A 72,089-nucleotide genomic window follows, 5' to 3' on the forward strand; every position below is an offset into this window, starting at 1 on the left:
GGCCTGATTATGAGTTTGATGCAGCGGAGCCGGTGCAACGCCACCTCCACTGCACCAAACACTTGCAATGCCGCCCAAGGACCGCCGACCATATTACGTGTTGGAAAGGCACAACTCATAATCCGGTCGGCGGTCCTATGGCCTTTCCAATGGCTGTGCCTCTAAAACAGGCACCGCAATGGGAACGGCCATAAAGTTCCAGAACGGCATGGACGGTGATGTCAATGCAGTGCTGGAAAGACAGTGGGACACATGTTGTGCCACCCTGAATGCATCCCCATAGCGGGCCCCCATGAGGCCCCTTTTTGTTCCTCCACCGCCAGCCTTTTCATGGAAGGGCTCCTGCCATGAAATGCTGGCATTGGACAAACTGCACCAGTACTCGCTCAGCAAATTGCTTTGTGGCGCAGCAGCGCCACCACCAGGGAACAGCGGATCCCTGGGCAGTCTGTGGTCCACCGCGGGCACGACTTTGTATGTCATGATACGGCGGACAATGGACCGACAGTGCTGCGCCACCGCAAGTATGGCAGTCTTCCGACCACCAGACTCGTAACCACCAGACTCGTAATCAGGCCCCATTTTCTTTCTATGGTTGCTTTCAGCTTTCCATCTTTCTTTCTTCTTCCCTTACATCCTGCTTTCTTCAATCTGTCTTTTCTTCTTTTGTCCATCATTCCTACCACTTGTCTCTTCCTCATTCTTTTTCATTTCTCTCTTTACAGCTTTTCTTATTTATTTACTTTCCTTTCTTTCCTCTTCTTCTGTCTTTCATCTCCTCCGTTTTTTCTTTCTCTCATACTTTTACTTCATTGGGCCCTCTCACTTCTGTTTTGCCTGGGACAACTAGGTCCACTCTTTAATTCAGTCATGCTAGTTTCATGCATCTTATTAATGATTTTCCAGGTTCTAGTCATAGAAATTAAATAATTGAATCTGACAGAATTGTGATGGCAAATCGGACAAAAACTCTCCATGCAGCTGCTAAAGAGGGTGGTTCACGAAGCCCTTGTTCCTGACTTTCCTGGCTAATCATGAGGGGGGCATTGAAAGAAGGGCGTCTCTAGCTAATTGCCTACTTAGCTCATGCCTTTAAAACCTCTCTGCTCTGTCCCAGTGTCTGCTACTCCTTGCATGTTTCTTTCTCCCACAGCGTCCCTCCCTGTCCTACTGTCTATGTCTCCCTGTAACATCCAGTATTAATGTCTGTGTGCCAGTGTACATCACAACCTTGTACGAGCATGTCGCAGTACCAATGTTTGTGTCTTCCTGCCCCAGTGTCTTTTTCTCTCTGTCCCAGTAGTCTTTTTCCATGTCCCAGATGATTGTTCCCTATTTAAATTACTGTTTCCCTACCCCATGCCTCGCTGCTCCACAGTTCCTTTCACTGTCTTCTCAAACCACCGCAGCAAACACTTGTGTCAGGTGCAATTTACAAGCGGCTTGGGACCCTGGTTTGAGCACAAATGGGACTTTAGGTGAGACTTTGCTAAATGAGTGTAATACGGTCCATTACAGGAAACGCAAGCATGTCTAATTTCCTCGCCATGGTTGCAGTAATGTTAGATTTACCTGCCAAGTGGTTCACGAAAAACGTGGCTGCAGCCGATTAAATGCTTTTCTAGTAAATTATTAAGTCAGGAGCATATTGAACAGAAATGCTTTATGTACAACACAGTGGGAAATAGAACAATCATTTGCAATGCAAGAGGTCTCGCATTAAGGGAGTTTGAGCTATTGGAATTGTAAATGACAATAGCTTAAATTCTCGTAAATGCGCGACCTATTGCTTTGGAAATATTTGTTGTTGTTTACAAGCAACCCATGCTGCAGTTTCACGTTAATAGGTGGCCTTGCCCCCTTCTTTAGACAAGCTGCGTCTAAAGAAAGGGGTGCGGCCACCATTAAAGTGAAAGCACAAGTGTCAACTTGTTTTTTTTTTTTTTTTTTTGGAAGACCTTTATTGCACATTATACATATACACAGCGGTGTGCCTACAACCCACTGGTAGGGCCGGCCGCAATCAGTGTACCATACAAGATAGATGAGCTTGACAACATACGTCACTAGCACAAGTGCATGATCCAGAAAAGCACAGCTCATGAAGGCACCACAAATGTTCTAAATGCAATGTTCGTAGCACACCTGTAGACTGTGGCCGTATCGCCCTTATGTGATCTCGGTCTCATTTTCAAGTTTTGCAGAAACAAAGGCAAGCACCAACAAACCCCAACTCCCCCCAACCCTTCTGATCCTGGTCCTAGTGAGCAGTCCAAGTCCGGTAGGCATAGTGTCCAAGAGTTAGTCGATCTAACAGATGACAAGAAGGTCAGTAACAAGGTAGGCAACTTTTACTCGGTTTCTTCAGCCGGGCACAAACCATAGTGGGGCTCTGCAAGGCAGCCATACCACGCTAACCCTTTATATCGCACGTGATACCCCCTATGAGTTCCATAGCTCAGACTCTCCACACATGACAGTCATCTCTCCCGCACTCGGGTATCATTCAAGCAAATTCACCTCCTCCCTCTGACAAGTCAGCAGTCGCGCTCCTCTCGCTGTCAGTGTCAGCTATGGACAGCATATAGAGCGTGAACGGAGCCCACACGTCCCTCGGGCGAGACTTCGCTGGCAGTCCCTCATAGTAACAATTCAGTTGGTCCCTGCAGTAAGCCATGTCATTCAGCCACAGCTGCACATCAGGCGCTCTCCTCCCTCCCCATCCCATAGCAACTCTCCTTTTAGCCAATTGAAGCGCCAGCACCACCAGCCGTCGCGATTGCGCTGACACACCGGAAGCAATTCCCAAAAGGCAGAGGCGCTCATCCAGCCTATCTTCAGTCGACGTCATGACAGTCAGCCTCTCAGTCACCTCCTTCCAGAAGTCATATACACGCGAGCATCCCCAGGCCAGGTGCACAAAGTCAGCGTCATCAGCACCGCACCGGACACACTGAGCAGTAGTCCGTAGACCATATCTAACCAGTTGAACCGGCGTGTAATACCACTGTTGTAGAAACTTATAATGCAGAAGGCGGAAATTGCCATTGATCACATATCCCCCGGTCATAGTACAACATTCGGTCCATTCGTCATCACTCAGTGGTTCCGGGAGGCTCCTATCCCACCGCGCCCTAGCCAGGACCGCACCCCCTCCCTCATCTTCCTGCGCAGCTTTATATAGTTTAGATAGCAATTTAGTCCTGCCCTTAGCCGTGTAGAGCAGTTGTAAGGCCCCGAGTGCTAACGGCTCCCCTGGTTACGTTGGATATAAATCACGCACGGCAGCCCGAAGCCTGACATAGACAAAGGTAGACATAGCAGCATTAGTCGAGCGGGCTGTCATCGCCTGTAAGGAGAGAAACGACGCACCTGGAAAGAGGTCCCCCATTGTTTGTAGTCCAGCTTCCCGCAGAACCTGTAATCCTCCAATCTCATTCGATACTGAAATACCCGAGTGATAAAGTAGAGGCATAGCCGGCGCGTATAACGGCGACCTGGCAGCTCGTCTACCCAGGCCCTCCCAGGCGGTCGCTGTGAGTCGCACAGTATCAATCTCCCCCTTTTCAAACACCGAATGGTCGTTGACAATCATGGCCCTCAGTGGATACGGCAGAACCGCACTTGCCTCTAGTGCCACGTGCGGGGTGTACGGTGGAGCATTCAACCAGTAAATCGCGAAGTGTGCCTGCGCGCAGAGATAATAAAGCCTCATGTCCGGCAGGGCGAACCCTCCCAGTTCATATGGCTTGATCAGTACCTCCCAAGTTACACGTGGCTTCTTGCCAGCCCAGGTGAGAGATATCAAAAGGGACCGCATCCTTGCAAAGAAATGCGATTTCAGCAGGACAGGAATGTTCACAAAAAGATAAAGAAATTGCGGCAGTACTACCATTTTAATCAAGGACACGCGATCCGCCAGGGTCAGTGGGAGACGAGTCCATCGCGCCACCTGGTCTTCCAACTTAGAGACGGCAACGCCATAGTTGGCCCGTATGACTTCCTGACAATCCCTATGTACCCAGACACCTAGATATCGAACCGACTCTGTCGCCCATTCCAGCGGGAATTCCAATGGAACCTGGTGAGTTGCGTCCGTGAGAGGTAATACTACGGATTTGTCCCAATTTATGGTCAGTCCAGAGTGGCGACCAAACTTAATGAATTCACGGAGAATGTTTTCTAGATGGAGCACCGGGTCCCTGACATACAGGACCATGTCGTCAGCATACATTGACACAGCCAAAGATCTAAGAGGGAACTTCAACGCTGCTTCCGCATACCTCTGCCGCAAGATACAGGCCAATGGTTCCATCATGATGGCAAAAAGCAAGGGTGAAAGAGGGCAACCCTGTCTCGTCCCCCTCTGAATCGGAAATGAGGAAGAGACATGACTGTTGACTCTAACTCTTGCCGTGGGCGCAGCATACAAAAGGGCAATCAGCGACGTGAAAAAGAAAGGCACCCCCATCCGGTGTAGGACAGCCAACATATACTTCCACGCTACGGAATCGAAGGCCTTGGCAGCATCAAGCATGACTGCCACTGCAGCCAGTTCTGGTTTAAGGAGGTGTAGTACAGCAAACAGCGCCCTCAGATTGTGAGTGGTGGACCTGAGGGGAATGAATCCCGATTGATCCGGCAGTACCATGACCGGCAGAAGTAAACGCAATCTTGTGGCTAAAACTTTGGCAATTATCTTAACATCAGTGTTCATGAGTGAAAGGGGACGGTACGAATCGCACTTGTTCGGAGGTTTCCCTGGTTTAGGCAGTGCTACCAACAGCGCCTCTCTCATAGTCGCTGGAAACCGTCCACACTCAAACGCTTCCTCCAAGACCATAGCCAAGTGCGGAATCAGCAAATCTGCATACGCTTTATAGAATTCGGAGGGCAAGCCATCCGTGCCAGCCGCCTTCCCATTCGGGAGAGCCACTATTGCGTCCCTAAACTCCGCCTCAGTGACATGATGCATCAGGAATTCCTGTTGGCCCCTGGAAAGCCACACCAACGCAACGTCCTCTAAATACCGATTCACTTCCTCCTCATCCGCCGTGTCCCTGTGCTCATAGAGCTGTGCATAGTGTTTCGAAAAGCAGGCGAGAATACCGTCCGTGCTAGTCACCACGTTCCCTTGATCCTCAATCTCTTGTACCGTGCAGTGGCGTGCCCAAGGTTCCCTAATCCGATCCGCAAGTCCCTTTTTCTGGCCTACCCCCTTCTCCATAGTACCTAGCTGTAGCATGTTTGGAGAGGAATTTCACCTCCTGGTCGGCCAAGTCGTTATAGTCAGTGACTTTTGATCTAATGTCAGCCAGTAAAGTGACCTCTGCACCCTCCTCCAGTCGTCGCTCCAGAACCAACAACTCTCTTTCAAGCCTGGACATGGAGTCCCTGATGGACGTGAGCACCCCCGACCTTAGCCCAATACACGCCCCTCTCACCGTCACCTTAAAGGCCTCCCACACCGTGCTCATATTGTCAACAGAACCCACATTATTCACGAAAAACTCCTCAATAATCTGTCTCAGACGCTCACACAACACCTGATCAGTCAACACCCCAGGGGAGAGCCGCCAAGTGAAAGGAGCGGGAGCATGCGTTGGTAGCTGCAGCACCAGTGTAACAGGCGCATGGTCAGAGATCGTGCGAGGCAGATGTTCAACACCCATCGTCCCAACCACTCACATCACGAGTCAATAGCCAGTAATCCAATCTCGACCACGTATCATGTGCCGATGTGTAACAAGTTCCTGCCCGTTTGCTCGGGTTTTGCAATCTCCAGACATCCAACAGTTGCAGCCCACTCATACCCTCACATACAGCATCCGCCACTTTCTTGCGCACATAGGGTCTGTGGTGTTTCTTGTCCAGTTTGGAATCCAGCGTGACATTCCAGTCCCCCCCACAGAGAATAGCCAATGGTGGGAGCATATAAAGTTTGTTCCAGAGCGTAACAAAGAAATCAGAATCATCGACATTCGGACCATAGACATTGAGAAGAGTGATCAGCGTACCACATAATTTACCCTGTACAATAATATATCTACCATCCGGGTCAATCTCCTCATGAATCACTTCAAACGGGACATTTCTCTTTATCAGAATCATCACCCCACGGGCATAGGAAGAGTATGCCGTGGCCAGTCTCACCCCCGCCCACTGCTTGCCCACCACTTCAGCCGCCTTACACTTAAGGTGTGTTTCTTGAAGAAACACCACCTGTGCACCATGTCTATTCAAAAAGGCAAGCATTTGTCGAGTCTTTTGTGGCCTATTGAGTCCCCGCACATTCCAAGTGACGCACTTGAGAGTACCCCCCCTATCCATATCGCCAAACCTTCAAGCAACCCAGAAGCCAATAGTTCCCCACTAGCTCCCACTCGCTAGACCAACCCTCCCTACCCATCGACCTGTAATTGACATGAGCTCCTCTGCGACAAATACCGATCCTCCACCAGAAGCTCCGAACACATCCAACAGACATCTCAGATCCCTCACTTTTGACCAGGAAAAAGAATAACCCCCCAACAAACCCCAAAAGCCCATCCCCCATCCCACCACCCACTTCAGCACTCCCAATTTGCCAAAGCCATCCCGTATCCCCCCCCCCTTGCAACCCCCAACAATGCAAACAACTGTGTGTGGGGATCTCCCATGTCAGGGGGCGTAGCGGCACACTACTCCCGCCAGTGACTGACGAGAGTGCAGACCATTGTCAATAACAATAACCCCAACCCTTCAACCTCAGCCCCGTGGCCAAGGCAATAAACATTTAGTAATCAAATATCAGCACATTACACTGGACACCCCTTGATGTGTTCGCAACCAATAGAGCAGTAACTGAAGCCGATAATGCCAGTTGTGATCAGCGCGGCAGGCGCGCAAAGCCCCCCCAGTCGATACCCATCTAGCCAGGCCCCCCGCTGAGCCCACAAGAGGTATGGCTCAGACAATAGCAACACATCATCATCAGCAAAGTCATCGCTGGCCAGAGCATCCTTCCCCCCCTCAGCAGACACAGCAGCAGTACAAGGCAGTCCAGGCACTGGAACGCCCGGGGGCCGGCAGCAACCCATTAATGTAGAATAATGGAGGGAACCCATTGCAGCACTCCGCAGCTGCACCCCTGCCTCAGCTAACAGCGCAGAGCAGTTCAGGCAACCTCGTCCTGCCTCTCATCTTCGCCATCCTGCCGTCCATTCGGCTCTTTGGCACGTTTTTTCAGTTTTTTAGCGTAGTCCATGGCCGCTTTGGGGGAAGAGAAAATGTTATTATCCGAAGGAGGCCCAATCCGAAGACGTGCCGGATACAACATGGCATAGGCAATGTCTTCAGCTCTCAGTAGCTGTTTCACCGTGGCAAATTCTTTACGAGCTGTCTGTACCGCCATGGTGAAGTCAGGATAGAACTCAAGTTTGTTACCCTGGTATTCTATGGAGCCCTTTGCCCTTGCAAGGCGTAGAATAGTATCCCGGTCCCTATAGTTCAGGATCCTGGCCACGATTGGTCGCGGCGGTGCCCCCGGCGGGGGTCGTTTAGCCAGAGAGCGATGGGCACGCTCCACAATAAAGACACGAGACAGTTGGTCAGCTCCAAAGATGTCGATGAGCATGCGTTCCATGTAGTCCTCCATTCGCCCAACATTCGTGGATTCCGGCAGGCCCGTGACGCGGACGTTGTTCCTTCTGGACCTCCCTTCCAACTCCTCGTTCTTCACTTGTATGACCGCCAACACCCTTTCCATGCTGAAAACCTTAGACGAGACCGTGGCTAGTCCATCCTCCGTGGCGGATACTCTTTGCTCCACCTCCCCCATCCGTTCGTTCTGGCGGTCGAATTGCGTCGCCATTTGGTCAAGGCGGTGATTAACTGACTCCATGGTGCCTTCAATTGATTGGAGAGTCTTCTACATAGCCACCAGCGTAGATTCCAAATTCGGGGCACCCCCAACAGCCCCCCCCGGTCAGAGTCAGTGGGCGCCTGGGAAGACATGAGCGCAGTTTTTTTCGCCTCAAACGTGATTTTTGGTTGATTCCTCTCCGGCCTGCCCATGGCGACGAGCAAGACAAGCCCAGGTTAAGGCGCGAAAATGTAGAGCAGATACACCAGGCGAGACACCCCAATCTGGCACAGAGCATATACCAGCCGCTCCACACCAGGGAGTAGGCCCAGGTCCCCGCAGTCACCCCCAACGCAGGACAAGCAGGTACACCTTTTCCGGTGGGGAAAGCGCGCCAAGTCGTTCTCCGAGTAGCCTCTCAGCTCTCTTGTGGACAGTGGTCTGTTAGTCCCCAAAGCAATGAAGTGGCTATGTTGCCAGGACCACAACCCCTGTATCCTCCGCCTGGTAGCACCGTCGTCCGGGACTGTGATCACTGGGTGTGTGCCTCCCACTGGAACTCGATCACAAAAGGGTCCGGGGGATGGAGCCACAAAATGGCGGGCGCATTGGAGGCCCACAGACTCCCAGCGTACCCAGGCACCTCAGCAATATGTCCGCTGGAGGGGAACTACACCCACGCAGCTCAGGCCAATTTTCAGCTATGTTCAGAGGCACAGCTCCGTCACTCCGCCTCGCTGCAGGCCCCCTCCCCCTGCTCCCGCCAGTCTCAGCCCGCGCGGCCTAGCGCGGCCCGGCGCCACCTCCGCAGCCCCGGGCTTGCGTAGCGCCCCGCCCCACTCACCGAAACCAGCAGGGCCGGGTCCAGGCCGTCCGATCCCGCGGCGCTGCTCCGGGGAGATCTCACAGGTACCGCCGCTGCACCGCCACTGCAGGGACCAAGCACCGCGTCCTCAGAGCCACACCCGCAGGCAGCAGCGGAGTTGACAGCCCAAGCTGCCGCGGGACGGCTCCTCCTCAAGGATCAAAGGTTCTGTCGGCGGCGCCCCGGCACAGGGCAGTCCGGCTCCGGGTGGGCTCCACCCAGCCGCTGTCTATGAGAAAAGCGCCTCAGCGAACCCCCAATGGCAGCGGGGTGTGCTCAGCCGAAGTTCAGGGCAAAGGTGTTGGGAAAAACAGGATAAATGGGCGAATTTTTAAATGGTCTCGGCAGAGCCTCACTCACCTGCGGCCATCTTGCCCGGCGCCCTCTAGCGCCCCCAACACAAGTGTCAACTTGACAAACAAATACTTTGTTTTGTAAAAGCGCCCCATGCCGTGGTTTCGCTCTAATAGCGGTCACAGACCTTTCTTTAGACACTGCTCATCTAAAGAAAGGGGAATGGCCTCTATTAACGTGAAAGCGTGGCATGGGGCACTTGTAAACAAGAACAAAAAAAGTTAATAAATAGTAAAAACATCATGCAGCCGTGTTCGGTGTTGCAAATAAATCAAAGGTGCAGCGCCACTGTGGTGTGCTGTGCTATAAATAAACACAATAAAAAAAAATGGGAGAGAAGGTGTCTTGCTTACAACAACAGGCAGATGAAAACGATTGACCAAATAGTGCTCCAAGGCTGTAATAAAGCCTACAGAGTACCAACATGTAAGAGGGCCAGTCTTTATGGGAGGTTACAAGATGAGACAAGGTAGTACTAAGGAGGGACTATGAAGCCTAATGGTCAATGGAAAGCTACAGTTTACAAAGGACAATAACACAAGCCAATGAAAATATGGGCAGCGAGTGGGTGGGGCTTCAAGTCCAGACCTGAATACAGCATGTCTCACAGATCACCGCATGCGCTGTCCAGGATCACCCTAAAAAGTGTTATAGATTCATTGGGTACACTTTGGAAATCATTCTGACTGAATCGGCTTGGGAATGGTTTCTGACCAACTTGGATCGGGAGAGTCTGGCCGACCGATTATGATGCATCCGGATGATTCCAGATACGATTGGGTGGGACTCCCATTGACTTGAATGGGAGTCTATGTTCCGACTGTATGCATAAGCTCCCATTGAAGAAAGGGGTGACTGGGGAAAATCAGGCACCCTGTGGCGGGCACCCCCTGGTGCCTGCCACACTGTGTATGGCTGGTAAGGGGGGACCCATGGGCCCATTTGGGAAGGCTCAAAGTACAAGGGACCCGCTACAGGTCCCCAAAGTCTGATTCAGACTGCCGATTCGAGTCCGACAGCACGATTTGGAAAGGCGGTCCAAATCCATCATCGTAATCGGTCATTTGGAAACGCGGCCTGTAGAGACGTACATGTCTGCTCCGTACGGCTTGGTCATTCCGAATGCTGTCGGGTTCGGATTAGGATATTCAATGCCTAACACGCATCATAATCGGTCGGTCGGAAACCTTTCCGATTCGGTCGGTAAGACACATTTGCGATCCGATTCACAGGGAGAAAATGCCGGTAGGAGGTCTTCCAAACCGCATCGGTATCGGCCCGCTTGTCAGTCAGGACCCAAACTGGGAATGGTGAGGTTAGGTGGAGAATGGGAAATAAATAGTCTAGGGATGATTGGTTAGTTGCAGGTGTCTAAATATTAGTGGCTTAATACATGAGGGATTATAATTAGGGCTCCCGGTTTTATGGTATTTATTTTTTTGCCTTTTCCGTCTGTATTTATCCATATTTTTATTTTTTGGGCCTTTTTTCTGTATTTATCCACATTTATTTTTGTCACAAGCAAAAGACGACGCTACAGCTAGTATTTTTCCACATTTATTTAAATTGTGAATGCACACATGCGCTCGGTTGTTATTGGTCAACGCTATGCTATACATTCACCTGAAAACGTTGCCATTTGCAGCATGTGCCAAATATGCTTAAAAGTGCTATCACAAGCCATTGTCTCAGAGCCATGCAGTTTCTGCCATCGGCAGGGTGCTACATCCTCTTCCCCCACTGAACACCTTACTGCCACACTGAGAGGCTAGTAGTAATGGCATGTAAAGACGTGACTGAATGCCAATTTAGGCCTACATTTGAAACGTTTAATTTTTGAGTGAAAATCAGACGAGGATTTTAATTACTCAATATGATTGTTAATTATGTTGATTTACCCCACTTTCGCTTTCACTGAACCTAATTTGTTAGGCCATTTAAATGGTACTTGCTTATCTTTGTGGCACTATAAAAGTTTTCAAATGTCTGCAAACTGACAGGACCTAAGTGTAGTGGCACTACAAAGCAGGGGCGCAATGCAGACCCCTGCATTCACTGTGGTGCAAGAAGGCGCCTACCCTTCCTAGGGCCCCCAGTCCACCAGAAAGATACGATTATTTGTGACGTAGAAGTGTCTCAGGGCCCCTCAACATATTCTGTGGGGAAGGGGCATTATTTTGTATCATGTCAGGGCTACCAATTGATACTCATTGAATCATGCAAAAATGATGGTATTTATTTACATATTCACATAAAATAAACCGATGAAAGTTTGATTCCCCTCCCCCACACACCCCTACTTATGAGTGCGCAGGAACCATGACTGCCCTCAAATCATTGTGAATGGGACACGTTCTTTCCAGCAGGCATATTAACCCTCTGTGTCAGAACCTGCACTAAACGAAGCTTCGGTCTCTCTCCGGGGAAGAACATTAATCACCGGAATGGTCATTTTTATTGATGCCTGAAATTGCAGACTATTTTGGATCTACAGCCAGGGGGGCTCAAGGGCGGTGATACCGGGGCCCCAACATCGGGTGCTGACTCAGGGTGCGTCCTGTTTGAAAGTTCATTTTAGTTTTAAAAGCACTCGCTGGCCAGTGCTTTGTCTCCAGGACTTTCCGAGGTTGGTCTGGAGAGTTTTCTTCCCTCGTTGCTATACTTGGAGCAATCAGCAGTGAAGAGGCAGGGGTTGAGGGGTGAACAATAAAGCCTCATTAACATGTAAATGGTCTTTCAAAGACCTGTGAAGTACTCGGGTGTGGCTGTGCGCGCGCAGGAAAGCTGTCTCAGCCGTGCTAACACCTCTTAACCCTCTAAGGGGGGGAGACATCAGATGGTTGGGGGTGTGATTTGTTGAAGTAAATGACTAAATATACTTGTATTTTCCCGTTTTTATATATAAATACAGACCAAGGAAAATTTGTTTCCCGTCTGTATTTATATGTAAAAATCTGTTTAAACGGAAAACCGGGAGCCCTAATTATAATTGAGGAGGTTGTCAGATATGGTGTTTGGGAGCAGCAATGTATAGGAGGTATGTTACTCTGGAAAGATAGACAATGAACAAGTAAAGTTGTAAATATAGCAGAGTGGTCCTTATTTTATGTATCTCCTGGAGAAGATGCGGGTTAGCAACGAAAATAATTTCCCTGAAACCAAAGGAATTCAGTTGTAAACCCCTCTTCCCCTTGACTAAAAGTTTGGGATTGCAGACATATGATTTCATTACAAGACCGGAGGCTACATTATGCATTATCTTTTTAATGCAGTCACAAGCAGCCACACTACATCATATAGAAAATAGTTCTAGAATGAAGTGAACAGATGGTATGAAAGGCATAGGCGCGAAACAGACTGCCTCTTTTAAATGCGTCTCTCAAGCAGGTAAGTTCTTTACATTTCATTAATTGTATTGTATCTACTGCTTTTTGTCTCTGATTTTAAAATATTCTAATATTACTCAATAGGCTACTAGACTGAATTACCAGAATTTACAGCTTATCTCCTTTGTACTGTACTGCCTGAACTTACAACTCTCTTGCAGCTTATATTTGCCTCCTGGGACTCAGGTTTCTTCCCAACCCTCCTCCCCCTTGATTTCCAATTTATGGTTTTCAAACTCCTGCCCGCCCTTCCCTTCCCCTGCCTCACCGAAGTGTTCTCCTGCCTCGGGCGAGCCCAAACTCATATTTTCATTGCTTTGCACGTTCGCTGAACATGCCATCCACTTCTCCGGGCCTAATCACCTTTCCGGTTTTGTTCCCCTCATGTTTTTCGGCCACTTTGTATAAAGCGTGCCCCTGAGGAATGCTCCTTGGCAACGGTAGTGCTCTGTGCCCCTGTTGCCTACAGTCTTTCCTCTAATTAACTCTCTGGCAGCTCTGGGCTCAAGCGAGCTTGTCAGTTACAGCGCTCTCATCAGCTGCTGCCGGAGATTGCCAGAGACTGTATTTCCAAACTTGCGTCTTGCCCAATCTTATTGTACATCCTCAAACCCTTGCCTAGAAAAAAAAGGGGAAAAGGGAGAGCATTTCTATTTAAACAGTTTTGCCTAATTTCTTAACTGTTTCATTCCAAAGACCTCTACATTATCACCTCCATTAACAAATATGTTTGATATTGACTCTGATGATGCCACAGCTAGCTCCCTTAATTATACCAAAGAGCCTTTTAAGAACTTCTTTCAAAAGGAAATGAGGTCTTACATGCTAGGCACTCTTAAAGAAGCAATGTCCTCAAAGAGACCCCCTGCCTTTGATCACGATGAGCTCCCTGATGACCCCTTACTCGTGATCCTCAAAATGTTACCCAAGGCAAGAGGACTAAAAAATCTAAACATTCTGAGCCTCTTTTTACAAGCACAATGGGAGGTCCTAGCACCTCTACTGACTTGGGAGGTCTTAGCACCTCGGACATTGTGGGTGGTCCTTGCACCTCGAATATTACTGGCGTCCCTCTCGGCACAACTTTGATGGGTGTCCCTCGCAGCACAACTTTGATGGTTCTCCCTTGCGGCACAAACTACAATAGTGCTCAGAACGACGCAGACACTGACTTTGAGGAGGAGGAAACTTTCCAGAACCCCTACGATAAATTTCTCCTCGATTTAGATGATGAGGACCTTCATTTCAACAATCAACTTGAGGTTGACTCCTCCTCCTCTAAAAATGCTATCCTCAACCCCTTGGGCGAAGAAATGTTCTCCCCACTCAACATCTCCCACCCGAATAGCTCAATTTTTTTTTTATTCAAGACTATGTTTCCCAATTCATTAAAAGATGGCTCAGGAATTCACTCGAAAGATAGACTCGGAGCACCCTTAGATCTGAGTGCCCTAGACCTTCCATACAAGATAAGGTCTGTCAAACCCCCAACCTTGACCCTGACTTAATTAAATTTCTATTTAAACTGGGCAAAGACCCAAGAAAAGGTCTAGAGAGATCCCTTAAGGCCTGTCAGGATCGCCTCCTCGACATCCTGGGGCCCCTCACCAGGATTTTAGATATGGCTGAAGAGTGTCATATCTATCACACCCCTCTTGACATCAACCTCATTAGAGGTTGGAGCCAAAGGGCCTTTGTCCTCCTTGGCAATGCCAATGTCAGTCTTAACATCGAGAGGAGAATCCCCCTCACCAAGATCAACCCCAAATTGGGTGACATGCTGAAAAAGAGCCCTCTCAAACCCCCAGAGGCCTCCTCTTTGGTGAAGACATGATTAAATGAATTGGGAAATATGTCTCCACCTTTACCGCCCTTGACAAGGCCCAAGCCAATATGAGACGTGTTTTTAACCCCAACCTTTTTGGACAGGTTGCAAGAAGGGGGTGTTCTTCCAGTCGCGGCAGCCAAAGGCCCTTCTCAATGTTCAGAGGCTTCTTCCCATCCAACCCTCAATTCTATCATCGAAGAGGGAGAGGCTGACGGAACAGAGGTTACAGATTCCATGGAACATCCAACAACACCAACTTTCAAAGTAAGTCCTCCTCTTCCTCCTTCTTCTTACCCCCCAAAGGCAGGTGGCAGACTTCAATACTTTTACCATATATTGAAATCCTTAACTCAAGACCCCTGGGTTGTGGACACCGTTCGAGGTTGCAGAATAGATTTTCTCGATCTCCCTTCTCAAATGCATGCCCCCAAGCCTCTGATTCTTTCAGAGGACCAACAAAAATTGTAGAAGAGGCGATCGCTTCCATGCTTCAAAAGGTCGCAATTCTAGAAGTCCTGTGGTTTCTAAAGAGGCTTGTCAGCACTCTTTATCTTGTTCAAAAAAAGGAAAAGGGGTGGAGACCAGTGCTCCCAGGAACGTGCGCGCATGCGCGCGAGCGCAGCTCAGTGACCCCGAGCGCGCAGTGTCCTGAGTTAGGCGTGCACACATCCTGGGGGAGCATTCGCGCCGCACTTTTAAATCGCGAGCAGCGCGAAAAGCGGCAATTTTCAGCTTGCGGGGATGCGATCCATAGCAAGTGTCTCCTGCACTTGCTACATTTATTTTTAATGGGCCATGGCTGGGGGTGATTGTGAACCATTGTGAAAATATTCCTGTTAATTGCAGCGCAGTAGGGTGCTGCAATTAGCAGGAATCCTTTCACAAGTGCCCACAATCAGCCCCCAGCCGTGCCCTATTAGGATAAGGCGAGCATCAAGTTCAAAAGCACGCCGTGTAAAGCACACGTCATGCTTTTGGACTTGCTGCATTTCTTCTGTGAATGGAGCGTGATGAGGGCTGATGCAGTGCTGCACTAGTTACGAACAGACCTCCACACTGTGAACACCGTTGACCTCTTCGGTGGTGCAGGGCGTCCATGATCGGTACAATGTTTTCGGAGCCTGCCATGCCTGATGACAGGAGCGGTGGTCTGAGGGAGTGTAATTGTAAAGGTCGAACAAAACTTTACAATCATTTAAAGTGGACCACCTGTGTCTGAAGCCAGCACCAGCCACATGTCTGCAGACAGAGTGTGGCTTTTATTACATTAAATAACAGGCAGACTTTCACAAAAGTGTCAGTGAAACTATTAATCTACACAAATGTGCTTTTTAGTTCGTAGCATGTGATCTGCTGCCTGCCGCTCGGTTTTAGTAACGCAGACTCAATAGCATCGGACATGACATCAAATTGAAAATTTCTATTGTAATAATTTATTGAATACTATGTGAGGCACTGGCAGTGGCAATTATTGCCGTACAGATCAAGAAAAAATCTGCCCTTTCTTGAGGATGTGAGGAGGCCAAGACACAGTGACTGGACTCCGCTCTGCCAGTAGTCTGACTCCTCTTCCTCTGCCCAGAGACCCTCTGCCTGAAGCAGCTTATCCGCCACATTGCATGAGGCCAGTAAGCTGCGAACTGGACTGATGTGTGATTTATGGAGACTTAGAACAGTCCTGAGCTCCAAGACAGTGAGAGACCGCCTCCGAGAGTGCCCCTGCCTACGCCACGGCAGACGCCTAAGCAGCACAGAAAACAACTGGTAAGTAGGGTTGCCAACTTTTATAAAGAAATACCCGCCATTTGTTCACCTCGTTTTAAAATTTGGAAAGGGCCAAACAAGATATGCAACGCTACAAAAAATGTCTTTATGAAATAACATTCATTTTTATAGATCGCCTTACTGTCTGTTTACTTTAATTAGCAGCCATTGATAATTAATTTGGCAGTTCCAGAACACTACAAAGTGTTTTCTTCTTCTTGTGTTTGCTATTTAAAGTATGTACTATTGAGGGAAAAATACAGGCTTCAGGTGCTTTTCAAAACTTTTGTGAAAGCCATAGAACATTCCTCATGCTAATAAAAAGACAACCAGATCTAACTCTACTGGTAAGTGGCTAGTTCAGGAGGACATACCTGTGAACTGCTGCAGTTAATAAAGGCAATAATCCACAGAGACCAGCTAAGCCGGTCAGGCACAGGTGCTTATTAATGGAAAGAGTGCCAATGTTCAGACTGAGGAGAATTTACTGCCTGGTTGTCACTTCTTATTAAGGCCTGAAGATTGTGTCAGAAGGTGGTGTTGAGGGTCTCATGGTACAGGAGTTTGTGCCAGTTTGTGCTTGAGTTTCTCAGCACAGTGTGATCAGTCCATGCAGAGGGAGGATGAGGCATGTGGTTCTATCCTATTTTTGTCGACAGTGGACTGGATGGGGTGTTATGGAGCATGAGCCACATTTGCAGGAAGTATGACCTCTAACAACCAGTTTGAGCGGTGCCCTTCATTTCTGGTGCTTTGAAGCAGTTTTAAAATCTTCTTAGAGTTTCTCGTTGCTCAAATGGGTTAAATTTCTGATATTTATGTATTTCCCTCGTCTTCATTGCTGGATTTTGCTTGCGAAAAAGTGTCACTCCTAGTCATTGATATGTCACTCGTAATTACACTAAAATTATGAAAATGTCACACATGGCAATCTGACACTATGGTAGCTATGGATTGTGGGCACTTGTGAAAGTATTCCTGTTAATTGCAGCACCCTCCTGCCCTGCAATTAACAAATATCTTTTCAATGGCCCACAATCAGCCCGCAGCCACCCTCTATTTAGCTCTCCAGTAAGTGCCGCCACAGAGGCTACTGGGCAGTCTCAGTTTGGTGGTGCCTGCAGCCTGTTATGGTCATGCCACATGAGTCCGGGCTGGACACGGCTGCCGAAGTTTATTTGGTGACTGCAGTCTCTTATAACGCTGGCTCCACCGGTACCCAGAGCAAGAATTTTAAAAGTCTCACCAGGCCTAGTCAGCCCTGCAACTTTAGCAGTCAGTTTAATCCCTTTTTTACTTGTAAGTTTTATATTTCTGGGAAAATCACTTGATCTTCCTGTGCCTGGAAAAAAAAGATGAATGTGTGAGTCTATAACATAACTTGTGCTCATGTAAAGCGTTACAATGAATAAATTCCATTTTGTATTCAGTCCTATTTAGTATCAAGCCCAAGCTTTGCAGACTCTTTGAATAACAACTAATGGTCAATTTTTCTCTGGAAAAGGTATCAACCCTAGGGTGAGTTACCCGACTGCTGCTTTCCACCTGTGCCCGAGAGCAGCTTTGTTTTCAGTCTTGAGCTGCAACGTGTTTTGGTGCTTCAGCCGGGGAGGAAGAAAAAAAGTCTGTAGCTGCAATTTAAACATGTTTCAGAGTGCATAGAGAGCCACAGGCAGTTCTCCTCATGGCTTCTCACTGGCTCACGACAGGTTTCGCTTCTTATGGGGCCCCTTGCCAGCCAAGCAACAGCAATGCCTTCTATGATGAGGCTAGTAAAATGAAAACATCCTGCATAGCCTCAGTCACCGATGCTGACAACACTGTGAAGTCCGGCAAGCACGCACACAGTACATTGCCACTGAGGCCCCAAGTGGACTATGTGTCACCAACCCACAATCTCTGTGTGCCTGCAGCCAGCAACACAATAAGAAAACAATTTTTAATTTTCTCACCACTTAGTTCATAGTTGTAGCTCAGTGCTTACTGTGATTCGCAATATTCAGTAATTCTGTCAAAGGTGGATGTATTAAGCTAAACGTTAACATTTGGTGCTAGAATACACACCAGGTAATTCACCAACTCGTGTTTTAAAGTTTACAGCAGCGATAGCGAGACAGGGTACTACCGTACCCTGTGTATGGCTTACGGCTTTGACGTTCCTCAATAGGCAGCCGGGAACTTCCAAAGAAAGAATATTATGTGCTTTCCTAAAATTAAATCAATTTGGTTGTGACTAGTATACTGTGACGGACAGTAGCTGGTGTTTAAAATTACTGTGTTTGTTCTGTGGTTCTTCTCCCCCTCTGCAGCGTGACTCTCCACTGGTGATGACTGTCCCTCTCACTGCTGTCGCCTGACTGCATGATGCAGCATTGCATTTTCCCTCGCCCAGTGGACTTGAGTCGACAGTCCTGGGCTGCTTAGAAATTATTTGCCGTTGTGGCCAATAATTTAGCTCCTGTGTTCCCTGACGGAGCGTTCAGCCTGGACACGTTTGATCACCATCACGCTTTACACATTGTGCTTTTGGGCTTTCTGCATTTCTTAGGTAACACGTAAGTTAGAAATCTCTGCTTAGCCTAAGGTGCTGCCAGGCTAGCAGTTTGCTGCTTCTTTCTGTCTCTGTATCAAGATATATAATGCAACAAGTAACATTAAACCTACAGCAGTAAAATCTTATGATGGTACCACCATTGGAGTCTTGTTCTTTTCTAAACGCCAAGTGACTTGCCTGTGTAACCGATTCATGTCATGGCATGTGTTTCCAAATTGCAAACCTGCCTTAAGACCCTTAACATAGTGCTGTATGTGTGGAAATCCACCGTCTTTTCACTTTTTTAAGCAAATGTTTGGAGTGATATTTGTCGCTGCACACACACACGCGGTCTGGTTCCTGGCGCACATAGCCATGGCTGCAGCGCACAGAGACCCTACACTGCCGCACACAGAGGAAAAGAATTAGAGGGAACATTGGTGGAGACCCGTCATAAACCTTCGAGAAGTAAACAAGTACCTAGTTTACAGGCACCTCAAAATGGAGGGTATTCACCTCCCGAGGGACCTCCTTCTAGAAGGAGATTGGTTGGTCAATCTCGACTTAAAAGACGCTTAGTTTACCATCCCTATGGCCAAAGAACACCAATCCTACCTTCAGTTCATTTGAAACAATTGTCTCTTCCAATTTCAGGCTCTCCGCTTTGGTCTTTCCTCTGCCTCTTGGTGCTTCACCAATATTATGAGAAGTATCGCCTCTCTTTTGAGGTAAAGGGGTATTCGCTTAAATACATATCTGGACAACATACTCATCATGTCCCAACTCAATTCACAGATCCTAAAAGATCTCAATACTGCCATGTACCTTATAGAAAGTCTTGGTTTCATTATAAACCGGGAACAATCTGTTCTTACCCCCTCCAGATCCTTGGAGTTCCCACTGGTTTATTGTAGACACCTCAAGATGCCTTCTCCTTATTCCCACCAAGAAAATTGCTAAAATTCGGAAAGAGATCAGGTCTGTTCTAAAACTAGACTCTCTAACCCTGTGGGCATTGGCCAGACTTCTGGGTCTTCCTTTCATCTTCCATTCAAGCTATATTTCCAGGGCTCAAAGGTCTGGCCTGTGGTACGGAGATCTCGTAACCTTCGATCAGGAATCCAGGTTGGAGCCGTCTTGGTGGCTGGAGAATTTGGATGCCTGGAATGGCAAAGCAATCTTCGGCTCAACTCCGGAATTTGTACTGGAATCAGATGTGAGCCTTCACCGTTGGGGTGCTCGCCTCCTCAACCAAAACACTGGTGGTGTATTGTCTCTTGAGGAGACCTCCCATCATATAAATTTCTTAGAACTTACGGCTGGCTTATACGCCCTAATGAGCTGCAAACACTCGCTTCAGAGCAGATCCATTATCCTCAAGATGGACAACATCTCCGCAGTCTCCTATATCAATCACCTTGGCGGGACCAGATCAGCAGACCTCTCTGACTTAGCCAAGATGCTCTGGATGTTTTGCTCAGAGCACAAGATCTCTCTGAAAGCAGAATATCTCCCGGGAAAGTCCAATATTTCTGCAGATTGGAACTGGAGATTCCTCTCAGACTTCAGCGATTGGAAAGTCGATGTGAACGTTTTCAACGCTCCGAATCGCATTTGGGGTCCTCTGGATGTGGACTTATTTGAAAGCAGATTGACTTTCCAGTTACTAAAATACTTCAGCTGGATGCTGGACCCGGGCGCTCTTGTGGTGAACGCCTTTCTCCATTCCTGGTCAGATCTTCAGGGTTACGTATTCCCTCCCTTTGCCATGATTCAAAGAGTTCTACAGAAGGGGAGACAAGATCAATGCTCCTTGATCCTAATGACTTCCTTTTGCCATTCTCAGGCATGGTTCCTGACCACCCTGGAATTGGCATGCAACATTCCATTCCTAATTCCTGCGGCCAAGGGTCTGGTTACAAACACAGACGAAGCAGATCACCACCTAATTCTTTCAGGTATTTGAACCTTCTTGCCTGGAAAGTATCAGGCAATCTAACGAATTGTCTGGCCTTTCATAATCAGCTGTCACTCCCCTCGGAGAATCCTGGGTGCCAGGAATACACTATAGGTACAATAACATTTTGAGAAAATGGTTTTGTTGGTGCATGGAGAGGAACTTAGATTCCGTGGAGGCTCCTATCATTCATATAGTTAATTTTCTTGTTGAACAATTTGACAAGGGCCTTTCCTATAGGTCTATTAATTGTTATAGGTCAGAAATCTCTTCTGGTCACTCCCTTATCAATGGTAAGATGGTAGGTAAAAACGTTATCGTTTGTGGAGTTTTGAAAAGTATTAGACTGAAAAGACCCCCTAGACCTAAATACCAATCCTTGTAGGATGTTAAGGCTATTTTAGACCTTTTTTCATCTTGGCCTGATAATGCTTTACTTAATAGAAAATGTCTTTCCATTAAACTTGCATCTCTCTTATGTTTAATTTCATGTCATAGAGTTCTGATATCAAATGTCTTGATATTTCTAATAGATCATATGGTATGTATGGCTTTAAGTTTGAAATCCTTAGAAGAACCAAAACTATGTCTGAAGTGCTCGGAGGAGTCTTCCCCCATGTTGGGGCAGCTTTGCAATAGACTTTGTCACAATACACGCTTTAGGGACTAGACAGCGATACCTCTTCAGCACGCTACAGATCATTATAATTTGGACAACCATTGATCAACTGAGCGGTGTAAGCCCCATTAATTTTCTTTGTTAGTCCTCCTTGTTGATGCAGGTCCAGGAAAGCAGGCGGTTGGTGCGGGTGGTGGCGGATGTCCCAGTGGTAGTTGGGGCGGTGGTAACGTTGAAGCTGTCCTGAATGTCGGTGATTTTGCAGTGGAAGAAGGTGGCCAGCGAGTCGCACTGGTCCTGCGAAGGTGGGATGTCGATGGTGTTGGAGCTGGGATTGGGGAGTTCCTTCACAATGTTGAAGAGCTCTTTGCTGTTGTGTGCGCTTTTGTCTAGGCGGTCTTTGAAGGAGGCCCTCTTGGTGGTTCTGATGACGTGATGGTGTCTGCCGATGGCGTTCTTGTGGGCTGCGTAGCTGTCCGGTGTTCGTTCGCGGAGCCAGTTCTTCTCCAGTTTTCGGGATGTTCATTTGGAGGCCTAGAGGTCTTCGGTGAACCAGGTGGCTTTCTTGCTGGTGTGGCTGTCGGAGGGTTTCTTGAGGCTGGCGAGGGTGTTGGCGCAGTCGTCGGTCCACTGTCTTAGGTTGTGGGCGGCGATGTTGAGGTCGGTGGGTAGCCTCTGGGCAAGGGTGGTGGTTAGCTGGTCTTCGGTGACTTTGCTCCAGTTGCGGCGAGGCATCTGTTGGGTGCGGTGGTGAGTGGTGGGCTTCCTGAAGGTAAAAGGATGCAGTGATGGTCAGTCCCATGGGTTTCGGTGGTGTGGTTGAAGGAGACGTGAGGGCTTGCGGAGAAGATGGGGCCAAGCATGTGGCCGGTGGCGTGGGTAGGTGTTGTCACGAGCTGTCTGAGTCGAAGGTTTGCGAGGTTGGCGATCAGAGTGGTGAAGTTGGTGTTGTTGTTGTTCTTGAGAAGGAAGTTCAGGTCGCCGAGGAGGAAGTCATCTGTGGAGGCGAGGGAGTGTGTGCTGATAAAGTCGACGATGGAGTCGCTGAACTGTGGACGGGGTCCAGGAGGTCTGTAGATGAGGGTTCCTCTGAGGGTGGTGTTGGGGTCAGTGTGGATCTGGAAGTGCAGGTGTTCGGCGGTGCTGAGGGAGTGGTCGGTGTTGGTTGAGACTCTGAGAGTGTTCCTGTGGACGATGGCGATTACTCCTCCTACTCCATTGGTGCAGTCCCTGCAGGTGATCTTGTAGCCTTCTGGGATGGCTATGGCGATGTCGGGTGTTGAGGAGGGGTTCAGCCAGGTCTCCGTCAGGAAGGCTACGTCTGGGGATGTTGAGTCGAGGAGGTCCTAGAGTTCAACGGCATGTTTGCAGTTGGAGCGGGTGTTGAGGATGATGCATCTGAGGTAGTTGGGCTCTTTCCTGGGCAGAGGCTTGGCGGGGCGGATGTAGGCATGGGCGGAAAATCCGTTCCGCTCGCGGATTTTGCGGATTTTCGGGAAATCCGCAATCCGCGAGATTTGCGAATTTCCTGCAAAATCCGCAAATCCGCGAGCAGCGGATTTTGCTCGCACTGCTCGCACTGTTCGCGTGAGTTCGCGCCCCGCGAATAAGTGCGAAATTGCAGAAATACGATCTAAGCAAAACTGAAAGTAACTACTTACCAGGTTCAAAAGTTCAGGCACATCATTAGTAGCCATTTCCTGTAGTGCTTCCTGAGGGGCCCCTCCAGAGTTCAGTTGCCAGTTGAAACTATTATGTGACCCTGCTCTGAACCTCAGAATAGTTACACATATGCCACAAAGGTCATGAATTACAGCTAAGGGAGACAAGCAGGAGCCAGGCTGGAAGTTAAAATCCATTAATCAGCCCCTAATTCATTATTGTCAGTTGGGGCAGGGCAGGTGTTGTAACTAATTTTGCAACAATGAAAGCACTTAGCAAGTGCAAAAGATCACTAATCAGGGCGCACTAAGGAAGCAGGTGCCAGCTAAAAAAATATTCTGTGACACATTAATCAGCCCCAAATTAATTCAGGTCACTTGAGGCAGGGAAGGTGTGCTTTGCTTTGCCGAAAATAATGTACACTGGACAACCAGAGGGTGTGGTGATGAAACAGAGGGTGGCATGGGTGGGCCAGAGGGTGGCATGAGTAGTCAGAGAGTGGCAGTGGTGACAGAGAGTGGCAGTGATGAAGAAGAGTGTCCCAAACAGGTTGGACACGTAGAAACAACAAGTTCGCAAAACTTGCGACCCGACAGGTAAGTTCGCAAATTGCGAAATTGTAAAAACCCTCGCGAACTGGCAGAAACACGGGCGAACACAAAAAAAAAAAAATCCGCTAATTCGCGGGAATTCGCGGATTTTGCGGATTGCGAGTTCGCAAATCCGCAAATTCGCGGATTGCCAATCCGCAAAATCCGCTCATGCCTAGGCGGATGCTGGTTAAGCTGCAGTTCCGGCAGGTGAAGGGTCCTTGGGTGTGCTTTCGGGTGGCCTGGTAGCAGGTGTGTTCTCGTCTGGAGTTGAGTACGTGGAGGGTGCTGGTATCATAGCGTAGTGGGGCATCGTGTCATATGCGGGGCCAGGGGGTCTGGGGCTGGGCGCGGTCCAGGTGCGGACAGGCTTTCCTTAGGTGCGCCTTTGGCGCGCCAGCGGCACACCCGCTGTGTGCGTCTGCCTCGGGGCCGTGCAGCGGCTGCCATATATGGGGAGGAGGGAGGGAAGAGAAGCAGGGAAGCGGGAGGAAGGGGAAGCGAATGGACGGTCAGGTGGGCGGGCCGCAGGGGGTTCAGAGGCGGGAACGGGAGCGGTGGACGGCACGGGGGCAAGAGCAAGAATCCCAGGGCACAGAAGAGAAAACGGGGCACAGATCAGGGGGCACACAGCAACAATGGCAAAACCGGGCACAGCTCAGGGATCTCACAGTGACAGTGACAAAATGGGGCACAGCTCAGGGGGCACACAGAGAAACAACGGGTGCAGATCAGGTGGCTCAGAACTAACCTTAGCAGTGGCACCGAGGACAAACTCAGATCATTTATCAAGTCATTGTCACCGAATCAATGGGGTATCGAAATTACACACAACATCTCGAAAACAGAAATTGAATTTTTGGACCTGACCATCTACATCTCCGAGAATCAGCTTCACACCAAAATCTATAGAAAACCTAGTTCTGCAAACTCCATCCTACATGCCACCAGCAGCCACCCTGCCCACACCATTACAAACATCCCAGGAGGAGAATATAGAAGAGCGCGCATGAACTGTAGCTCTGTGGAAGAGTATGAAATACATTCAGCAAACATAACCGAACGTCTGAGACAAAGAGGTTATAAAGAACAACCACTGACTAAAGCTCTCACCAAATTTAAAACATCTGATAGACAGAGCTTATTGCACAACAATCAAATACAAGAGAGGAAACAAACGATTCACTTTACAACCGAATATAATAGTGGTCAACAACATATTCGCAAGACCCTACAAAAACACTGGCACCTGTTGAAAGATAATCCAACCCTGTCCGATACAATACAAAACAAACCTCAGATGGGTTTCTCGCGAAGCAGGAACTTAAGAGATATCATCTGTCCATCTTTTCTAGACATTCAACCAAAACCCAGAGCATTTCCACCGCAGACTTTTGGTTTTTTCACCTGCATGAACTGCTCAATCTGTAAATTGGGCAAATCCAGAACTAAAGAGGTCCTAATCAATGGCAACAAATATAAGATCAAAGATCTCATCAACTGTGAAAGTACCTATGTTATCTATCTAATAACATGCCCTTGTGGACAACATTACATTGGCAGCTCCAAAAGACCTTTGAAAGTCCGAATACAGGAACACTATCGCAATATCCATGGTACAGACACTAGACAGTCCCTTGTAGAGCACTTTCTACAGCACCACAAAAACAACTTGAGCTTCACCTTTGTTGGACTAAAACGACTAAAAATCCCCAAACGAGGAGGAGATCTTGACCAGATGCTTCGTCGAGAAGAGAGCTCATTAATTATTGGAATGGAAACTGTAACAAAAGGGCTTAACCAGGAATATGAGTGGCATCACTGGCTGTAACTGTTTCCACGCTTTTTACTGTGAGATGATGTAACAATTGAACGGACTTAGACACAGGTCTAAAACCGTTGAGAGAAACTATAGACTATGATTCTTCTTTTCTCACTCTTCATTATGCCATGATAAAAACCAATTATATAACAGACGTGCCATGGACAAAACCAGATATATAACAGATGAAATGTATAACTACATCTGGGTTGGCAAAATTGTGCAACTTGTCTAGAATTAGCCACGATGCTTGATCACTTCTCTGACATAACCTATTTTAAACTGTTGTGTGAAAGTGCTGAGACTCAATGTAGCAATATCTTCTAAGTGAAAAACTAAGGATGTTACAAAAATGATAATAATTTAACCACTTTTATAAAAGCGATCATTAGATGTGGACCCAGCCTGATGCACTCCTAGGTGCTCAAAAATGTGTGCCCATATCTTTGCCCCTGCATGCCTTAAAATTAAACCATGTCTGCCATTTGACAGATGATGCTAATGTAATTCAGAACTGTAAGGTCTTATCTGCTAACCAGAACAAATCAGCTCACTATCTCTTTTTGTGTTCCAAATGAGTATAAAATAATGCATAAACTGCCAAAATTCAACATTATGCTTAGCAGGTATCTATACCTCTTATAAATGGCGCCCGCCTTATCGAGCCAATTGGGACACCATTCCAAACTAAAGCCGTAGCAAACTATTTTTTGCGCATGCTTAAACGCGTTTGCTGCTAAAAGCCAAAAAAATACGGTGTACGCTTTGTATGTTTATTTTGCCCTTTTACCATCAATAAATGAATAAACACTCCAAAATCAATTGTGTTTAAAGACTAAAACCCGTCCCCGAAGTTACTACTTCCGGGTTGTTTGTTGTAACTTCCGGGTCGTTTTCTTCAAGTACCGGGTACCCGCGACTATGGGCAGCGCTGGGATTCAACCCGAGACCAGCCATGCCGGAAGAACCTTAGGACCAGAGGCACTTGCCTAACAAGTAAGTCCCGTGCGCATGCCGTCCCTAATTCGTTCCGCTTATCTACTGCAATCACGCAGTTATAGCATCTCCCTCCCTCATGGACGGAAACGCCCCCTCCCTCATGGACGGAAACGTCCGAAATCACGGTACACTTTAACAGCACGCCAACTCCGACTGCTGTGTACATTTTAATTACCGCCGCTTCCCGTCCGGCTTTCCGCGTGCTATCAGCCCACAAACTTAGTCACGTTCCACTTTCTTTTCTCGTACAAACCCCTAGATGATGGACGGCACCTCTACCTCCTTATTTAACAACTATACGCACGAATAGACGTACTTATCAGGACGTCAATGCCTCCCATATACAACCTTAACACTGTACAGAGACGTGGCATAGCATTTTACCACAGTTCTATTATGCCATAATAACAATAACGTAACAGTTGCACTTTGATGTAATTACTGTATAGCTTTGAGAAATGACCAATATACTGGAATGTCTGTCTCGCTTTATACAATGCCACTAATATACAATGGAGATGTATGGATTAGCTATTGTTCTTAATCATGTGCCTTTCGAAAATAGAAACCAAGCAAACCCATTCTTTTAGAAGTAACTAATGATTTTGCTATATGCACAGCAAAAACCCAGTGTAAGTCACTAGGACCATTACCATTTCTGAACCAATCGTTAATATATGCTTCTTTGGATGACAATGCTTAAGATGTAGGCATAATAGCCACGCCTATAACAAATTGAACAACAGTCACTACCGTCAATGGGTTAGATAAATGACATGCAAGATATCATGAACTCGGGTATTTACATAAAATTGATTTATATAGACAGATGTCTTTATATAGTACAAGTTTGTTTGGACTATTTACAATGTTTTATCTTAACATGCTATATATCGGATGTTAAAAACAATTGCACTCATGAATTGTTTTTGTTTGAATTGACAGAAATTGTTTTAAACCTGAAGAACTACATTTTCGTACTTGAGATATTGTTAAACATATGGAAACGACATTTGTCTACGTGACTTAGCCAACTTAGGTATTATGACTGTATTCCATTTTTATTACATGTTTTTTACGGATCCACTTCTTCTTTGTTCTGGGACTCTAGGATCTTCCTCTTTGTTTGATCAAACTGTATACTATGACACTCTCTCTCGACGCTTACAAAATCTTGCCGTCTTTCACCATAAGAACTTTAAAAACACGTACATAGTTTTTTTCTGTAATTTCTTCTGCGTGGTTCTGGATCTTTCAAAAATCACCACATCTGACTTTAGAACCACCACCTCTCTTTGAGCATGAAGATAAGTCTGCCTACAATGGCATCACAAAATCAAATCAACCGCTTTTCACTCTAGGTGTTTTCTTTGTTTTCTCTTGGGGTCAACTGCTTTTAGACTACACAATTATAACCCTCTTTCTTATATCCTTCAACAGCCTTGAGAAAGCCCCGGCGCAAATCGCCAAGAGGGGGCGAAACACGTGTCGGCTGTCCTTGTTCTATGAATGAAAATAAAAATAAAGGAACTGCACTGCAAACAAAAATGTCTCTGTCCACCATTTTATGATCTGGGAAGAATGGATATTAATCTTGGAAAACTAATGTAACTCTATGTGGAGAACACACTTACCCCTTTTCAAAACTGTCTCTTCAATTGAAGCTCGAGAGGTCCAGAGCTTCGAGTGTGTCTCCACCCACCTATCAACATTACTTATTCAAGTGTTGTTCAAGCCTCAAAATCCCTGGACCTTTGCTACCCTATTCGCAGGAGCAGGACGCGCAGGCAGTGCTGTGCGGAGGGGGAGCGACCTCTCAAAATGGCTAATGTTAGCCTCCATGTCTTTAACCCCTTGCCTGCTGTACTAATTCCCCCGCTGTGCTGGGGGGATGGGGGCACGCGCAGCGCCCCGGTGCTCGTGACGAGCTCAGCTCGTCATGAGCCATGGTGGCCGTATGCTCATGACGAGCTCAGTTCCTCACAACCACGCCCGTTCCAATGGAACGCCCAGCACAGCAGGGGAATTATCCCCGCGTGGGCGCGTTGCAACGGTCATGACGAGCTCAGCTCGTCATGAGCACACAGCCACCGTGGCTCATGACGAGCTGAGATCGTCATGAGCATGGGAGGGGTTAAAGGAATCCAGATTCTCTGGTCATGTTAATAGGAGAATCGCAATTTCACCCCACATGTCTGTTCCACATCTCCTTTTTCTGTCTAAGTAAGTCTAAGTGCAAAAAATAGACAGAAACAGGCTAACCAGAGCTATAATGTGCTCTTTTAAAGCGGTGTATTATTTATTGTACCTTCAACATCAACGGTGGACACTGCATCGAAGGCAGTGGCAAATTTTAAGAAAGGCATTTATCAGTTCAGCGATTGCTGTCCCATTCATTGATATGAATAAAAACTATGCTCAGGCTTCATGTTAATCACACTTTTCACATCCCACTATTTCTCTTCTCAAATTCACAACATTTCTCTCATTTTCACAATAGTATATTCTGCGTAAATGTTGGTGCAGGTCCATCCATTATGTTGTCAAGACATTTTTTGCTGGAACCAATCGCTCGATATCTGGCATAAAATGTTTACATGAGATTTGCCCTTCCGTAAAACTTTCACACAATGCCACATTTGGATGATTTGACAATATGTGGAGTGTGCAGCACATGCACAAAGATTGTTAGACGCTTGTGGTTCAAACAATATGACCAGACTGGGAGGCAAAACATTGAGAGCCAAATTTGGGGCACCTGGGAGAGGGAGAGGTTTACGAGGCATGGGCAAACATTATGTTTAGTGGTTGCAATATATGGTCAGACAGCATTAGATATTGGGAGAAATGCTGCAGAAAAAAAATCACACCTCTTTTTAAATATTTGGGCAAATTGGACCCCATCTGCTAGCGGTGCCAGTGGCGTAACGAAAGGCTCTGCAACCCACGCGGTGTGGTGGGGGGCGAACTCCAGGGGTCCCTCCGGCAATGGCAGGTTCCTGGCCTGAGAACTCCAAATTAGGTCCAGAGCTTGAGGGGGCCTCTACATGGACTTTGCAGGGCAGGGTCCTCTAGTTTGGTTACACCACTGGGTGGTGCCAAGGCCATCAACCTACTCTCTCCTGGCTTCAGAACCAGCTCTGACTGTGAAGAGGCTGTGGCACATGGTAAGATGAGAGAACCAAGCCCTAAATCGACAGAAAGTGTGATGTAGGCTATGGAACATGTACTGACAGTGTGGAAGCTACACCGCCCTAGAAGAATTACCTTCCAGAATCTAGATGTCATCTTTCAACTCATTTAATGTACACTAAAGGCACTGCTGTACATAGCCTAAGATCACAGTGCAAGCTCTACCAGAAACAAGGCACTAATGCCCACATGCATCAAAGTCAATTGCATTCGCAAACGGTGCGAATCGCAATTTTCGGCCGTTTGCGAATGCAATTGACTAATTTGGAATGCATCATGCATTTCGCAATTTTAGGAATCGCAACCATGTTGCGATTTCTAAAATTGCAATTGCATTTAAGAAATCGCAATTTCAGATTTCTTAAATGCAATGCATGATCATTTTTTAATTGTGAATTCGCAATTTAGAAGTGGTAAATTAGCATGAAGTTGAACTTCATGCTAATTTACCGAAAACTTTCATATATGCACAAATGGCATTTTTGAAAGTTTTAATTTACACACACACATGCCCTTGGGGCATGTGTGTGTGTAAATTGCATTTAAAGTTACATTTCAGGGGTGCAGGGAGGGGTTCTTTGGACCCCCCCTGCACCCTTGAAATTGCATTCACATTTTGCGATTCGCATTTTCAAATTCGCAAAATGTGAATGCCTTCCCATTTATTCCTATGGGCCTTTTAGCCCATAGGAATCAATGGGAAGGGTTTTCCTTAATTGCGATTCGCAAATTGTGAATTGCAATTAAGGAAAAATACCGAATCGCAAAAATAAATGCGAATTGTTCATGCATTGCAGTTTGCGATTTCTAAATTGCGATTCCTTAATTTTTGCAATTTAGGAATCGCAAACGGGTGCAATGATGCATGTGGCCGAAAGACTCAAAAATAAAGTATTAGAGAGCTTTTAGGTCAGATGGGATCAGCCGATGTTTCATCTGAAAAAAAGTGTCTATGGAAGGCTCTATTTGAGAGTCAAGGCCCCTTACAAGCAGAAAACAAAACCACTAAGGAGGAAAGGGGCGAAACAGGAGCTGGGGTAGAGTCAGCCACATGTCAGACTCTCGTCTGACATGTGGCTCACTTGCAGGGCCGGACTGGCCATAGCGGGCATCGGGCAATCCCCCCGGTGCGCTGCATGGGTGGGGGCCGGTTTGGGGCTCCTGGGGGCCGTTTTTGTTGGAGGGCAAAATCGCCCCTGTACCAAAATAGGCCGAAAATCCGGCCCTGGGAAAGAGCTCGGCGACCCCCCCCCCCCCCCACCCAATGGGGAGGGGGTCCGGCCAAGCACTTTGACAGGGCCGGATGTGGTTCCCAGTCCGGCCCTGCTCACTCGTCTCCATCTGCAGATTGCATTTAGAGGCACTGGCCTGCCGGGAAATCCCTATTTTTCCATAAGGACTAGTAATCCAACATGGCGTCTGCAGATCAGAGACATGAATCTACCCTCCTTTTATATTTGAAGCCCTACCACATTCTTTTTTGTGTGAAGTTTTTTATAGCGCAAACTCGACCCGAAGGTATTGGAGCTCTTTACACGAGCACCAGTTACATTACACAAGTGCACATTGTTGGGAGGCACGGGGAGATTAAGTGATTTGCCCCAAATCACAGGATGTTGAGCCAATGCCAGGACGGGACCTGGTCCTGCAGAATTTGAAAGGCACTCGAATCTCCCTTACCTCACAGATATTCATTAGCCTTGAACTGAAGAGGACCACCCTGAATGGTTTGGGAGGGGAGCCGTGGCCCCCTGAGCCACAGGGGAGTAGGTTACACGCCCTGAAAAACAGCATATTTATCATTGGTACCAATCACCAGCATTCTCAGTACCACTCTTTTTGGCCAAGGTATGATGTAGTACCTATAATCCCCCAAGCGTCCCTTTAAACTGCAGCTCCCCGCTGACACTCTGTGTGAACTGGGGCTGGCCAGCTTCGCACCTAACCTTTCTTGAATACACTTTGATAGCTCGTTGCCTAGAAACCGCCTCTGCTGCCATGAAACACTGTACCGCGGATTGATTTGCTGATGAAGCTCTCGTTAAAACACCCCTTTGTGATTTCATTGATGGGAAGATGCAATTCCGTCTGCATGAGGTGCCATACACAGGCTACATCCTAAAAGCAATAAACACATTTTTAGACAAACTAGAAACCATCTTTTTTGAGAGTATGGCTCCTCTCTCTGACGGCTTCTGGGTACTCTCTCATGCTGTAAAAGTTTTCATTCCTGCCCGATAGCAATGCAGATGAGTGTGGACTCTGTTGCTGAAAATAAACCGTTTTTTAAATTTTAGCTTATCGTAGCCAAACTTGTAAAAATGTAATTCGATTATAATTAAACCGGCTAATATGTTTTCCTACCTTTTTCTTCCCATTCAGCCTACGACCAAATCTCTGTTTTACCACATTCTCATGTCCTCTTTCTACTCTCCATCCCCTCGGGAAACATCCTTTACCCGCATGCGTTACTCCACAGTGACATCACCCCGCAGTTTTTACACCGCAAAATCTTTTACAACACAGGGCTTTACACCGCAAACTATTACAACGCATTTCCCAAAGTAACCCCACGGTGGAGTTAGAGTCGTAAATTGTATTGTAATGGATAATGCGATGCAATAGATTGTGTTGTAAAGCACTGCGTTGTAAAATATTTTGTGGTGTAAAAACAGCGGGGTAATGGCACGCAGAGTAAAAGTGTGTGGGGTACAGTATCCCATTTCTTACACTTCATTATATATATCCTATGCTGACGTTTTCCTTTTTTCGTCTTTTGTACTCCGGCCCTATTTCTTCTCTCCCAATTCAACACCCTGGTTGTGTGGCGTCACCTACCCCTCAATCTTACTTCCATCTCCACTCTCCCTCCCCTCTTCTCGTTATCTTACCATCAGAAGTTCTTTCTCTCGTCCTAGTTCCACTTTCCATTTAATTTCTTCTTCCCTAAATCTCCTACCTTTTAATTCTCACTCTTGTATTGATGTATTTCCGTCTGCCCTGTTTTAATTTTCCCGAACACATAATTTTTTCGTATAACACTTTTTTTCTTCAGTCTAACTTTTCGCTATCTTTTTCCTGTGCTACATCATCCCACCTGTCTTTGCGTTTAATGTCTTTCCCTCAGTATTCATCCCATCGCCTCTGTGTTCTGGGGTATGCCCACTTTTCAACATCACCTGCCACCCCATCTCTCTCACAACCCCTGCATTACACCCTGTAACGGTCCTCCCTCCCTCACTGTCTTTCTTATTTGTGTGAGCTTTCCTCGTTTTCTAAATCTTTACATGCTTCTTTTTTTCCAACACTTTTTTATTCGTTTTATAACATGGTTAATGGTTACTTTTTAGGTCCCGACCTCTGCCAATGCGCTTGCGCATTGCAGATGTCGAGATATATATAGAGGCGGAACAGGAAAGCTGACCAAGAGGGCTTTGGCAGGCGGATTACGCTGAGTGCACATGCCCGTGCACGCGCTTGCCATTTGCTCCCCAAGCCGCCTGCATCATCCCATCGGACCAGCCACAGCAATGCCGAGAGCTTCACACTTCCAAGGAATGCTCTCCCCCGCCCCCCTATGCGCAATGCCTTGCTCCCATTTGCTCCCCGTCTCTCCGTGCTTATTGCAATGTGTCCCCCCCTTAGCGCTGCTTTTGACGCTTCCGACTTCAAAGGCTAACGCTCCCCCTACCCCCCCTCCCCCACCACAGCAATGCCGAGGGCTTGTTTCAGAAAGTCGTGTGCTTGATGCTGTAGTGTTATAGGTGACCATCGATCTCCCTGACGGGGTTTTTCAAGCACTATGGCATCAAAACTATTCCTCTTGATGCAAACACTTACCTCCATTGCATACATTGCTTTCGCATGAGCATGAATCAACAAAAAGCACTTTTAAATTCTTTTGCTTTATGGGGTGAGGAATGGGATGCACGTGCAATTATGTGCATTATGCATACTTGGTTGTCATGCAGGCTTGCAACCTTTGTTTGTTGAGATGTTCGAGATGGTGCATGGGTACATGGAAAGTATGCATAGATGTGATAATAAGAGGAGCTGTAATGCTGTGAGTTTTGTGGTGTGAGACATGGCGGTTCTAGCCCATATCTCATTAGAAAGTTACCAGGCCCAAGTCGGCGCAGGCAGGTGATGCCCTTCTCTACACCCACCCACTTGTCTCAGGCATCTAGACGAGTCACCCAGATGGAATTGGTGAGTAAGTTGGACTGAATTTTCCTTGGCTGTGATTGGCTTCATTGTGGCAGCAGGTTACGTGGCCTACTGTGATCTGAGCCGCAGGCTAATTGGTGGCAAGGCTTCCTCGCGTGTCATGTATCTCTAATCTTCCTCCTCTAACTCTCTCATCATGCATCTCACATTCACTGTCCCGTGCACAAACTTTAACAGTCTCTCATTCATTGTATCTCACATTGAGTTTCTCCACAGCCTTCCTCTCCTTGTCTCTGTCTCTCTCTCTTCATGCATCTCACATTCTGAACGTTCCTCTCGTTCTGCAATCTCATTGTTTCTTCCTCTCTCTCACCCTTGCTCTCATACCGTATCACAATCCTAGTCTCTCTTGCCTTCTTCGGTCTCGTTATCCTTGTATTTCACACTTAGTGACTCTCCCTTCTTACAATCTCTTTCTGTTCAGTGGCCTTCATTCATGGCCTCATGTGCAAATCTCAGGTCGCGCTACAGGTGCAATTTTTGTGCAGCATCTGCAAATTATTAGTGTGCAGAGGTAGATGTAAAAAATGATCACAGCGCAAAATGGCATTCAGTAGGATTCAATATTCATATTAAAGAGGCAGAAGTGTGCTTTGTGAATCCTGCCGAATGCCTGTGAATGCAAGGATAGAAGCCTATAAAGTGCAGCAGACTTAAGTCCCTCCATTCATATTCACAAAATTGTGCTTTTTTGTATTTTGTTTTTTCTTGCAGTCGCTGTCTATCAAAGGGACAAGGGCTGGAAAGAAAAAGACAGTTCAAATGATGCCAAGTGCTCTGTGGAGGCATTTTTCTTTCCAATGCCAGAGCTGCCTTCACCCTCACACACCCTCTCACCCTCACACACCCTCTCACCCCCTCACATCCCCTCACCCTCCCTCACCCCCTCACCCTCGCTCACCCTCACACTCCTCACCCTCACACATCGTTTCACCCTCACACACCCTTTCACCCTCTCACCCTCTCACCCTCACTCACCATCTCACCCTCGCACACCCTCACCCTCACACTCCCTCACCCTCACATCTCCTGTTATCCCCTCCCCCTCCCATCCCCTCACCCTCCCATCCCTTCACCCTCCCTCACACCCTCATCCTCACACCCCCTCACCCTCACACCCCCTGACACTCACACCCTCACTCACCCTCACACCCTCACTCACCCTCTCACCATTACCCACCCTCTCACCCTCACCCACCCTCTCACCCTCACACACCCCTCACCCTCACACCCCCTCACCCTCACACCCCCTCACACCCCACACACCCTCACCCACCCTCACACCTCCTCACCCTCACACACTCACACACCCTCAAACACCCTCACACACCCTCACTCACCCTCACACACCATCACACCCTCACCTCCCTCACCCTCACATCCCTCTCACCCTCACTCACCCTCAACCCCTCACCCTCACAACCCTCTCACCATCACCCACACACCCTCACCCTCACACACCCTCACACTCTCTCACCCTCACACACCCTCACACCCTCACTCACCCTCACTCACCCTCACTGACCCCCTCACTCTCACAACCCTCGCACCCTCACTCACCCTCACCCCTCACACCCCACACACCCTCACCCTCACGTCCCCTCACACCCCCTCACCCTCAGACACCTCTTCACCCTCACACCCCCTCACTCTCACCCCCCTTCACCCTCACACCCCCTCATCCTCATCCTCACCCTCACCCTCACACACCCTCATCCTCACCCCCACACACACTCTCACCCTCACACCCCCTCACCCTCACACCCTCTCACCCTCACATCCCCTCACCCTCCCTCACACCCTCACACCCCCTCATCCTTACCCTCACACCCCCTCATCCTCTCCCTCACACACCCTCTCACCCTCACACACCCTCACCCTCATACCCCCTCACCCTCACATCCCCTCTCCCTCTCTCACACCCTCACACCCCCTCACCCTCACACCCCCTCACCCTCACACACAACCTCACCCTCACACACAACCTCACCCTCACTCACCCTCTCACCCATGCTCACCCACCCTCACTTTCACACACCCTCACCCTCACACACCCTCACCCTCATTCACCCTCTCACCCTCACACACCCCCTCACCCTCACACACCCCCTCACCCTCCAACACCCTCTCACTCCCCCTCACACACCTTCTCACCCTCACACACCCTCTCACCCTCTCATCCACCCTCTCACCCTCACCCCATTCACCCTCACACCCCCTCACCCACCCCCTCACCCTCACACACCCTCTCACCCTCACACACCCTCTCACCTTCACACACCCTCTCACCCTCACACACCCTCCCACCCTCTCACCCACTCTCCCTCTCCCTCACATGCCCTCACCCTCACCCTCCCTCTCCCTCACACGCCCTCACCCTAACACTCCCTCTCACTCACACCCCCTCACCCTCACCCACTCACACCCCCTCACCCTTACACACCCTAACTCACACACCCGCACCCCCACACACCCTCACCCTCACACACACCCTCTCTCACACACCCTCACCCTCTCACACACCCTCACCCTCTCACACACCCTCACCTTCTCACACATCCTCACCACTCTACCGCCCTCACTCTAACTGCCCTCACTCCCCCACCCTCACTCTACCGCCCTCACTCTACCACTCTACTGCCCTCACTCTACTACCCTCACTCTACCACTCTACCGCCCTCACTCTACCGTCCTCACTCTACCACTCTACCACCCTCACTATACCACTCTACTGTCCTCACTCTACCGCTCTACTGCCCTCACTCACTCTACCGCCCTCACTCACTCTACCGGCCTCACTCACTCTACCACCCTCACTCACTCTATCGCCCTCACTCTATCTATCACCCTCCCTCACTCTATCTATCACCCTCCCTTACTCTATCTATCTATCTATCTATCTTTCACCCTCCCTCTATATCGATAGCCCTCCTATATAGCTATCCCCTCCCTCTATCTATCGCCCTCCCTCTATTTATCGCCCTCCTTCTATCTATCTATCGCCCTCCCTCTATCTATCCCCCTCCTTCTATCTATCGCCCTCCTTTTATCTATCGCCCTCCCTCTCTCCCACCCACCTCCTTCTCTAACTCCCTGTTCTCTTCTGCTGTGCTGATCTGTTACACTCTTCCACCCAACTCCTTCTCTAACTCCCTGTTCTCTTCTCTTCTCTCGTGCTGATCTTCTGCTCTCTTCCATCCCACCTCCTTCTTTAACTCCCTGTTCTCTTCTCCTGTGCTGATCTGCTGCTCTTATCCACCCCACCTCCTTCTTAAACTCCCTGGTCTCTTCTCCTGTGCTGAACTGCTGTTCTCTTCCACCCGCCTCCTTCTTTAACTCCCTGTTGTCTACTCCTGCGCTGATCTGCTGCTCCCGTCCACCCCAGCTCCTTCTTTAACTCCCTGTTTGCTTCTCTTCTCCTGTGCTGATCTGCTGTTATCTTCCACTCGCCTCTTTCTCTAACTACCTGTTCTCTTCTCCTATGCTGATCTGCTGCTCTTTTCCACCCGCCTCTTTCTTTAACTCCATGTTCTCTTCTGCTGTGCTGTTATGCTGCTCTCTTCCACCCACCTCCTTCTCTAACTCCCTGTTCACTTCTCCTGTGCTGTTCTGCTGCTCTCTTCAACCCCACCTCCTTCTTTAACTCCCTGTTAACTTCTGCAGATCTGCTGCTCTCTTCCACCTCACCTCCTTATCTAACTCCCTGTTCTATTCTCTTCTCCTGTGCTGATCTGTTCCTCTCTTCCACCCACCTCCTTCTCTAACTCCCTGTTCTCTTCTCTTCTCTCGTGCTGATCTGCTGCTCTCTTCCACCCCACCTCCTTCTTTAACTCCCTGTTCTCTTCTCCTGTGCTGATCTGCTGCTCTCTTCCACTACGCCTCCTTCTTTAACTCCCTGTTCTCTTCTCCTGTGCTGATCTGCTTCTCTTATCCACCCCACCTCCTTCTTTAACTCCCTGGTCTCTTCTCTTCTCCTGTGCTGAACTGCTGTTCTCTTCCACCCGCCTCCTTCTTTAACTCCCTGTTATCTTCTCCTGTGCTGATCTGCTGCTCCCGTCCACCCCAACTCCTTGTTTAACTCCCTGTTTGCTTCTCTTCTCCTGTGCTGATCTGCTGTTATCTTCCACTTGCCTCTTTCTCTAACTACCTGTTCTCTTCTCCTATGCTGATCTGCTGCTCTCTTCCACCCGCCTCTTTCTTTAACTCCATGTTCTCTTCTGCTGTGCTGTTATGCTGCTGTCATCCACCCACCTCCTTCTCTAACTCCCTGTTCACTTCTCTTCTCCATAGCTGATCTGCTGCTCTCATCAACCCGCCTCCTTCTCTACCTCCCTGTTCTCTTCTCCTGTGCTGTTCTGCTGCTCTATTCAACCCCACCTCCTTCTTTAACTCCCTGTTAACTTCTGCAGATCTGCTGCTCTCTTCCACCTCACCTCCTTATCTAACTCCCTGTTCTATTCTCTTCTCCTGTGCTGATCTGCTGCTCTCTTCCACCCCACCTCCTTCTTTAACTCCCTGTTCTCTTCTGCTGTGCTGATCTGTTCCTCTCTTCCACCCACCTCCTACTCTAACTCCCTGTTCTCTTCTCTTCTCTCGTGCTGATCTGCTGCTCTCTTCCACTGTGCCTCCTTCTCTAACTCCCTGTTCTCTTCTCTTTTCCTGTGCTGATCTGCTGCTCTCTTCCACCCCACCTCCTTCTTTAACTCCCTGTTCTCTTTTGCTGTGCTGATCTGCTGCTCTCTTCCACCCCACCTCCTTCTTTAACTCCCTGTTCTCTTCTCCTGTGCTGATCTGCTGCTCTCTTCCACCCGCCTCCTTCTTTAACTCCCTGTTCTCTTCTCCTGTGCTGATCTGGGTGCTCTTTTCCACCCACCTCCTTCTTTAACTCCCTGTTCTCTTTTGCTGTGCTGATCTGCTGCTCTCTTCCACCCACCTCCTTCTCAAATTCCCTGTTCTCTTCTATTCTCCCGTACTGATTTGCTGCTCTCTTCCACCGCCTCCCTCTCTAGCTCCCTGTTCTCTTCTCTTCTCCTGTGCCGATCTGCTGTTCTATTCCACCCGCCTCCTTCTTTAACTCCCTGTTCTCTTCTCCTGTGCTGATCTGCTGCTCTCTTCCACCCCACCTCCTTCTTTAACTCCCTGTTCTCTTCTCCTGTGCTGATCTGCTGCTCTCTTCCACCCCACCTCCTTCTTTAACTCCCTGTTCTCTTCTCCTGTCCTAATCTGCTGTTCTCTTCCACCCGCCTCTTTCTCTAACTGCATGTTCTCTTCTCCTGTGCCAATCTGCTGTTCTCTTCCACCCGCCTCCTTCTTTAACTCCCTGTTCTCTTCTCCTGTGCTGATCTGCTGCTCTCTTCCACCGCCTCCTTCTTTAACTCCATTTTCTTTTCTCCTGTGCTGATCTGCTGCTCTCTTCCACCCCACCTCCTTCTTTAACTCCCTGTTCTCTTCTCCTGTCCTAATCTGCTGTTCTCTTCCACCCGCCTCTTTCTCTAACTGCATGTTCTCTTCTCCTGTGCCGATCTGCTGTTCTCTTCCACCCGCCTCCTTCTTTAACTCCCTGTTCTCTTCTCCTGTGCTGATCTGCTGCTCTCTTCCACCCGCCTCCTTCTTTAACTCCATTTTCTTTTCTCCGTGCTGATCTGCTGCTCTCTGCCACCCGCCTCCTTCTTTAACTCCCTGTTCTTTTCTCCCGTGCTGATCTGCTGCTCTCTTCCACCCGCTTCCTTCTTTAACTCCCTGTTCTCTTCTCCTATTGCTGATATGCTGCTCTCTTCCACCCCACCACCTTCTTTAACTCCCTGTTCTCTTCTCTTCTCCTGTGCTGATCTGCTGCTCTCTTCCACCCGCCTCCTTCTTTAACTCCCTGTTCTGTTCTCCCATGCTGATCTGCTGCTCTCTTTCCCCCCGCCCCTTCTCCAACTCCCCGTTCTCTTCTCCCGTGCTGATCTGCTGTTCCCTTCCACCGCCTCCTTCTCTAACTCCCTGTTCTCTTCTCCTGTGCTGATCTGCTGCGCTCGACCACCCGCCTTCTTCTTTAACTCTCTGTTCTCTTCTGCTGTGCTGATCTGCTGCTCTCTTCCACATACATCCTTCTGTAACTGCACACACACATGCATACAACCATGCACACACACACACATAGAACCGCACACACACAACCACACAAACACACACAACCACACACACACAACCACACACACAACCACACACACAACCCCACACACAAACATTACCCAACGCAAACATCGCCCCACACACAAACACACATCACTCCACACACAAACAAACATCACCCCACACATCACCCCACATGCACAACCACATGCACAACCACATGCACAACCACACGCACAACCACACACTCAACCACACACTCAACCACACACTCAACCACAGTCACAACCACACACTCAACCACAAACACAACCACACACACAACCACACACAACCACACACACAACCACATCCAACCACACACACATCCAACCACACACACAACCACACACACACAACCACACACACACCCACACACACAACCACACACACAATCACACATACACACAACCACACACACAGCCACACATACAACCACACACACAACCATACACACACACAACCACACACACAACCACACACAACCACACACACATACTACCAAACACACACACACACACACACAACCACACACATCTATCGCCCTCACTCTATCTATCTAACTATCGCCCTCACTCTATCTATCTATCTATCGCCCTCACGCTATCTATCTATCGCCCTCACGCTATCTATCTATCGCCCTCACGCTATCTATCTATCACCCTCACTCTATCTATCTATAGCCCTCAATCTATCTATCTATCGACCTCCCTCTATCTTTCGCACTCACTCTATCTATCTTTTGCCCTCCCTCTAGCTATCTATCGCCCTCACTCTATCTATCTATCGCACCACCACAGCATCACTCAGGGGCACCACAGCATCACTCAGGGGCACCACAGCATCACTCAGGGGCACCACATCACTATGCGCTACCACAGCATCGCTGAACACCACAGCATCACTCTTCGCCACCACAACATCACTCAGCGCCACCACAGTATCAATCTGTGCAACCATTCAACAACAACTGGTTCAAATATTTTCTCTCAATGTTTCAAGCTTTATTACAAATGTCAAAAAAAGATGTTAATATTTCACTTCTGTTCTTGGATTTTCGTCACAATAAAATGCACTGAACATAATCTTCACAAAAGTATTTACAAAAGTTTAAGCTATTGCCATTATAAATTACAATAACTTTTATTTAAGTATTAATTATTAAAAAAAATTAAAAGCCATTGTTATTTGTAATATCAATACATCTAAGTCACGTAAATACAAAACATGTTGCATTACAAATGCTATAGGTGTCACATTTGCAAAAGATAAAAGTATTGGCATTGTAAATGAAAAAGCTATTAATTTAGCTATTTTCAAAACCAACACATAAATAAAAAATGTGTCATTTATAAGACCAATAGCTCAAACTTTCCTAATGCAAGACCTATTGCATTGCAAATGCTTGTTTTTTATACAAATGGCACATCCAGCTCCCATCTTAACATATACATAGTAAGAGTAGCAATTAATAGACTGTCATGTATTAAAAAACGTGCAATCGGCTATCCAGGAGCCCCAGATCTTATTGTGGTTTTGAGGACAACTTCTTGATTACTCATTTCGGGGCATATTATCAAGGGCCATTTCGCCGCTTTTTTAAAGCCAAAAAAGCGGCGAAAATACATCACCCTATTAACAACGCAGCGCTAACATACATTAGCGCATGTTAGCAGACGTTTTTCTAATGCGACGCTTTGCATCGCTAATGAGATGCAAAGTAGGCGTACCTTCAGGAAACAACAGGAAAATGATCGCTAACCACACATCGATGTATTTACAAGCCGTCCTTGAAAAAGCTTAGCGATGTAAAAATCCGCGGTTCGCCTAATACTAACGTCTGCTAAATTCTCAACTTAGCCATGTACATAATGGAAGTTGGATTGTTAGGTTACATCCACTTCTCCCTATTAGCAACATTTTCCTCAGCGCTGTTCTAACATCACTGGTTTTCATGCGATATTGATGACAATTGCCGTATATCGCTGGATTCCACATCGCCTGTTAGCAAATCGTTAGCAAATACGCCGCAAACATGGCGATGTGATCCGCCGATATACGGCAATAATGAAAAATGGGCTAGACGCATTTAGCGATATTTATCGCTCGTTTTTGATAATGTGCCCCTTCATGCTTCTGCCTCATTTAGCACTACTCCACACTACTAGTTTCCCGATGACCAAATCTTTGGCGAAATGATCACATTTCCCTATATGCCAGTGTGTCTTTGACTTAACTGGAGAAGCTCTGTTTATGCCCGCTTAATCCTCCATAACGTATACAAGTTGTCTATAAATGTCTGAGATGACACCATTGTACCACATTGCATAATTGAGATTTTGTTTGGTTAAAAATCATGTTCTAGAAGCACTGGAACAACACAGATGAACAGAAAGCGAGTGGCTGTTTCCATGGGTGAGATATTGCACCTTTTTTTTGTCAACATATCCTCCAAAACAGACTCCAGGGCACATTTTGTGCACAAAAATGGCACCAAAGCATTTGTGTAAAACGGTACTTTCACATAACCTTTTGGGCATTTCACATAATTTCTTCCCAGTAAAATTAGTGAATTCTACCCAGACCAACTTTTGACTTTCTGGGTTCATTGCAAGGCTACCAATATGATGGCATCTTAACCATGGACAAATGCTTGAGAGGAGCTGCATTGCTTTTGGACAAACACCCTCTGCTGTGACTATACACTATGGGGCATATTAACAAGGCCCTACCGCCACAGAAACGTCACTGTTATTGATGTTCCAGTGGCAATCTCTGCTTTGCCTTATTTTCAAGGCAGCGTTAAGCCACTTAACGTGGCTTAACGCTGCTTTGTGAATAAGGCACCCTTGCAAGGGTGTCTGCGTTGGGAGAAATTAATATTTATGTGCATGAAGGCGACCCTTCCTGCACATAAACAATAAAAAGAAAGCTGTTTTACAACTTTTGCTCAATGCAGCACACATAGAAGTTTCAAAACGCCATGAAAGATTGTTTATGTGCAGGAAGGGAGACCTTCCTGCACATAAACATTCATTTCTGCCAACGTAGAAACCCTTTCAAAATGGTGCGAGGGTGCCTGCATTGGCACTAGGCAGCTGAACTCAGCACCAGCGCTAGGGGAAATGCAGGGGTGCGTTGCATTCTTGTGAATACAGCGCATCCCTGCGTTTTCAGAATGGAGAAGCATGGCATTAGCAATGTTTGCATAAGGCCACAATTCTCCATTCTGTTGTAGCTATGCCCCTATGTGTATAAGGGATTATGTATACGCCAGCGTGCCTGCTATCCTCTTTTCCTCAGTTTTTTCCACTGTATCAGTGCCATGTCAGGTGATTAAGGATAGGTGCACACCATACATTGCGTCCACTGTAAAGGGGCATTCTGGAGGCAATTCTCCATCCCTGAAAGTGATAAAGTTGTGGAGGAAGAAACTTGGAGGGACTTTGGATATAGGAAGAGAGAATTGGTGGACACAGAGTTAGAAAGTTCAGCTCTCAAGAAACAGGATTGCATCGAGCGGCAAAGAATCGCTAATAAACAAAGATCACCAGGGGCCAGATGTACAAAATCACATGTTTGCAATTTCCTAATAGCAAATTTTAGGGATTTGCTATTAGGAGATCACAAACTGCAATGTACAATAGCGTGTTTGACACTGTAAGCGATTCACAGTTGGGCGCAAATGGACCTGCCTCATGAATATTCATGAGGTAGGTTGTAGTTTGCAGCCCATTGGGAATGACTTTCCAGTTTGTGAATGGGTTAACACCAACTTGAAGTTGATGGTAAATGTGAATGTTTTGCCACTTCATTCCTGGTTGCAAAACAATCACACATTCCAATGCTATTCAGTATTAGGAAGGGACAACCTAAACACGCCCTCCTAATACCTAATCGCAAAAGCAAACTGCAATTCAGTAACAAGTTACTGAGTAGCATTTTCCCTTCTGTACATGGCAAAATAAATTTTACCGGTTGCAAACGTCCCGATGGACCGTTTGCGACCGGTAAAATGCTTCGTTCATCTGGCCCCATGTGCTATGTGCACTCTACTACGACAGCTCTGCAATGCATCTACTGTTACTCACTTGTCTTTGAACCACTGGTGTAAATTTTTTGTAACTACTTATTCGATCAGATATTAGGTTCTTCACAGCTAGTCTTCTCGGATAGCCTGTCTACCTTTAATTCCCTCTGTCACTAAGGTAATCACGCCTCCTCCTGTGTTATCGATAATTGTGCAAAATTTAAATTAGCATTATTGTTTGTTTTTTAGGTTATTACACAAATGTTTATCATTTGAAGCACAAATACAGTATACATAATTGTCACAAATATAATCTGTAGACATCAGATGATGTAAAGAAACAAATAATGGGCACAAATTGTGGCAGCGTTCATAACGGCCTCTTCTTGGTAGATGGCAGGATGGGTTAACTTCAGTGTATGAAGCCACAATAAAATACAGTGTTCTTAGAATAAATATCTGGGGAACCCCATTGATAGCTAGCCACTAAATACATTGTATTTATAAAATATATGATCTGTCGTTATGCCAGCAGACCAAAGATGACAACAATGTTAAGTCTGGCTTGAAATGGTGTTGGATCCTTGAGCCACAAGTAATTACAAACTCCTGAATTAGGTGAGAGAAATATATTGAGGACCTAAATGAAGAAGAAAACAGTTCACCTGGCTCTGGTCATTGAAGACAGGCGGTCTGAGTGACTTTGGCTGCACACCATCATTCATCAGTCACCCATAGTCTGTGCCTAAAAATGGGTATGTGAAGGCTAATGTTACTGGAGTGTGAAGATCTTGCTGCATAGTAACAGAGGGTGGTGCCAAATAGATGTGTGTGAAACAAAAATTACTGCATTTTTTATGTTGTATGGTCAGTTGGACACAATAATCTTGTCAGTGTACATGCTCTGGTTACTTTCGAGAAACAAGCTTTGTTCATCAGGTGGAGAAGATGGGTGCAGGGGTTGAAGAATTAAGGAGACTTAGGAAAGATGCCTGGTGGGAATAGCATGTGCTAGGTATATAGAAAGAGAAATGCCCTCCTGGCTTTATACAAATTAAGGCTGTTTCTTTCTATCTGCTGGTCTGTGGTGTCTTGACATCATTGTGAGGGAGAATTGATTTTATAGATCGTAAATTTAATGTACACTTGGACAGCATCCATGCTTGGGAAGATCTGAGGACTCTCAGAAGTATCATGAAAGGGAATGTATACATTCTGAACAGACTGTGGGAAACTGTGTGCACACTGATATTGCGGAAATTAATTTTAATGTAATCAGTTCAACCCGTGCCTTACAAAGAGAGCTCCACGCTACGCTCTTCTACAGGTGAATTGATCTTTGCCACCATTTTAGAATGGAGCTTAAATTGAAAACATCTCAATAGACATCATCAATACAGTTGATTCATACAGTCAATTATGAGAGTTTAGTATCAGTTCAAAATCGTTTTTTCTCATTAGGAGATTAGTAGATTGGTTTGTTGAATCTATTCAATTGGTAAGTCAGGTAAATACGGTTACAGAAATATCAAGAAAGTCATGATTAAAGACAAGCTAATTCAGCAAATGACAAGTGTGTTCCATAAAGGAATTTAGTCCCTAGTCTGTATAGATCAGTTCAGAATTAAGGCAGAATCCATTAAGAGTTCTTGAAAAGAGTGAGATAGATGGATCATTTAAGAATATTGAATTTGCCATGAAAAATTGAGGCTCTATGTGGAAGAAACAGATACTGTAGTAGCTACACCTGTAAAGGCATCAGAAAAGAAGGAAATCTGGAAAGTAATCACCAAAGGGCCAATTAACAAAAAGCTGTCAGCAGTAGTTTACTGCAACTCTCCCAGTAGAAAGAAAAAGTGACTGAACTCCTCTAACTAGAAAACATGCACTAATATAAAACACATGTATCAATCCATTTCGGTGTTAGATCATTTCAAATCAATGAAGAAAAATCATCTGATGGTCTGCAGTCTCTTCCTTCGTTCCCTTGGTAAACACACGATGTTGACAGGGTACTACTTGAAAGTATCAATTTGTTGCTAGACATTCATGTACTTGTAATATTTGCCTGGGATTCCCATGAGAATCTGCTGCAATGTCTAACTATTAACTATTCAGTATTCCACTGCGTGCCAATGTACTACTCTAAAGATAGAAACGTTTTATTTGCAACTGCCTGGTTAAATCATGAGATTCACGTCTTTTACGTAAGCATTATTGTTTTAATATACTGTTCACTATTTTTCATTTTATAAGAATGTAAAAGCTAAACTATCTTAAATACAATAAGAAAATGTAGCTTGGAAAGTAGAAATGCATGTTATGAAGTCAACACATTCTACAGCAAGGACAAGACTAAACAAGCCACATATGGGTCATCTATTAACCTATTTGACGCGTGAGCAGTTCAGACGGCCCCCTGCCTTCCGACACACACGCCCACCGTAGCGTTGGACTGCCGGGGGCCATCCAACGCATAGTAGAGGTTAAACACTGTTTATCAAAGCGAGGAAATAAGGAAAAATAGAAAGAGGAATAAGGCCTTATCTGGGCCTAGCAATGGATATATGATAGAAACGAAAGCTTAGTGCATTTTTGCACTAATTACCTATGTGTCACTTTTAACACAAGCTTTATGATAATTCTGCACCTAAGCTTTTGTATGTTTAATAAAGGCACACTTTTCTACGCGTTACTCTACTGTGTGTTTTTATGTTAATGTCCAAGAGAAAATATCAGTTCTGTTAATACATTTTCAAGCTAGATTTTCGTACTCTATCAACCAGTTGTAATTGGTCCACTTTACTCCCTCCTAGATGTCTATGAGAAGTGTCTCAACTTATCGAGAGTTGAACGACATTACTGGTGTCTGATTGCAGCCTGAGGGCCGGTTTTGTTGTTGAGCTGCAATATCGGCCCCAGTACCAAAGGCATGAGTGCACCCTCCTCCTCCCCTCAACCTACCTGGAGGGCACAAAATGCCAGGGCTGCTCTGGGTTCAAAGTCCCGCCCTGATCCCCTTCCATCCCCAGATCTGTCCTGCTCCAGCATGTAAAGTATAGCAGGCAGTGGTGAGTGGAGCAGGCTTAGGGGCTTACTACAAGCCCTTATGTTGCTGGTGCATCACTTTTAATATGGGAAAAAATGACATACCGGCGGCGCAAGGGGCTTGTAATTAAGCCCTAAAGTTTCAGTAGACCAGAAGCTAAAAAGTCAGACTGCCCGTAGTCCACAAGGATTAGACGCTAACCTTTGCCATACGGCGTCCATTCTGTTTTCTCTGGTCAAAGCCTGGGCTGGCAGATGAGAAGCCCAGGATCACAGAGCTGTCAGATCCAGGCCGGGCCTGATCCAGTCCCATGATACCCGGAGATAACCTTTCAGCCGTCGCAGAGCTTGTAAACTGCGTTACTGGGCTCTGCTGTTGACGTTTTGCTGGCATTTAATATCATTCTCAACAGCCCTTGTAAATCTCTCATAAAAATTGTCTTCAAGTCTAGACGCTCTGCGAAAATATAACTAGCAAATGGTGCTTCTGAGATTTAGGTTCCGGCCGTGCACAGTTTAATGCTCCTGCTTGCATTAAAGTCTGCACACGGATTGCAGAACTGCTCTCCACTGTAAACCCTGCTGACTACGAAAGTCCCAGGGGTCCCGGAATCGACTTCCGGTGGAGTTGTGGGCAGAGATAAATCAGTGCGTGCACATGAATGGCAGTGGAATAGCAAAGTTGCCAAGTGCCTTTATTCTAGGAAGGTAAATTGGACCCAATAACAACCGTTCTGGTAGTGAAAAAAAACCTGTCATGAATGGGGCACAGCACTGCAACACGGGGTCCGGTCCGGCGGGCAACTAGAGCCAACGTTCGGGGTGGGGGAGGGGGAATATTTGGGGGGGGGGGCTAATTCTTCCAACCATAGACAGAGTGGCTGTAAGAAGGGGTGAACACACAACAAAAGCCGCATTTACAAGTAAATTGTCTTTTAAAGGCCTGTTAAGTACTTGGGTGCTGCAATTAGATGCTCGCCAGCCCACAAAGCTGTCTCCGCCCAGGCTGACACACACGACGGGGGGGGGGGGGGGAGGGGGGGGGGGGCTGAAGCCCAGTGAGCCCAATGAGTGTTGCACGCCTGGGTCCCACTGCACCTGCTGCAGTATTGAAACCTACCCGACACAGATTAAGGGGCGTGCATGTGCTTGCTGCACCTAATTTGACTCTCTGTTTGCATCTAGGGCTAAGGCAGATAAAGGATTTGTGCTAACAAATTCAGACTACGTAGCTAGGAATTTGGGCTTTCCACCTGAACAGTGTGCAGGAGGAGGTCTTTGTCAGGGCATCTGTATGTGGCCACTAATGATCCAGTTACTTACCGATAAGTTCCTAATGACCTGGTTACTTACCGATAAAGTCAGCTACGCGGAGTCATACTTTTCCTCTTCCCAGCCTCACACTTGGAATGATGTCTCACTACCACACAGCAAAAAAATACTTCTGTGTAGTACCCCTCCCAACATTACTCCTATCGGAAATGTTCCAAATAGGAGGGACTACATAGCAACTTCCTGAAACATGCCAAGCCAACACCAGTATTTAAAATCAATTGTGGAATGACATCAAGGAGACAAAATAGAGATTTTTTTATTTTACTTCAGTATGTCCCAAAGCCCAGGGATGGGGGATAGGGAATCCAGGACTGGGACAAGGAAGACTATGACTCAGCGTAATTAAAATGACCAGAAAGTAACTTCCTCGTTCTATTCTTCACACATGTAGCGTGTACCCAAGCCATGCAAAACAGATAAAAAAAAATGTGAACTTCATAATAAAAGGAATACACCAAAATAAGAAATGCAATACTGTTTATTTCTGAAAACACCTTTACAGAAATCAAAACACTGCTCATAGGACTGATAAGCCAAAAGAAGCAGAAAAAACAATCCTCATTTTCAAATTATAATGAGACATGAAAGTGTGGACAGTAGCCCACGTAGAGGGCACACACATATCTTTTAGGGAACATCCCATGAAAGCCGCACTAGAAAGGGCTAAACCTCCACTCGACCTCATGCTCCCTGAGGAATGGAAACGCCAGGGGCCTCATTTATGAAAAGTGACGCATCGTTGCGTGAAAACAGCGATGCCTCACTTTTCACTGCGCCCTCCTTGCGACACCAATGATGCGTCTTATTTACAGTATGACGCATCATGGCGCAAGGAGTTACAGATACGTCAGTATTTCTGATGTTTCTGTATCGCGCAAAAGTGACGCATTGCTGGAGTGTGTCACAAAAGTGACGCAACTCCAGCAATGTGTCCTTTCACATGGGGCAAGCCCCATGTGAAAGGGCCTGCGCCAGTCTTATGCCTGCTGTGAGGCAGGCATAAGAAATTGACGCATTTTTGTCCTAGAAGTGGCGCAGTGAAATCTTATAGATTTCACTGTGTCACTTCTATGACACTTTCTTGCATCAGAACGCCCCCCTTGCACACATTATACCTGGCGTAGGTATAATGTAGCGCAGGGGTTTACAAAGTGACGCATCTACCTAGATGCGCCACTTTGTAAATATGGTGCAACAAGGCACATTTTTTATGCTGCTGTGCGTCACAAAAAGTGACGCACCAGCGGCGTAAAAGTGACGCACGGCCTCATAAATGAGGCCCCAGCTTTCTGGTGTGTCAAGCTAATAAGGGTAAGATTCAATTGCTCAAGGTAGAAGTTGTGGGGCGATGGCCTTTAATTGCCAGACCAAAGGTCACAAACAGAAAATCAACCTGCTTGAATAGAGCTGTCCGCCACAGCTTCCTAGAGAAAGCTCTGTGAAGGTCAAGAGTGTGGAAAAGCTTCTTCTCAAAGAAGAGGGAGAAGGAAAGTAGGAGGGGAGAAAAACTTGAGAACCATACAAGGAAAAAGCGATCTTAGGAAAAAAAGGACAGAGGAAAACCTTGACTGAGAAGAAATAAATGAAAGGTTCATGAAGCATGAGGGCCTCAACCTCACTCAAGCTTCTGCCAGAAGTCACAGCAACTAAAAAGGAAACCTTCAAAGCCAACAAACATACTGAAATGGAGTACAAATGTTCAAATGGGCACTCTGTCAACCCGTGGAGCACTAGATAAAGGTCCCATCAAGGCATGGGAGAATGAAACACTGGTCTCCAAAACAGAAAATCTCTGTAGCAGTCGGGAAACAAAAGCGTGAATAGTGGCCAAGGACGCCCTCTAATAGCCCTGATGGCTACCCATTAACTGCAAAGCATAGAAACTGCCAAGCCCAAAAGGAAACCATCCCTCAAAGATTCTTTGATCTTCCCCCTTCACAATGGAGAGGGTGCAAGTAACGCATTATTCACATCTGTGGGTTTCTTATATACCTTAGTTTCTAAACCCAGAGGTGTTTTTTTGATGTGTATATCTAGAAAATGAATAGATTTCATGCTGATCTCAAAAGTGAATCTGATTCTTGGATTACATTGATTCAATTCCTTAATACACTTCTCCAACAGTTGTCTTGAACCTGTCCAGACGACCAAAATGTCGTCTATGTACCGGATAAAAAGTGCAGCATTCTCTTTCCAATGTATATTAGATAATACATGTTGCTCTTCAAAGTGTGACATAAACGTATTTGCATAGGAGGGTGCTTCCGCAAATGTTATCAGAGAGTGTGGTGATTAAGCTAACGGAGATACTTGAAAAGCCTAGAGGGGACCAGTACATAGAGATACATGAATAGTCAGGTACGAACTTGATCGCACTATGTTTAAAGTAGGGGTTCTTTGACATATTTATAGTTAAAGCTCACGAATACTGTCATTTTTCTCAGGTTTTTCCTGCAATTTTGAATCTGATTAGCTTAGAGAATATAAACTGGATATTTGTCGGACTACATAATGAATGTTCGGTAAGGCGTATTCTTTAGTAACCGTTTTTCCTTGGTAGACTAGATGAGCTATCACTTTAATGAGAGCACGAGCACTATATCTTTCACAAGAGTGAGAGTCTGAGTGTAGAGAGAGGATAATTTCAGTTTGATTTCAGAGATACATTTGTTCAACACAGTTTGCTTAGTTTTTTCTAACAGTGGTAAAACCTTTCCAAGGCTTTTTTCCATTGCACACGTGGTTTCCTCATTTTAATGAGCACTACTAGTCCTTTTTAGGATCTTATCCAAAACTCTGGTGTCAGCGGTGTCATTCCCCAGTCTCACTTAAAACTAATGTAACGCAGGTCTAGACTGAATTTAATGAAACTTGAAGTAATAATAACTGTTCTGCTGTTTTTTGTTTTTTTTGTTTGTGTTATAGATCCGAACTGGAATCGCATTAATCTCTTAAGGATATTGTATACCATTATAATTTTTGTTGTGACACTTAACCCCTGACGAAGGGTTCAGATTTGAACCCGAAATGCATTGGGTGTCTTTTGGAATTCTTTGTTAATCATTCTGTTTTCAAATTGCTTTTCAAACTGATTGAAATGTATTGAGTGGATAGTAAACTCAAGAACTGAATTTATAATTTTGTCTGGTTGAATCATACACATATGATATACACTGATATTGTGAATGTACGATTAATTATGGTTTAACAACACTGAATAAACTGGAATATGTGAAGAAGAAAATTACAAGTTTGACCCTTGAATTGCGATTAAAACTGAGGCCTTCTGCCCACAGCTGTGTGACAGTTAGCGTAGGGTTTTCCTTACGCTCTCTTACAACTTTCTAAAAGTGGCATGTTCAGAATTATGACTTAAAATCTGACGTTGCCATTAAAGAGGGTTTAAAATTACAATTCTTTAGACACTAATCATGGCAATTTGTCTTGCTCCCAATTGAAAGATAGTATTTATTAAGTGTAAATGGTCAGTCCAATGTTATCCTACAGGAGAGGTAGGCCTTGCAGTAGTGAAAAGCAATTTAGGAGCTTTTCACTACTGGCAGTAAATGTGAAAGTTAAAAGTGCATGTCCATTTTCTCAAATACACTGCACCCTAACTTATAGTCTGTTTAGGGCCTTTCCTAGGGGTGACATATCCATTCAAAAGGAATGGTTAGGCCTTGCATGCGGTTTATCTTGCCAAATCGAAATGGCAGTTTGAAACTGCACACACAGGCTGTAATGGCAGGTCTGGGACATGCTTAAAAGGATCCTTAAGTGGGTGGCAAAATCATTGCTGCAGACCCACTAGTACCATTGAATTTAAAGGCCTTGGGTACACGTAGTACCCTTTAACTAGGGACTTACACATAAATTAAATGTGCCAGCTGGATGTAAACCAATGCTACCATGTTTAAAGGATAGAGGCCATGCACTTAAAAGCCAACAAAAACGGGTTCAGGAAACATACGGGTGAAGGCAAAATGTTTGGGCGTGACCCTGCAGAAAAAGTCAAGTCCATCAAGGTGCAATACCAAAACCTAAGAGCCTTAAATTTTTGAACGCCAAACCCTCAAGGACAAGTGGTGATGAGATCTTCTCCAGAAGAGATGGTAACCTTAGAGGGGAAAGAGACAAAATCCAAGAAGCCAAAGTAAGGAAAGCTCTGAAAACTGCTGACAACTCTCTTTATTACACAAATTGTGGGCTTCTTCTGCTGTGCACAATACCTGGACTGAAATATCAGCCAAAGTCGCCAACCACCCCATACTTTTTGCATCTTTTGTAATTGTCACTGGCAGGGCAGGATAAAGGAGAATCCTGTTCCCAAAATTGGTGGGTTCTATTCACCAAGAGTTTGATGGCCACTTCCAGTAGGACTGGCACCAGCCGCTCGTAGTTCTGAGATTTCAGATCCCAAAACTGAAGAAGGTGACCCACAAGATGATTAAGGTGGGGACATGCCTAAGGTACCAACAGTAATTCAGCTGCCATATCCCCCTGCACTGTTAACCAGTCCTTTGCTGTAACCTGATTAAGACTCAAAAGATTTCTGAATCGAGTTCTTAGATTCTCATGATGATAGGGTGAAGAAAGACCTTCCCCACATTTGTCTTGAATAGGAGTCCTTTAAATTGAAGGTCTTAGGAAGCCACATAGAGAAGCCAACCATGCTCTGTGAGTGTATTGTAAATGATATTGACTACTTTTTGAGCCCTGGAAAAAAAGAGTCACAGATTAACCTATAATCCAAGTATAGAAAGACTACCAGCCCCAGGGAGTGAAGATTACCCACTAAAATTGCAATAGTTTTAGTGAAAATCCTCGGAGCTGAAGCCAGACCAGTTTTTAGGACAGGAAACTGATAATAATGTTCCAGGACTAAGAATCTTAAAAATCTCTGAGAAAAAGTGCAAAAGGGAATATGCAAGTATGCATCAATTAGATCAATAGAGGCAAGGAACATACCAGGGCCACCAAAGGGAGGATGCTTTGAACATCAAATATGGCACAAAATAATTGACATCGTTCAGCTCCAGAAACTGACCAAATTTTCATGAATATTTCCGGACTAAAAACATGAGGGAAGAACAAAAGTAGCCTCTTTTATGCTGTGCAATTGTAAACATAGCCCCCTTTGCCAACAATCCCTGAATTTCACCCCTCAAATTCTGGCAATTTAGGGGATTGCTAGGAGTGAGAACAAAAGAGTCCACCGGAGGAGTTGAAAACTCTATCTCGTCGCCCCGTTGTACCAGATTCAGGACACAAGTATCTAAACATCCCTCTTCCAGATTGAAGTAAACTCTTGAATCATTCCCCTGACATGACATGGATAGTCAGGCCTTTGGTCTGGAAGGGATGACTTGAATAGTTGATGCTTGCTGCCAGGATTTTTCAGAGAAGGGACCACCCCTGTTCTGAAAGGGCTAATTACCCCCTCTTGCTGAAGAGGATTGGCAAAAAACTCTACACAAAGCCTCTTCCTCTAAAAGGACAATAGGACAGTGCCAACAACTTACAGTCCTCTGCCAACTTTTTCACACACTCCTCCAACTGAGGTCCGAATAATTTGGATCCTGAGAATTAGAATGCGTACTTTTTTGAGCGTTTTCCACCTTTCTCAACCTTATTCAAATATGATGTCTAGCGATGTGTTGTAAATAAAACAGTGATAATGTTAAGCATTCGCTGAAGACATGCTATTATGTTTTCAGTATAGTTTTCCCACTCATACTTGTGTGTACGGCCAGACTCCATTTTGTTTTCTGGCCTCCATCTTGTAGGCTACATTGTGCCATGTGCTTGCCACGAGGCAAGTCCTACCTCACTGACCGTCACCCCTGGAGTTTGCCCAGCAACAAGCTATAAATAGTTCCAGCCTATTTAGCGCATGCCCAGTACGTGTAACATCTGCTTCTGCTTAGAGGGGATCGTAATGTGCATTCAGGGGGCTTCAGGAACTGTTAACTCCACCCATGTATTGATCATGTTCAAGAAATGTCCTTATATGGCCATAAATTATACTTTTGAGCTTTAACCGCCCACTTATGAGCCCCTTCTTTGTGTATAAAAGGGTACCGCATGTTCGTGTTCTTTGTGCTACCTTGTACAATACTGTAGAGTGTTGTGTGGGCTGTAGTACCACCTTTAAAGGTTTATTAAACTTGTATTTCCAGTTTCCGTGCCAACTTCTTATATAGTCTGAGGACTTTGCGTACAGAAGGGCGAACCCTTTCGCATTCACAGGTCTGGCTGAGGCCTGAATTTATCAATTGGCGCCCGTCACGTGGGGATCATCGGTGACTCGGATGCTCGAAGGACTGGTCATGATGAAGGATTGGAACCTTGCCGGGGACGTGATCACTGCCAGCGGCGCCTTTAGTCCTGGCATCCCGAGGTATTCTTCCTTCCCTTCCGATCTGACCATCTGGGTGGCGCCGGTCATCGACTGAGACCTCTTCTGTCGGTTTTACCGCGTAGTGGCCGTTTGGGCGAATTCAGAACTTGGCAGTTGGAATCTGGACGCTCTTGACTGGTAAGAATCGTTGTACGATACTTGCTCCGAGCCTTTGATAGTCTTGACTAGCAAGGCAGTTTTAGGATACGCTTGCCCCGACTAATTTGTTTTGATTGTTGATGATGACTAGTCATATTGATTGAGCCTATGAGAGTGATATATGAGTTGCAACCCATATAGGCAGGCAATGTGGGTATTTTTCCCCTGATCTATGAATTTGAGCGGCGCAACGTTTAAGTGCCATTTAATTGTAATATTGCATATTCTGCATTATTTTTAAAGACATGGCTGTTTTTAGTGCACTTCGTAAGTGGTGCTGCTGTTTTGGAAATGACTGGTTGGTACTTGAAGAATCACAGCCGGCTCCCCCAGAGGGGACGCCAAATAGGGATATGTATGTAAAATTTGGTCTTTCCCCTATAATGTACAACACGTTGTGGAGGAAATATACCAAGAAGGATCCTGAGTTGCGATGGCCTATGTATGGATCGTTTGATTTGAGGAAGATTGAGTATGTGGAACAGTGTATGTGTAAACAGAGAGTGTGACAAGATATGTTTGAATGTATACGAATGTGGGTGAAAGAGGTGCGAGAGCGTGAGACGCGTGAGCAAGCACTGATCGAGAAAGAGCAACGAAAGAGTGAGCGTGAGAAAGCGCAAGAGCTGAAGAAACAAGAAGCTAAGGAATTAGAAGAAAAGCAGGAGAAAGGACGGCAGTTGCAAATATCTGGCCAGTACCCTGTTCGTCAGCCTCTCTATCGTGTCCTTAATAAATCGGATGAGGATTTTTCGTTACTAGATCGTTCACCACCACCGTACACTCGTCCGTCCGCTCCGAATGGCGGAGATCCAGATTCTAGGCCGTCCGATCAGAAGAGGGATACGCAGTCTATGTTATCGGCCGATCGTATGTCTGATCTTCGTAAGATTGCTTATCCAGTCACCAAAGATACTATGTCCTTAACTGATTTGTTGACAGAGCTTGAGACATGGGAAGATAGGGAAAGATTGTATTTTGCTGGTTTTCTTTCTGATGAAGTGGTGTCCGCCTTTCGAAAATATTCTGATGTTCTTGAACCAGCGGATGTGATAGCTGATGCAAAGGAACTGCGTAAAGGTCTTTTTCTTTCTCCCCAGGTGCTCAATGCAATTCGACGGCTATTTGCGTTACGGGATGAAATGTTTCGGCTTCGGGATGAAGCACGGAAACGGAAGGCTGGCGACGAGACCTTGACTCCGACTGGCGGCGGGAAGCAGTCATCCATCTTTTATTCAGATAAGATCCATACAGTGCATGCTAAACCGATGCGGGAGGCGGCGCCTTTGTACGTTCCCCCTAAGGGAGCGGGTACTAGTACGGATAGAGGATCACCTGATGCTCAAGGGTATTTCATTTATAATTGGGTTTATACTCCTTGGAATAGAGCAGATGTAATGGCGTTGAAAGCAGCATTACCTGATCCCCGAAAGAATCCCACAGCCTTTTATGAGGAAGTTGAGGGGGCTTTGAATTCCTGTACTATGACTTTGACCAATATTGATTTGTTTTTCGGGCTTATATTGCCACCAGATATGTGGAGGTCGATACGAAAGGTTGACGATCTTACGGTATTTAAAGCTCGGTGGGCGGACCTTGAGGATGAGGACAGGGAGAGAAAACCAGCAGAGAAGCCGCTCCAATCGATTTTAGATCTCCCCGCTGCCATAGTAGCTAAATTGAAAACGCTTATCCCCCTAAAAAAAATTGATTGGACTATGTTAGCATCCTGTAAACAGAAAGTAGATAAATCCGTATCGGATTTCTTCACGCGGTTTGAGGAAACATTCCATGATTTTAGCGGTCAGTCGCTTACGGACAATACGGGCCGACACCTCTTTGTTGATAAATATGTCTCAAATCTATTACAAAGTATAGCAGCTCGATTAAAAGCGAGTGAAAGTTCTTGGACAACTTCGACACCAGCATCCCTCCTGACGATGGCTCAGTATTACGAGCGTCAGGAATTAGAAGCGAAAGGGAGTGAGGAAAAGAAATCTAAAGATTTAAAAACGAAGGTTATGTTAGCGCAAGTATATGGGCCACCTCATAGAGGTAACGAGCGGGGTGGCAGACATTTTTCTAACCTTCCTTCGATTCGTACTGATGTGGCCCGGGATCAATGCGCGTATTGTAGACAGAAAGGCCATTGGGCGAGCGAGTGCCCGGTGTTACGTGCACAGCGTCAGGAGCGTGGGCAAGGGTCTGTGAGGGGTAGAGGAAATTTTTCAGGCCCTCGGTATAACTCGAATGACCGAGCTAGGTTTGACTCCAATGTGCGATCCCGAGATGGGTCCAATGTTTTTGATCGACGAAACCAGTACCAAATGTCTGAATATGCACCTCCCAAACAGCAAGATTCCCAGTATGCATAGGATTGCGTAGGATGGGGTAAGGAACCAGTTGAAGTGCCAGTAGATCAGAGGGGTCCTTATGTTACAGCACATGTTTTGGGCTCTACTGATAGGTTCCTGGTTGATACAGGAGCTACTCATAGCCCTTTGTCCAAAAAATTGGTTCAGAGGGCTCCCCTGTCTGGCTCATCGATTACATCAATAGGGTTCGATGGAACTCCTTCTGTTAGCCCACTGTCACAACCTCTTGCACTTTATGTAGACCAGTTTGCTGCACCATGCCCATTCCTGCTCTCCCCAAATACCCCTGATGATATAGTCGGTCTGGATATGCTTAAATATTTTCGGGCCACGATACTGTGCTCTCCCGAGGGAGTACGTGTTATATTGAATGACAATTACCCATCAATGGAGAGGGTATATATGCTTACTGTGGAAGCTGCATTGGCCTCTTTGCCTGAATCTTTGTGGGCCACGTCCGATACCGACGTGGGACAGATGGTTATTCCTCCAGTGCATATTAGTGTAAAGGTGGGAGCTGTGCTGCCATGTTTGCCTCAGTATTGGATTTCACAGGAGGGGGAGGAGGCGCTCATACAAATAGTGCAGGATTTGATTAAAGCAGGGTTGGTTGAAGAAGTCCCATACAATGTGTGTAACAGTCCTATCCTACCGATTTTGAAGAAAGACACTGACACCAGGATTTATCGATTCATTATCGATTTGAGGGAGGTTAATAAGATTGTGATACCTCAATATCCTGTGGTTTCTGATATCACAACACTTCTTACCTTGGTCCCACCAACTGCAACAACGTTCTCTGTTATAGACTTGAAGAACGCTTTCTTTTCGATCCCTATTCATCCTGACAGCCGATACCTTTTCGGATTCACTTTCAATAATAGATCGTACAGATTCTGTAGAGTTCCTCAAGGCTATACTGAGAGTCCCAGCATTTATAGTCAGGCATTGAAACGACAATTAGATTCTTTTGTTTTACCTGACGGTGTGGCGCTTATACAATATGTCGATGACCGCCGACACCCTTGAGCAATGTGAAAAATGCACTTTGTCTTTACTTACATTTTTGGCATCCCACAATCACAAAGTATAGAAGAAAAAACTGCAATATTGTAGACCAAAGGTAACCTACTTAGGTCACCTTTTGTCTAAGGAGGGGCGTGCACTCACGCCAGATCATATTCAAGCTATTTTAGACACACCAGTACCCTCCACGCAGAAAGAAGTCCGAGCCTTTTTGGGTCTCACCTCCTTTTAAAGACAATGGATATTAGGATTTTCACACATAGTTAAACCACTGTTAAGTCTGTTGACAAAGGATACCCCAGTTCCCCTTCCATGGCAGATGAATGTGAGAATGCTTTTCACCAATTACGTCAGGCCCTTGTTCAGCACCAGTGTTAGGTACCCCTGATTACACAAAGCCCTTTACATTGTATGTGCATGAGAGAGATGGATGCGCGTTATCAGTGTTAGTGCAGATGCACGGCGATAAGCAGCGCCCTTATGCATACTTCTCGGCAGTACTTGATCCTGTTGCCCGAGCGTTGCCTGGATGTTTTCGCTCAGTTGCGGCAACAGCTGTGTCAAAACGCCAGAGTGAAGGGATAGTCCTATCTCATAAGTTGTTGGTGTTGGTCCCCCATGCTGTTGATGCCCTTTTGAATCAGACGAAGACACAGCATTTAACTAGTGCTCGTCTGACAGGATACGAGCTGACACTGTTGGCTCCTCACATAACTTTGAAGAGATGTGCAACACTGAATCCAGCTACAGTGTTGCCTTTCCCAGCGACTCAGCCTGAGGCACTAGAGACGCATGACTGTGTCTTTGTGACCGAGGAACAGACAAAGGGTCTTATTGATTTACAGGATACGCCCTTTACAGATGTGGATGGAGAGCTGTGGGTGGATGGGTCCTGTTTAAAATTACCAAATGGAACCACTTCTGCAGCATATGCAATTACCACATTACACACGGTAGTGGAGACAGCACGCATACCACAGAAATCAGCTCAGGTGGCAGAACTGATAGCGTTGATACGAGCTTGCGAGCTTAGTACAGGATTATGTGTGAATGTTTACACAGACAGCCGCTATGCTTTCGGAGTAGCGCACGATTTTGGCCTGCTCTGGAAGGAAAGGGGCTTTTTGACATCACATGGAACTCAGATTATGTATGGAGAATTAGTACACCAGCTTTTGACCGCACTGACGCTCCCTAAGAGGAAAGCTATAGTGAAATGCAGTGCGCACAAGAAAGTGACAGATAAAGTGGGACAAGGAAACGCTTTTGTAGATCGAGTGGCACGAGATACTGCGATGCAGCCTGGCTCCACTTCTATGTATGTTGTGAAGTCACAAGCTGAACGGTGGCATGATGCTAGGGAGAAGGTACTAGAAATACAAAAGACTGCTACTGAGAAGGAACAAGAGCAATGGTCCAAAGATGGAGAACTGGATGATGAGGGTTGTTGGAGGAATAAGCAGATGGACAGATGGAAGTTACCCACAGACTTCGTACAACCTATGGTTCAGATGGGCTAGCACATGTTGGAGCTTCGGCAATTGTGAAATTGCTCACACAAGTATGGGAGCATCCAGAGATTGCTAGCGTAGCTAAGAGAGTGGTACAGACGTGCATGATTTGCCTTAAGTACAATCCGGGAAAAGGGACACGAACTCCAGCAGGAGGATTTGCAACACCCACTGCACCTTTTGAAGTATTGCAAATGGAATATATTCAGCTGGAACTCTGTAATAATCTGAAATACGTTTTGGTTGTGGTTTGTGCATTCAGTAAATGGATTGTAGCATACCCTACTAAGGACAATACTGCAATGACTACTGCTAAGGTGCTTTTGAAGGAATTTTTCCCTCGTTTCGTTGTTTGTAGATTGTTATGGAGTGATAACGGGCCCCATTTTGTGGCGGACGTTATTAAGTATGTCCTGAAGGGATTAGGCATTGTGCAAAAGTTCCACGCCGTATTCCACCCGCAATCAGCAGGATTGGTGGAAAAATATAACGACACTCTGAAATTGAAAATCACAAAGATACAGGCTTCTACTTCTCTGACTTGGCCAGATGCTCTGCCTTTGGCGTTGTTGTCTATCAGATCGGTACCACACTCTCGGACGGGCTTAACGCCTTATGAAATGTATCGTCTTCGGGCGCCCCATAAACATATGGGGGGTGCCCAAACCGAGTTCAGTGTATGATGTACCTTGTGTTTTAATGAATGACTATTTGGCACAATTAACTGATAGTTTTAGTTTTCATTCATCAACAGGTTCGAGAGGCACTCCCTGATCGGTCCACAGGAGAAGGTCATAATCTCCGGCCTGGTGACTTTGTCCTCGTGAAATCGTTTGAGAGGTCGAATAGTCTGGAACTGAGATGGTGTGGCCCTGAACAAGTCCTCCTAGCCAAGAGAACAGCAGTACGGGTGACGAATCGCAAACATTGGATCCATTCGATCCATTGCCGGAGGGTGCAACCTGATCTGGTGGAGCCTGCTGTACTGACTGACCATCGAGATATCCCGGCCAAGGAAAGAATCTGCAATCGTATGAGACGTTGTCAGAACGGTCCCTAGGTTTGTGAAACGGAGAGCCAATGAGGCAAGGGGGGGGGGGTCAGCCATGCATTAGAGTAGTTGCAAAAACAACAAGTGATGGACTGAATGTGGATCAATGTCACACACTCCCCCAGTCAAAAGATCTGGGCCCAAATCCATCGTTTTTTTGCACTCCACACCACCCTGGGTTAGACAATGGCGATATGCAAATCAGCTCTGACCCTGTTGCCCCATGGGAACAGTCCAGTCCGAACTACAAAAGCCATGTCCTTCCCAGAACGGAATCAAGCATCCGAGGACCGGACCGGTTTCGAGGTAACACCTCTCATCAGCCATGCATTAGAGTAGTGACACCCGTCTTGGCCCGATGGTGAAGAAAACAACGGCTACCTCAGGGGTGAGAGTTCTGACAACACTTTAGTTACAGGAAGATACTGTGTACTTTGTTCAAGATGGATAAAAGAAAGATTTTTGGTTCTATAGGGTTCATTCTCGTTATAGCAGTCATCGCTACAGTCATGTGGTTTGTTGAGGAGAAAGCTTCTGCCCGTGAACTGTATGTTGTTTCTGCTCCAGTTCCTGATGAGCACTTTTTCTATACACTCCCTTACCAAGAGTTGAAACATTGACAGTCTTATTTGAATAACACCTTCATACAGATGTTGCATCCTACCCACATTGCTACAAATGCCACAGACTGTTGGATATGTGGGATGATGCCAGCGCATCAAAAGAAAGGGGGAACGCCGTTCATACCACTTCCCTTTTCGCATAATGGCTCTTGTAGAGCATGGTACACTTTGGTTTTTGCTACAAGGAAACCTACTGTAGGACGATTGATTTTCAAACTGAACAAAGAATGCCATCAAGATAAAGACGGCTATCCACAAGCCAACGGAACTATATGGGAGTGGGAAGAATATCGACCGGACAATGCATCGACCCCTTATATCTTCACGAATACTAGAGACACTGTTGGACAAGAAAAATTTGTGATCTCTGTGGCCCAAGCACAAGCCGATTTATGTGTACAGAGTGTAGGCTATATCCCTGTAGGTGTTAGCGATTGCATTGTCGTTCTGAACATTGATGACATGAACAACAGTACTTTCCTTGCTTCGCATAACACTTATTTTGTATGTGGAAATAAGGGCTATTATCGATTACCAGCCGGATGGTCTGGAGTATGTTATGTATCATTTCTATTGCCACCTGTATTTCTGGCACCTGCATCATATCACAAAGACTTGAAATTGTTGAATAATGTAACTGTGAATAGATTTAAGCGGACCTTATCCATAGATGATGTTGATCAGACAGACACTAGTCTGCAACAGTATATAGATTTTAATTTAGGATTGTTTTTCTTTGAGGGACCAGCTCTAAATAGCAGAAAGATAAGGCGATTAACAAGAGTAGTGGAAGCTGTTACAAATCAAACTGCAGCAGCTCTGGGGAACCTTACTGAAGAGCTACAGATTACTAGATTTGTTGCATTGCAGAACCGAATGGTTCTTGACGTCATGTTAGCAGATAGAGGTGGGGCTTGCAAAATTATCGGAAGTAGCTGTTGTGTCATTATACCTGACCATACTCCTTCTGTGTACAAAGCTATTAATAAGTTACACAAAATTGCAGCGGATATACATCAAGAAAATGGGTCTTGGACGTTCTCCGGGTGGTTCTGGACCTTAATTTCCACATGGGGTTGGAAGGTTCTTACTAATTGTTGCCATATTGTTCACCTGTTGTGTATGCATTCAATGTAGCCCTATGATATGTTCGTTATGTGTTTCATTTTGCGTGCCCAATAAACAAACTGTTGCGGATGCTGCCCATAAGAAAACTATAACTAGAGAGATAGCGGACATGATGAGCATCGATATAAACAATGAGTATCTAGATTACCCAAGGAAACTGAATGTCTTCAGCAAATGCTGAAAGGGTCGTCTGTTGTAAATAAAAGAGCGATAATGTTAAGCATTCACTGAAGACATGCTATTGTGTTTTCAGTATATTTTTCCCGCTCATACTTGTGTGTACGGCCAGACTCCATTTTGTTTTCTGGCCTCAATCTTGTAGGCTACATTGTGCCATGTGCTCGCCACGAGGCAAGCCCTACCTCACTGACCGTCACCCCTGGAGTTTGCCCAGCAACAAGCTATAAATAGTTCCAGCCTATTTAGCACATGCCCAGTACGTGTAACATCTGTTTCAGCTTAGAGGGGATCGGAATGTGCATTCAGGGGGCTTCAGGAACTGTTAACTCCACCCATGTATTGATCATGTTCAAGAAATGTCCTTATATGGCCGTAAATTATACTTTTGAGCTGTAACCACCCACTTATGAGCCCCTTCTTTGTGTATAAAAGGGTACCGCATGTTCGTGTTCTTTGTGCTACCTTGTACAATACTGTAGAGTGTGGTGTGGGCTGTAGTACCACCTTTAAAGGTTTATTAAACTTTGTCTTTGTATTTCCAGTTTCCTTGCCAACTTCTTATACAGTCTGAGGACTTTGCGTACAGAAGGGCGAACACTTTCGCATTCACAGGTCTGGCTGAGGCCTGAATTCATCAGATGGAATAACTAGTCAAAGCTGAAGCAGAAGAGAGGGAATCAAGTGTGACACCAGAGAGGAACCTGACTTGTTGCTCCATTACTGCAAGTCGAGTATCGAGATCCTTGCCCCAATCAAGTTCCTGTTCTAAAGTGTGAAAATCCTGTCACAGTGATTGTACAGCATACAGCTCAAATTGCAAAATTAGCAGCTGTGCAGGGTTTCTTAAGTGCCATGTCCACCTTCTTTTCTACCTGGTTGGGGAAAAAACGTCCCCTGAAAAAATAGTACCACTAGAGGCAAGACAAGCCACATTCACCAAAGTCAAAAATTCCTCGATAAAATGCCTGCAAGTGATATTGTTACGCCAAGAATCGCTTAAAGGTGGATTTTTCTATTTATGCCCACTCTCTAGCCAACAGAGCCCTGGTGGCCTTATGCAGAGACAAAGATTCAAGGTCCTTCTGCCTGTTAGGCAAATAAATCCTCATCTGCAGGAGAAGAAGAGGGTTCTGGAAAATAGAGTTTTGACAAATATGAGCCAGCACATCCCTCAAATCAGAACCGTGTACATATCTTCCTTATTAGGTCTCGCATAGCGCATGCGCTATTCTAGGAGAGAGCGTCTTGTAATCACTGCACACATTCAGAAAGCTTTCTGAAAACTCGTACGTCTGCTTTTCAAATTCTATTGGTCTTTGCGTGTGGCTTTCAAAAAATGAAAGCATACAATTGGCCAAAGACGGGTGCATGGCCAACTTCTCCGTAAAATGTTCACTCCTGTGGCGTTTTGTTGTCGGGAGCGAGCAGGGTGCCATCGTTTTTTTTTCTAATTAGCGTGGTCGCTTTCACTTTCGCTGACATGCTCTCATACTGTAACTATTCTAAAGTTTATGACTGTCAGTGAAGAGCCTATGGTACAGAAAGGCGCTGCCATTATTGATTTAATATCAAAGGGCCCGGCTGGCCCCTTCAGATAACGTGCCCTTCTCTCGTGGTATTGAGAACTTGTTCTTTTAATGATTTCTCTTTAAAAAATGCCTATTTCTCGTTCCATCAGAGATTGCGTTCTTCCTCAAATTCAAGAGTCTTTAAATTCCACAGCTGGTTACTTTTCCTCTCCCTCGTCCCCCCTGCAGTTAGGGCGCAGCTCTGGACATGGCCCACAAAAACACTGTGTGCTTTTTCTGTCACAAGAGGTGGCAGGGGCCAGTCGCTGTGTGTGCTACGGATGGCCTCTTCCCTCCAGACTCTTCGCTGTGAATGAATTGTTGTGGTTTATTTTAGCTCCCATGTTCCCTATCTACAGGAAACAAAACAAATTATGAAAGCCTGGCCAGCCATCGCCCCAGAGCTTTGGAAAGTAAACAGAAGTGAAGCAAGGCGGTCTGTAAAGGCCGGGGTTAATGCTGGAGCGTGGTGGGATTTAGAGGTCTTGGGGGGGCATGGGTTGTCCGATTCTCTGCAGAGTGCTGAGGGCTGCCAGCGAGTGCTGCTGGCCAGCGGCGGAGAGGGGCTTCAGGGCGGCAGTGCTTGGAGGGAGAGCCAGGGACAGAGGGCTGCATGGAGACCGAGTGCCTGGGGCACACAGGGGAGCCCGCTGGGTGCTAGGTGAGTCTTCGTGTATTAACTTTCTGTCTCTCTTCCTTTTAATACTCTGAACTTTCCATCAAAGTAGTTTGACCAGGGCCAGACTGACTACAGGGCGTTTTGGAATGCTGCTGAGCTGGAGGCTGATTCCACTGCGGTGGGGGCTGATTACATTGATGGAGACCTGCATGTGCTTTGAAATAAACAAAGCAAAACGAATTTCGTTCAGCACACGCAGGTCCCCATCAAGGAAATCCGCCCCCAGCTCAGCAGCATTCCAAAACGCCCGGTAGCCAGTCCGGCCCTGAGTTGGGCTCGTAAGAAGTAGTTTCTCTGCTTCCAGCCCCGGTGAGTACAGAGTGCGGCCCCGGCTGCTCCCAAGTCTGCAGAACTTCGGCGACTGCTCTCATAAAGCTGCGTTTCATCTATTGATTAAACACTTGCTTGGGTGAAGGATTACCTGCAAGTGTCCCCTATACGCTTTTAGTCTGCTTTCTATGCACTGACAACTTATTTAGGGGGAGTGGCTGGAAGATTATGGATTACAGTCACTGACTAGGCTACGGGATGATGATTTGCCCAGGATCACACAGTGTAGTTAAAAGTGACCGACTATAACCCCACATTGTCTTGGTTGTTATAGTTCTTTTAATGTCTTTCCCATTACTGAAAACTCTATTCTCCATGACTATGGAAGTGCCTTTCCAGTGTGTTTGTGTGGTTGGAGTGTATGCCATTTATTGCAGTATTATCCTTGTGCCTGTGTTTGGTGTTCTTTTGTAACATGCACACGCCACTTTTCTCTTGTAACACAGTGTTTGCTACCTCTCACATTTTGCTTGCTTTTGATACTTGCACAAGTGCCACCATTGCCTATGTAACGTTTGCTCTTGTGCCTGAGTGTCTAGCATATATCGCAGTATATTACCTCTAATTGTACTTTGTTTTCTCTTGTAACCTGCACACTTGTCACTAAAGTCTGCGCTATATAAAAACGCATAAATAAAAATAAATAAATAACTAAAGGTGTTCCTTTTTTTATGACGCCCTGCTCTTAGGAATTCTGCTAACCGAAAACTAATACAAAGAACCTTAAAAAAAATATTTTAAAAAGGAGGGAAGGAAGAGGCAGCATTGTGCTTTGAGTAACGACACCAGGGATGCGTGTGCTGTTGCTAGCGATACAAAATTTGGGAAGAATATATATCTAAACTTTGTACGCACTGGCAGAGCTCTGTGTATGTACTGCCGTCAGATGTGTGCAGCAGGAAAACCTCTGTAAAGTGGAAGCAGGCAGGCCTGGCAAAGTATCTGCTTGAAAATATCAGAAGTGCCTTGATTTCTGTCTTTAACTCTTTGAGGGTTGGGCACATCAGCCTTCCCAAAGGCGTGTTCGAGGCAGGAGGTGCAGTGATAGCAGCTTCTGGGCCTCAGGGGGTGCTCTGCTGTCCGGGTTTATAGGAAATGTATAATCGCTTCAGAACTATCCTGCTGTGGAGTCAACCTGTCACTCTAATTCAGTTTTTTAGGTTTCGCCTGGCCGTAGTACTGCGAAGCAGTGCTCCGCCCAGGCGAAATCTTATGATCTACAGTATGGGGCTTTGTCCCGCCTCTGTCTTCCATTGGCTAGCTCCATAAATGGAGGCTAGCCATTGAAAGAGATTGGCTGTAAATCATTCTTTTCCCATCAAAACGCGATTCGGGGGCATTTCCGTGTCTTTTTTTAAGTCCCGCCCTCTTCCCATTGGCTGGAATTTTACCTTTCAGCCAATGGGAAGGGGTGAGCACGAAAAACATGCCCCCCCCCCCAAATGCCAAAATGACCTTGTGTTTGTATTCCTTTCCATGCACTTTGTTACTCTTATTTTCCATAATAGGATCATTTCTGGATTAGCGGCTCACCCAAGTTATTCCTTAAACCGTGATTGGCGGACCCTGAGGCCGCCGCGCTCTTTGGTGCACCTTTGATTGATGCACGGTCCGTGGTGTCCACTCCCTGCTTCCTCCCGGCCAATGCTCCCACCCTGACGGGTTTCCGGTTTTGCCCCAGGCTCCCTCTGGACTCTGGTGCAAGAAGATCTCGGGAGGAGGACAGTTTAGCCTGGAGGACTCGAGTCGGATTTTGGGGATCTTATTAAACCAGCAAGGTCTCTTCCCCCGGCGGCTCTGGGAGGAGTCCTGACCCGGTCCCGCCATCTCCGACGTGTGTCCGGCTGTGGGGTTCGACCTGTTGCGGCTCATCGGTCCGGCCACCCTTACCACAGCGCATAGAAACCAGTCTGGGCGCTCAAGAAGTCGATTTCCTCTTTAGGCAACCTATAAGGTGGACGGTGTGACTTTTTGAAAGAAGGGGGCGTTTGGCCGCTTTGGTTAGTCTACGAAGAAGAGCTGCTCCAGAAAAAACGTTTTGCAGTCCGAGTTGGCGGCGCCGGTGGCAAGGGTCTCCACGTAAAGCAGACATGAAGCTGAGGAGGGCGGCCCTACTGCCCCTATGGGGCTTGCTCCTAATCCAGGTGCGCTTCTATATGTCGATATGCATTATCTTATGAGGGTGTGCTTGTTCATGTGAGCGTTTTGTTTGTAGTCATGCCTGGAAGGCTTATTCTTGCTCAGACGTTTTACACATGTTTTATGGCCCGCAGTCTTGGGGTTTCCACTTTTTTTTTCTACGTTTTTGATTCTTTTTTTTTTATTTGTACTTTTTTGTTTTACTAAGTATTACCTTTGACATCCTTAGTCACTTCGATGTGCGTGCGTTTGATCAAAAGTACATATCTAAAGACGTATTTACATTTTAAACCGGTCTTAAGTGTGATGGTTATTTTGACCTACTGCAAGTGGGCATAGAGGTGAAATAGCTCAGTGGGTTTGGAATCTGCTTTAACAGTCTGTGGAACCCGGAGTGCACAGTTGTAATTCCAGCAGGGTCGACTGAACCTTTCTACCTTCAGGGGAATGGGAAGTTTAAACAACAGAGACAGGTAATACAGGGTGTTGCAGCGGTTAGAGGTTGTTCACTTTTGTGGTGTGCACTATATACGTGGTCTACTATCACTTAAAACCAGTATATCATAACAAGGTATGTGCTGACGTCAGTGTGGGTCCATGCTTGCCAAAACCACCAGGAAAGCAGGAAGGGTGTTTATGTTCACAGGTATAATGCGGGGGGCTGTTACACTGTGCACAATATTAAGCAACATTCCAGAGAATCATGTTTTCAGGGCCACATGTGTGCTGTTCTGGCGAGTTCTAGGTGGAGTATTGGGTCTAGCTCTGTCAAGCCGCGTGTTGACTATTGTGCCCAGCCCCCTGTTGAACATCTGGATGCAGTGCCTGGTTAGTTGGTGGTGCACAATGACAGCGTTTTGCCCATTTTGGAGCACATTGTCGTTTTCTCAGTCCTCGTCTTTAGTATTGTGCCCAAATGTGGAGGCCACCTAAAGTATTCGGCCCAATTATGGAGTGCACATCTGTAGTTGTATCCACTCCCAAGGGACACATCGAGTTGTGGTGTGTCCAGTTCCAAAGAGCATCTCCGGAGAGTCACGTCCATTCCTAAAATGCACATCTTGAGTCTTGTGTCCAGTTTGAAGATGCACATCTGGAGTGATGTGTCCAGCTCTGATGTGGATATCTGGAGTATTGTGTCCAGTTGTGGATGTCTTTCGGCTGTAATGTGCAGCCCAAGGGTGCGCATCTGGGGACTAAGTCTACTTTCAAGATGTACATCAGGAGTCAAGTGTGCAGTTCCGAAGTTCACATCTGGAGTATCGTGTGAGGTGAGTTCTTAGGTCAGTGGCAACCTTCAAGCAGACAGGGGGCAGAAAGCAGAGAATTCACTCACACTCTATCAGGACAGACGCAGGCAGGAAGTGCCTCCGGGTACACAAGGGTAAAGCTGTAAACCTGGTAGGGCAGCGGCCTCCCGGACGGCCCAGTGGCCCCTGGAGCTCAGCGAGGAGCGTGTTCGAGCAGCTCAGCCACTGAGAAGCCCTGGGTTCAAGCGTTTGATAACAGCTATAGTTTACAACCAGCTATCTAGGCTGTCCGAGAGTGGGCTAATTGGTAGCGGGTGGGGGCAATATGGTGGCAATTACAGGCAATGGGAGGGGCACAAACAGACACTGGCAGAGGCTTTGAAGTTCAAATTAGGAGGGAGGGGGGGGGTGCGACCCAGCAGACTAAGAGAAGGAAGAAACAGGAGGACACTGGAGAGTTTATTGTCATTCATAATATTCACAGGCGTTGTGGCCTCTTAGGGGTCTTAACCCCGCACCGCCTCCCCCAATGCTGCTAGAGGACATTCGTTTCCACTGGAGGCACTGCATTCCAAGCTACGAACTTCTTTGAGTCTCGGCTCCACCCTCTGGTTGTTTGATCCTGTGCACGTCGTGTTTTCTCCCTGGCATGCTTCAACGGCCCTCGCCTGCACAAAGTTCTAATACTTATTTGAATGTTTCCATTTAATAAATGCATTGATCTGGCCTGTGTGTCTCTTTCACACAAGAGGACAGACAACATACTGGTCAAAGAACATGTGTTACTGGTTCCCCAGGCGTGTATAAGCGACACGAAAACAACAAAATGTGAACGGAACATTTCACTCCAGCGCATGCTTTACTGTCACACTTAATTATTGTAGTCCGTAAAATGCCAGTCACCAGCCTGTTTGAGTTCTATTTCCTGCGCTGTGCACGTCCACGAGCACCACAGGATCGAGGAACATGTCTGCACGCATGCCCTCGAGACACACAGGTCGCTCTTTACCGAGGCCCGCTCACTGTCTCCCTGGTGTACAACTTTAAGAAAGAAAATGCCCATCTCTAGCCTTGACAGCTCTGTTCCAGACTGTGTCTAATCTGCTTTACTCCTTCTAAAGAAGCGGGGCAGAGTGCTCCAGATGTGAGCTCAAGGCATGACCGCACAAGTCCATATGTGGCTCGAGGAGCGCTCATGGTATCTAGCCCTGCTCCCTATAAGTGGCACCATACTCCAGATGTGCATTGAAAGCTGGGCCCCATGCTCCTGAATGTTAGGACAGGGCACCATACTCCTGATGCGGCCTACAATACCGGACACCATGATCCAGGTGTGGCAGCTGCAACTGTTGGTCCTATGCCAGATGTGCAATTAAAGTTAGGGCGACATATATACCCCAGAACGTTAGAAAACAACACAATACTGCCCCGCGGAACTATGTACAGATTCAGATGTGGCACCCACGACAATCCACCATATGCTAGATGTGCGCCATACTGGACACAGTGATCCAGGTGTGGCGCCATCACTGGCCGCCATATTCTAACCAAGAGAGTTTGCTTACAGTTGGGAGCCATACTCCACCTATATAATGTTTGAGCAGGGCACTATACTCCCGGTAAGGCCTGCGGGGCTGCACACAATGCTTTAGACGTGGCACCCACGACTGACCGCCATATGCTAGATGTAGGCCATATTGGACACAGTGAACCAGGTGTAGTGCCATGACTGGCCGCCATATTGTAATCAAGAGAGTTTACTTACAGTTGGGAGCCATACTCCACCTATATAATGTTTGAGCCAGGCACTATACTCCCGGTAAGGCCTACGGGGCTGCACACAGTGCTTTAGACGTGGCACCCACGACTGACCGCCATATGCTAGATGTAGGCCATATTGGACACAGTGAACCAGGTGTGGCGCCATGACTGGCCGCCATATTCTAATCAAGAGAGTTTGCTTACAGTTGGTAGCCCTACTCCACCTATAAATTGTTAGAGCAGGACACCGTACTCCCGATAGGGCCTGCAGGACAGTACACAATGCTTTAGACGTGGCACCCACGATTGACCGCCATATGCTAGATGTGCGTCATACTGGACACAGTGATCCTGGTGTGGCGTCATGACTGGCCGCCATATTGTAGATGTTCACATACAGCTGGGCGACATGCTGTAGAACAGGATACAATTCTCACAAGGCGGCCTGGAGAACTGGCCACGAACATCTGAATGTGGCCTGCAGAACTGGCTCACTACTTGGGTGTGGCCAGCAGAAACAGATGCTATACTTGGATACGAGTGGCAGAACTAGACACAATGCTCGGGGTAAGACCCAGTTCTCAAGCAACTGGGCACAGTATTTGGGTGTCGACACAGTACTTCCACCCTTTTATGATTTTAGCAAATCAAATAAAAAGTATCGTACACCTTCAGTACTTCAATGTGGCATTTAGAAATGGACCAATTATGTTCCAAACGAGGCATTCAAAAGTGCCCACGATATTGGGTGTGGCCTGCAGAACAGGACACAATAGCCCAGCCTGGCTCGAAGAGTTCTTAGTGGCCAGCAGCTCTTCATACAACAGGCACCTGGCTGAACTGGACTCAGTGCTTGTATCTCAGGCGCAGTTTGGGACTGGGACAGAAAATTGGCCTGTGGAGGGCAAAATCCAAACGGCTCCATTAGTAAATACAAATGTTGCCCGCGTTTCCAAATTGGGGACGCTTTGAACTTGCAAAAAGAACATTGTATAGCTGTTTTGGAAGTGTGTGGGACTGCATGCATTTGTGCCTGCTGGAGGTAATGTTTATGTTCATGTTAGGGAAATCAACATTAAAGACAGACCCACCAACTGAATTCGCTGACCAGCCCTTCCAGTACTGCAAGGTTGCCCTCTAGGCCAATCAGACCCTGCAGGAGGCGTGGCCTTCGAGACATCCTACTACTGGGACAGCCTGCAGAACTGGACAAGTACTAGGTACTCGGGCATGGCCTACAGAACTGGGCAGGTACTAGGTACTCTGGCATGGCCTGCAGAACTGGACAAGTACTAGGTACTCGGGTGTGGCCTGCAGAACTGAACACAGTACTAGGTACTTGGGTGTGGCCTGCAGAACTGAACACAGTACTAGGTACTCTGTCAATGTGTGGCTCTGGGTGTGTGTGGCTGGCTCTGGGTGTGTGTGTGTGGCTCTGGGTGTGTATGCGGTAGTAATTGCTGTCTGCTGAGCTCGTCCGTAGGGTACAATAGGTCTCACATTTGCGAGAGATTAAGCTAATGGCAATGTAAATGACAATGCCATTTATTTATCTGTTTTCAAAACCAACACATAAATACAAATTTTGTCATTTACAATGCCAAAAGCTCTAACTTTTCCAAAGGCGAAACCATTGTATTGTAAATGCTTGTTTAACCTGAAACCTTCAGTTTCAATCTCGGCTTTTAAACTGGACCGA

This window comes from Lissotriton vulgaris, chromosome 11 (assembly GCF_964263255.1).
Source record: "Lissotriton vulgaris chromosome 11, aLisVul1.2, whole genome shotgun sequence".
Lineage (NCBI taxonomy): Eukaryota > Metazoa > Chordata > Amphibia > Caudata > Salamandridae > Lissotriton > Lissotriton vulgaris.